Here is a 72,089-nt window from a genome sequence, read left to right as displayed (position 1 = left end):
TGAGGTGCGGTAGTTATCAATATCCAGCACTGCACCTGCCGGTTGATTCTCGATATAGTAACAGGTTCAATGCATATAGTTTGTCCAGTGATATGTGCTGGACCAGCTATATGGATTTCAGGAAGTTAGGATCAACCATGTGCTGAGGAATGGCAACGGCTTGCTTGCAGATTGCGATGGCCGATAAAAGCCCAAAAGGAGCAGACTAATCTACCGAGATGGGGACTTTCCGAGAGAGTTGATTAAAAGTGATGTGCTGATTTTTCTATCTAAGCTTAAATGAACAAGATGTATGACAGAGAAAGACCCTCCTATGTTCGCTTGTTATAAGAAGCTGCAGGCTGATGACGGATGATAATTTTCCATGGCTATGCTGAAAACGACTTCAAGATACCTCATTACTTCTTTAACCTCTAGAGCCCTGTAATGATCGCAGTATTTCTTCTTGCACTTTCCTAGCAAATAGCTCGTAATAATCAATTCATTAATTAGTGACATCTTATGTCGTATGGCCCAAAAATCTATATATCCCTGCATTGCAGCAAAACGTCATAACCAAAAATCGTGATGCAAACGCTCTAGCAAAAAAAAAGAAAAGAAAAAGGAATCGTGATGCAAACGATGCCTGGATCCTTGGAGTATCGTCTCTGTTGTGGTTCAAATTCGGCCGTGACCACGGCGGAGGAGTCAGGAGAGCTACCAGTCAGGATGGAGTGAGGACACCGCTTCTTGCATGCCGGCAGACCTGTATAAAGCTCACCGGTAGAATTTCGGTGAAAGCCCTCCGATGATTAAGTTAGAGTGGATCTTAAGTGGTCCAGCCAAAAGTCCTTAGGTGTTGCCTGATGGGGCTATTTATAGTCTCCGCGGAGGTGCTCAGGTGGCGTGTGGCCACGGCTTGCTTGAGGCACAAGTTTCAAGCTGTTCCTGCGCACGATATGACGTTGCATGCATTAACAGGGTATGGCCCTTGGTCATCATGTCATAGAATGGCCAGCAAGCAAAGCATGGCGCGGTGAGGCTGTAATGTACGGCCATGTATGCGGACGTAGGGGCGCGCATAGGCGTGCACATGTATGCAGCCGTAGGCGAGATTGGGCTCGCTTAGAGGCCGCAGCCTTTACTTGGTCAAGTCAGCTTAATGAGCACTGAAGTCGGGCCGACTTGGGGGGACGCGACATACATTCAGTGAGGTCGGCTCGGCAGATTCTGAGGTCGGCCCAGCCTCCTCGGCTCTGAAGTCAGCTCGGTAGGGGGCTCCGAGCTCGGGCCGGGGCATCATTATGGATACCTGCGGTCGACGGAGCCTCTTCGACTCTTGGTCGATCCTGCAGGGCGCCCCGAGCCCGACTCGAGAGGTGTCATTGTAGATACCTACGGTCGACGGGGTCTCTTCGGCTCTTGGTCGATTCTGCAGGACGCCCGCTCGAGGTCGGCTCGGCCTTTCGTAAGGTCCTGGGTCGGACTGGTACTCAGCGGGACCGAGGTCTGGTCTGCTCGGTGCTCATGTCTATTTGGCTGAAATTGGGTGGTCCCATGTTATGAGCAGAACGATTCATTTTGCCCCCCATCATTTGCCCTCCAACTTTTGAGGTCGAATCGCTCTTCGGCTCGGGTGAAGAAAGTAGCTGGATAGTTGGTCGTCCTGTCATAACCAAGTACTTATAAGAATGTGCGCACTGAGCTATGTATACTTCGCATAATTGAGGAGTTGGTTACTTTAGGCCGAGTTCTTAATGAATAGATAAGATGGCATCACTATCATTGATAAATTCAGCTTTTACAATTCCCCAACAAGCTAGTTCACTTTGAATTTGGAAAATTCAGAACTGTTGTATGCTATCTATATATGTAAGCCTGGAACTTAGTGCAGCATGGAATTTTCTTTATCAATCACTGTATTCTTTTCTTTTTCCCCATAATTATGTCTATGATTTATGTGTGTATATTGGCTTTCAACTTTATCTATTTCTTGAATCAAGGCTTCATTAGATGGTTATTAGAGATGATAATGAGGCAGCTATGGGTCGAGTAGACTATTACCATACCTTCCGTAGTTGGTAATTATATATTCATACCTACTCTATAACTACCTTAGAGTGGAATGTGGTGGGTGAAGTTAGATGATGCAGCTTGGGATAAGTCAGAATGGATAAGCTACAATTTTTTTTCATACAAATTGAATAAATAAAAAAATATAAAAATAAATTTCAGTACCGAAAGAAAATAAGAATCGAAGGTTTATAACATAATAAACTAATTTTTTAACAATAATATCAATCTGTCCTTTAAACTAAGAAAATCAGTCAACTGAAAAAAAAGAAAAGTATGTATCTTGTACCAATAGAATTTCCACTTAACACTGCTTCAGTTGTTGGACGGTGAAGTACTCCACACAAGAAGAAGTGGAGGCGACGACCATCCACGTAGGCCCTCTGGAGTCAATTATTTACAAATAAACAAATAAAGCCGGTTGTAGTGTTGCTACAAATCCGAATACCCTACAATAACTTACTGAAGTTATTGGACCGGTTCTTATGAAACTAGTCAACAAAAATTTATTGTAATACTAGAGTCCTTGGGAGGGTGGGAAATCCTTTTATTAAAACCTTAGGACTTGTTTGGATCACGAGAAGTATTTTTTCTTCTAAAAATATGATTTCTGAAAAGCAAGTTTCTGAAAATAGGATGTCTAGAAAAGTACTTTTGGCATGTTTGGTTGACAATCGAAAAGTGACAGACTTTCAGAGTGCTTATGTTTGGTTGACTATCCACTTTCCTGATAAAGTTATGTGTAATTTCTATTATACCCTGAATAAAAATTAGATTTTTAATGCCTCTTTAAAGCTGAAGGGCTTTTTTGAATAAAAATAAAAATGAAGTGATTTTCAGCTTATGGAAAAATAACTTTTTCATGTTTCTCATGGAAATTTTTTTCCATAAAACGTAAAAATTATATTTTCATAGAAATACAATTTTTCCGTCTCTTTTTTTAAAAACTTCAATTAAATAAGAGCCATCTTATTATTTTTTTGTTGACTATATTTTCTTTCCTTTTTTTTTTTTGCGAACCAAACGAACTCTTAGTTTATCTTGCTTTTACGTAGTCTTACCTAATTTCCACGGAGAGAGACAAATCGACAGCTCCCATGTGGTCTCTACACGTTAGAGCTTTATAAATTATCGTTTTTACCAAAAAAAATAAAAAGTACAGCGCTCTCTCGCGACCTGTGGTGGTCGTCTTGGCTTGAACCTTGAAAGTCAATGACATTTATTAACTTACCCAGTGGCAATTTATTAAGTGCGTCTTTCAACTTGCATGGAAAGGGCCTTTTTATTTTTTGTGTGTGAAGCAAAGGAGTTCTTAGTGAATAGATAAGACGGCATCACTGTCATTGGTAAATTTAGCTTTTGCAATTCGCTCATTTTGAATTTGAAAAATTCAGAATTGTTGTATGCTATCTATATATGTCAGCCTGGAACTTACTACAGTATGAAATTTTCTTTATCAATCACTGTACTCCTTTCTTTTCCCCCATAATTATGTCTATGATTTACGTGTGTAAATTGGCTTTCAACTTTATCTCTTTCTTGAATCAAAGCTTCATCAAATAATTATTAGAGATGACAATGAGGCAGCTATGGGTTGAGTAGGCTATTACTATACCTACTTCGTAGATGGTGATCATATATCCATACCTACTTTATAACGTCTTAGAGCGGAACGTGGTAGACAAAGTTAGACGATACAGGTTGGGATAAGTCAGAACGGATAAGCTACAATTTTTTCTCATACAAATTAAATAAATAAAAAATATAAAAATAAATTTCAGTACTTAAAGAAAATAAAAATTAAAAGTTTATAACATAATAAACTAAATTTTTAACAATAATAGCAATCTGTCCTTTAAACTAAGAAAATCAGTCAGCTGGAAGAAAAAAAAAAAAAGTTTGTATCTTGTACCAATGGAGCTTCCACTTAACAGATGGTGAAGTACTCCACATAACGAGAAGCGGAGGCAACAACCATCCACGTGGGCCCTCTAGAGTGAAAGTCAATTATTTACAAATAAACAAATAAAGCCGGGTGCAGTGTTGCTTCAAATCCAAATAATTTTTTTAATAAAAATGATAATTTATATAGCTCTAGCATATTCCGTCAAATCATAAAAAAAATAAAAAGTACAAAGAAAAAAAATATATTTTGTAGATGTTTTGAGAAAATTTTTGGAATGCCGAGCAGCGAAGGAGCTAGGAAATCCCCTTCAGTGACTTACTGAAGTTATTGGACCGGTTCCTATGAAACTAGCCAACAAGAATTTTTCGTAATAGTAGAATGCTTAGCAGGGTGGGAAATCCCTTTATTAAAACATTAGTTTCTCTTGCCTGACGTAGTCTTACATAATTTCCCCAGAGAGACAAACCGACAGCTCCCATCTAGTCTCTGAACGTTATCATGCTATAAGATTCCAAGGCCCGTGTGATTCCATCTCAAGCTATGCCTTCGTTTCTTTCTTCTCCTAGTCTCTGGTCCTTTAAACCTGCTACAAAGAGGAAGGATTATTCATGAGTTAGATTGGAGAGGCTTCAGGTCTAGATGGAGAGGCCAACCCACCTTCTTCTCGCTGCATCTTCCTTTTTGGTTATCTTCTCCACCTTTGTGAGCGACCGAGCCGGGGTGGTTTTGGCTCAGAATCTGACGATATCGGTTGATGTTGGTGTCATTCTTGATCTTGGGAGTATGGAGGGGAAGAGGTGCCGGACCAGCATCTCCATGGCGATCGATGATTTCTATGCTGCTCATCGTAACTACAGAACCAGGATAATTCTGCACACCAGAGACTCAAACCAAGATGACGTTGGGGCGGCCTCTGCAGGTATCCTCTCTTTATATATTTTGAGAAGATAATTTCTAAATTCTACCGCTACGATTTCTTCCATTGGCTAGGATGTTCCACATTTCTTCCTCACGTTCTTCCCAAAATATTGAGCCTCTAAAATATGACAAAAGAAAGGTTGGCATGGAGCGAAGTCAAAACTTTCAGGCCAGTCCAACTGGTTGGACTTATTTAAATGCCTACTGACATGGGCATGCATCTAGGTTGGATACAAATACTAGTCGAAGCAAGAATTCATATTCATATTTGTTTTAAACAAATATAAATACAAATTGAATTTTAGAAGTATAAATATGAATATAAATATAAGTCGGATGATTAAGTTTATGATCATAAAATCAAAAATATTACTAAGTAGATAATAAATTAAGTTAACAACGTGTTAATGTGGTTATAATTTTTTTTAAAAAAATTATATAAGTGATATATAAAATTAAATAAGATTATAAATAGAATCAAATATTCGGATATAGATCGGAAAGTTATCAATCAATATATCTATTTTTTTTTAACGAATATAGATATAGATACGGATATTAACCGAATGCTTGAATTTCTATCAATATCTTGATGGATTCAATTATGAAAATGGATCTCGATAGGTATTTTGTAGCTTTGACTTGTCAAAGTACTCGTAGGAGAAGCAATTCCTAGGTATGAAGCAATCAACATGAAAAGTCGTCTCCGAATCTAGGGTATTAGAACACAACTCGTGAGACTAATAAGTAGTATTCATGGTCCAGTCTTAGTCTAAGATCAAACCTAGCCCACACGCCACAAACGCTGCAACTTTGTCTAACCCAAGAAAAGAAACGAACACGAAGACAGGAAAACAGAAAATTAACTCATTGTCCTTTTCATCGCTGCAGCAGTGGACCTGCTGAAGAACGTCCAAGTCCAAGCGATCATCGGCCCCCAGACCTCATCGCAGGCAGAATTCGTCGCCGACCTCGGCAACAAGACGCAGATCCCCATCCTCTCCTTCTCCGCCACCAGCCCATCCCTCTCCTCCTACCGGACCCCTTATTTCATGCGCGCCACCTTCAACGACTCCTCCCAGGCGGGCGCCATCGCCGCCATCGTCGAACACTTCGGATGGCGGGAGTTGGTCCCCATCTACAAGGACTCCGACTACGGCGCCGGCATCATCCCCTCCCTCACCGACGCCCTCCAAGACGTCGAGGCCCGCGTCCCCTACCGCAGCGTCATCTCCCCCTCCGCCTCCGACGACCAGCTCGACAAAGAGCTCTACAAGCTCATGACCATGCAGACCCGCGTCTTCGTGGTCCACATGACGCCGGGCCTCGGCTCCCGATTGTTTCAACGGGCCAAGAAACTCGGCATGATGACCGACGACTACGCCTGGATCACCACCGACGGGATCACCAATCTCCTAGATCGGCTCGACCCGACGGTCATCGATTCGATGCAGGGAGTGATCGGGGTGCGGCCGTACGTTCCCAGATCGAAGGATATCATCAATTTGACGGCCATATTTAAGGCGAGATTCCGTCGAGAGAATCCCACCGCCGAACCGACGGACCCAAACGTGTTCCAGTTGTGGGCCTACGACGCCGCTTGGGCGCTGGCGATGGCGGTGGAGAAAGTGGGCGCCCCGAGTCCCGTATTCCAGCAGAGGCCATCGCAAATTGGGAATTATTCCGACCTGGGCAAGCTCGGCGAATCCCACACTGGGCCGAAACTTTTAGAGGCCATCTCCAAGACCCGATTCCACGGCCTAGCCGGCGAATTCCGGCTAAGCAACGGGCAATTGCAGTCGTCCGCGTTCGAAATTGTGAATGTGAACGGGAAAGTGGGGAGGGAGATCGGATTCTGGACTCCGGTGTCCGGGATATCCCGGTCACCGGTAAGTTCGAAGGATCGGACGGGGTTAAAGCCCGTCATCTGGCCGGGGGACTCGACGACGGTGCCCAAAGGGTGGCAGATTCCGACGAATGAAAAGAAGCTCCGAATTGGCGTGCCCGTGAAGCAGGGGTTCAACGAGTTCGTGAACGTGTCTCGGAATCCGTCCACCAACGAAGTGACCGTCACCGGATACTGCATCGACGTCTTCGAGGCCGTCATGCAAGCGCTGCCGTATGCTGTTCCCTACGAGTACGTACCCTACGACGACGACGAGTCTTACGACAATTTCGTGTACCAGGTCTACGATAAGGTCAGCAGAAGAACACTTTAAATCTCAAGTAACACCGTTAATTTGATATTCGGGTTTCTTCATTGATCCTATAAATGGGATGCAGAAATTTGATGCCGTGGTGGGGGACGTGACGATCCGATTCAACCGGTCATTGTACGTGGATTTCACTCTGCCGTACACCGAGTCCGGGGTGTCGATGATCGTGCCGGTGAAGGAGGACAAGAGCAAGAACACTTGGATCTTCTTGAAGCCATTGACCACCGATCTCTGGCTCGGAAGCCTGTCCTTCTTCTTCTTCACCGGGTTTGTTGTGTGGGTGATCGAGCACCGGATCAACAAGCAGTTCCGGGGAACGCCGTCCCAGCAGCTTGGACTCATCTTCTACTTCGCCTTCTCCACCCTCGTCTTCGCCCACAGTTCGGTGATCGATTCTCATGCTTCTATCTATCGTAGGAGATTATTACTAAAACATCGATCTTCGGCTAACTTCCATTGTATTTGGACAAATTTTCCAGAGGAGAAGCTGGAGAGCAATCTATCGAGGTTCGCGGTGATCATTTGGGTGTTTGTGGTGCTCATATTGACATCGAGCTACACGGCGAGCCTGACTTCGATGCTGACCGTGCAACAGCTCCAGCCAACGGTAACTGACGTGAACGAGCTGCTAAAGAATGGAGAATATATTGGGTACCAAGACGGATCGTTCGTGTCGGAGATGCTGAAGGGAATGAACTTCGGCGAGAACAAGCTCAGGAACTACAGTACAGTTGACCAGTATGCTCAGGCTTTGAGAAATGGAAGTGCTCATGGAGGGGTTGCAGCTATCTTTGATGAGATTCCCTGCCTGAAGGTTTTCCTATCAAAACATGGCGCGGACTACACTATGGTTGGACCAACCTACAAGACTGTCGGGTTTGGCTTCGTAAGTTCCATTTCTCCTACCTTTTTCCATGGATTCGCATTGCTATCAGATAATCACATAACCATCACATATCTTCATGATGAGACATGCTCCTCACAGAGCAGGGCTTACCATGCATCGCACCTTCTTGTATCATTTGCCATACTTTCTCCTCTAAAACCGTTCATAATTTCTTGGTCCGCAAAATACTTCACTGAAATGTGAGCAAATGGTCTGATATTAGCTTTAGCTCTCTGAGCTAAAGTATGACAAACATGTTACAACCCTGACAGGAAAAAACATGTTTCATGATTCCAACATTGGAATTTGAGATGAAAAATCTGAATTTTATGTTTCGCAGGTTTTTCCGAGACATTCTCCTCTGGTGCCTGATGTCTCAAGGGCCGTCTTGAGTGTGACGGAAGGGGATATAATGACAGGGATCGAAAAGAAGTGGTTTGGGGATCAGTCAGCTTCCCCAAGCCACAGCGATAGCGTCAGCCCTGCGAGTCTCAACTTCCAGAGCTTTGGAGGCCTGTTTCTCATCACTGGAGCCGTCTCGCTGCTTGCATTGTTGGTCTTCTTTGCCATGTTCCTCTACAAGAACTGGAAAGGAGCCACTACATCTGAGAGTTCCCTCTGGATAAAAATAGTAGCGTTGGCCAAGTGCTACGACAGCAAGGATCTCACTTCCCCTACTTTCAAGAAGAAAGATGAAGTCATTCCAAACAATGGGAAACTCAACCAAAACGGGCATGCTCAGGGCGCTGTAATCTTGCCTTTTTTTGATGGTTCACAGAGTCCCATGAGCATCTCCAACCATTCCGACATAAACTTTGCCTCACCAGATGAAGGAATGTCCTCTATGGAGCCGGGCAGTCCACGGATTAGATCGCCACAGGCCGAGGCATTTGAAGAGCTGTCTGAAATCAGGATAGAGAGAGCTGTCTGAATCTAGATTGGTTGCCTCAATTAATTAGATTGTTCCATGTAGTTCGGTTAGCTAGGTCACATGAAATCAAATGCCACTTAATTGTGAATAGGCTGTCCAACCACCTGCAATGCCACATCCCACATGAAATCATGCAGCCGAAAATCAAATGCCACTTTATTTTACAAATTCATAATACACAAACAACAATCTTAAGTCAGTTTTCTACTTTTAAATTGTATATATTTTGATTTTATGTTTATTTATTTTTTTCCAAATAGTTTTATATATACACTTTATAATTTTGTTTGCAAAATTTGTTCATTATTGGTTTGCATTTACTTGACAAACTAAATTTTGATATTACTCATTCCAATTAGAGATTGTTGATTTATTTAGTAATTTGAGATGGCTTCAAGTTGTAGCAATGTGGTGTCTACCGCCATTCCTATTGCCTCATATATGAGCCATGGAGAGAAGCCCGAAAAGTTCGATGGGAACGATTCAAGAGATGGCAACAAAAAATGTTGTTCTATCTCACTACGTTGAATCTTATGAAGGTTCTTCGTGAAGAGACACCTATTCTTACCGAGGGTGAAGAGAATGCTCAAACTATGACTGCTGTAGAAGCATGGAAGCATTCTGACTTTCTATGTAAGAACTACATTCCCAATAGATTTTACAACACATTATATAATGTGTATAGTCCTCTCAAGTCGGCAAAGGAACTATGGGAATCCTAGGACAAGAAGTACAAAACGGAAGATGCTTGAACAAAAAAGGTCATTGTGGGCAAATTCCTAGACTACAAGATAATCGACTCCAAGGATGTCATAAGCCAAGCTCAAGATCTCCAAGTGATCATCCATGATATTCATACTGAAAGGATGGTACTAAGTGAGTCTTTTCAAGTGACTGCAATTATTGAAAAATTACAAGCACTTTGGAAGGATTTCGAAAATTATCTCAAGCATAAGCGCAAGGAGATGAAACTTGAAGACTTAACTGTTAGATTGAGAATTGAGGAAGACAACCGAAATTCTAAGAAAAAGGATGGAAACCATTCTATGGAGTCCGAGGTTCATGTGGTGGAACAGGAACAAAAGACCAACAAAAAGAAGAGAGAATAATGATCAACAAGACACCAAGAGTGGAATGGAAGAGGTTCTAGGAAAATTGCTATGTGTGCAACAAATCCAGCCATCACTACAGAAAAATTGGGTTTTACCGACCCTTTTTTGCTGATGTTTTCTACAAGCATCGGCAAATATCGGTCTGGCACCAAAAATAGCCGACACTTGTAAAAAGCGTCGGCAAGATACGACACTAATTAGCGTCGTATTCTTGACCTAAGACGACGCTTATTCGCAACGTCAAAAACCCAATTCCTAACAAAATCAGCAGCCGCGCCCCTTCTCCTCCATCCTCGATCAATATCAAGCCCTAATAGCTAGCCGACCCTTATCCCCTCCTCCTCCCTCCTCTTCGGCGCCGAGAGATCTCCTTTCCGGCGCCAAGCAATCTCCTCTCCTCCTCCTCCCTCCTCTCCGGCGCCGAGAGATCTCCTTTCCGGCGCCAAGCAATCTCCTCTCCTCCTCCCTCCTCTGCGGCGCAACCTTGATCCTCTCCTCCTCCCTAGCTCCTCTGCGGCGCCGACCGGCGGACCCCATCCCCTTCTGCCTGATGAAGAGATACCGATCCATTCCACTCCTCTCCTGCGCCGAACGACATCCTCTCCTCCTCCCTCCTCTACTGCGCCGACCGGCCGACCACCTCCGCCTGAGAGGTACTGCCCCATCCCCCTCCTCTCCTCCCTCTCCCTGCTTGATTGCAAGCTCAAAAGTAATCATATTTGAGGATTGTGAAAAGCTACAGTGTGATGCTTGTTCAGGCATTCTTCAATGATTTCTGGATCTAATTCTACACTTTGTGAAGCCAGTGGTATGGTAGCTACTTTAGATTACCTGTTAATAGGTTATTGTTTGGATGAGTGTTACCCTATGACTTACAATTTGGTAGAGTTATTATCAGATACAGGATGGAAATTGGAATTTTAATTGTCTTGTTGCATTGGAAACTCAGGGTGTAGCCCACCTGAGATAATTCCAGGATTGAAGCCTGGGCTTCTACAAAGTAGAAGGGATGGGAAAGCATATCCAGTTCCTTCTCATATAGAAGATGAAGAACAGGTTCTAGGAGCTAGGAACTAGAAAAAGGTCAACCAGCTAGATACCATAAAATCAGCAAAGCAACAACCCTTTCACAAAAGATAGTATCTAACGAAGAAGCCTATGCCCTAGAGTGAAAACCCAAGATGATCTAGCCTGGTTGAAAGGTGGTTATCAAACTAATGCATTATATTAAGCACCAGAACTATGGAAAGCTATCTCACACACACACACACACACACACACACACACGCAGAGAGAGGAGCTCGTGTATAATTTTTTTTAGGTACCAACGATGATGGAGAGAAATTGTTCCAATGAATTAATAGTCCTTGCTCGAGTTTCAAACAATATTGTCAACAGATATGATGGGTTCGTTATAAATGGTTTTAATTTTCATACTAAAAATCGTGAGAAATGTAGAAAAATCCAAAACAGTGGGGTTATGATTGAGGCGGACGGAAAAACTTATTATGTTGCCCTAACAGATGTTTATGAGTTGTATTATTATGGAAACTTTAAGATAGTATTATTTCGATGTGATTGGGTGGATATAAACTCATCTAGAAATTTGACGCAAAATATAAATGGCTTCATACTAGTAAATTTTTTAAGGTTGATACATACTGGTGTGCTATTGAAAAATGATCTATTCATTTTTTCATCTCAAGCTCAACAAGTGTTCTTTGCACAAGACTCGAAAGATAAAAATTGGTCTACTGTTATTAAGACTAAACCTAGAAATTGTATGATATGGAAAAAGGGTTAGAAGAGAAGGATGATGAGACTTATACTCAGTGTATGCCTTTTAATGTTGCACCAATTGATGAATTGAATTCTACTAGTTTGGTTAGGACGGATGTTGAATGAGACAATATAGTTTCTTAATGTAAGAAAAACATTACTTCTATACATTAAATTAATTAGCAATTCTTAAATTATTTCTATACTTTTATTATTAAACTAATATTGATTATTTTTTGTGCATACTAGGTAACAACATGCCGCAAGAAAAATATTTCAGAGATATTGAGTTTCAGCACATATCCGTGGGATCTTCTTCTAATCATTTCCTGCGGTCCCAGCAGCCCGATAAGCCCCAGTAGTACGAGTCCATACTCAGCACGAGTCCTAGTCGAGCACGCACCACCTGCAGATTGTCCAAACACGGATGACGTGGACATCTAGGGTAATTTGATTTACAGTTTATATATTAATTTCTCTTACAATCTAATTATTTTAAATCATTTGCCTTTAATGGACTTATTATTTTATAGATGGACTGGGAAGAGTGAGGAGAACATGAGGCCCACTCAAGCACGGGATGTGCGAACCCTATGTCAGGATGAGAACATCGTCGTCCATTGCAACGAACTGGAAAAACCCATCAAGAAGGCTGCAAGCATTTTATCGACTTTTCTAGGATCGGTTGCGCGGAAGGGTCAGTTGTGTCCGCTCAACTATATGAAATGGAATAAAATGCTTCCTTCGTATAAGGTTGAGCTTCTTAGAGTTATTGAGATAAAGAATTGAATTTGCTTGCTATCACAATTTTATTTTTTGATTTAACATTGTAATAACATTCTTGACTTTGGTGTAGAAAAATTTTGTCCTTCGTGCAAATAGCCTTGATTGGGTGCTGAAGTCCGTCAACCGCAAATGGAAAGAATATAAGGTGAAGCTAAAGGTGGACTGGAAGCACGAGGGCATAACTGAAGAGGAGGTGGCCTGTGTTTGTCCTCCAGATATAATTTCTCATCAGTGGAGGGAGCTTGTCCACTACTAGTTTTCCGAGAAAGCTCAAGTTGTGTATATTTCTTTTTATACCTTACATTGTATTTACTATTATTATAGATTAGAAATTTATACATTGTATATGTTACATTGTTTACTATTTTTTGGGGAAGACATATTCCAACATTGGTAGAGCTGCTCGAGCATCGCAGACTGTTCCTCACACTTCAGGCTCAATGAGTTATGCGAGGCATAGAGCTGAATTCGTAAGTTTTTTTGAAACTCTTTAAATTTATCTTAAATTGTTCTATCATATAGCATGTATACTTTTGAAATATATTTTTTGTTGTAGATGGATGATAATGGAAGGGAGCCTGGTAAGGTGGAGTTTTATAAGATGACTCACACCCACCGAGATGGCAGCTTTGTTCGAAAGGAGTCAAGAGATATAGTTGTATGTATTCATCTTTGACTTGTGCAATGATTTTTTTTTTGTTCTATTATTGGCATACATTAATTTGACTTTGTTTTGAGACATATAGGACAAGGCAACAAATCTTATTTCAGAGCGCATCGGGGAGTCATCATCATCCGACGCGACCAGTCATATCGAAGCTCAAGTGCTCATTGAATTGATGGGCCCAGAGCGTTATGGTCGAGTGAGGAGTTACGGCGTTGGAGTTATCCCCACTCAGTTGTCTGCAGTGGGCATGTATACAAGAAATGCCAGAGAAGGTAGTAACACTGCACAAGTTCGTCATCTTCAAGCAACTATTGAAGAGCTGAAACAGAACCAAGAAAATTTGCAATCTCAGCTTACGGATATTTCATCTTTGTTACAATGATTTCTCCCTTCTCAGGTAAATAACTATATATATTTGAATACTTTACATATTATCAATTATGATGTATGAGTTAATGTATCACATTATTCCTAACTTCTAAGGTTTCTCTTTTTTTTTGGTAGATTCCTGATACTTCAAATACTCGCAGAGATGATGATAGAGTTGAATCTCGTCCTGATACTTTGTAGATTGTTTTTTATGGAGTTTGATATGTATATGTTTTTTACATTTTTCAAAGTACACTGTAATTCTAAACTTTTTATGTAAATTTAATCAGATATGACAATATAACTATTTCAAATGAACTGAATGTTTGTGTCAATGTCAATGTAATATGAATGTTTGGTTCAAATTGTATAATGTGTGTTTTATGATATATGCATTTGTATTTTAAATTTTTTTAAAAAATAATTACAAATTCCGACGCTTTAAAGCATTGGTGAAAGTTAGCTTTTTGCCGACGCAACATAAAAGCGTCGACAAAAATAGGAATTTGCCGACATCTTAAAGCGTCGGTAAATACCGACGCTTTAAAGCATCGGCAAAAAACATTAGGAAAAACGTGAAAATTTATCCGTTTGGTATTCGCCGACGCTTTATAAGCGTCGGCAAATCCCTGTTAAGCGTCGGCAAATCCTTGTTTTTGTCGACGCTTTCATGTAGTGTCGGCAAAAAATTTTGCCACTCCAGTATCGCCGACACTTTGGCGATGCTTTGATTAGCGTCGCCAGAACTTTAACTAACGCTTATAAGCATCGCTAAAGATTGTAATAAGCGCCGGGGAAGGTGAGTTTTCCTATAGTGCATCGTGCTAAGGATTGTTGCCACCGAAAGGTACAAGAGAATTCCAAGAAAATGTCTCTACAAGCTAATATAACCGAGATGGACAAGCTAGCTTCGAGTGTTGCAGAATTGAGTTTTTTTGCTGTCATATCAGAAGCAAATTTGGTTTTCAATAAGACATGGTGGGTGGACGCTGGGGCTACTCGACACATATGTTTCGACAAGAACATATTCACCTCCTATGAAACAGTTAGTGGTAAAAAAACTGTTCATAGGTAATTCTGCTACGTTAAAAGTTGAAGGCAAAGACAAGGTTATATTGAAGATGACTTTAGAAAAAGAACTCACTCTAAATGAAGTATTGCATGCGCCTGATATTAGAAAGAACCTCATGTCTGGGTCATTGTTGAGCAAAAATAGCTTTAAGTTGGTTTAAGTCTCACAAATTTGGACTCACTAAGGGTGGACTTTATTTAGAAAAAGGGTACATGAGCGAAGAGCTCTTTAAGATGAATGTAATGACTATTGTACTATCCATTAATAATAAGAATTTATCTTCTACTTATATTGTTGAGTCTTCCAATGTGTGGCATGATAGATTCGGATATGTTAACCTTGATACTATGCGTAGGTTGGTAAGTTTAGACTTATTGCCTAAATTTGATATTGATACTAGTCATAAATGTGTGACTTATATAGAATCAAAATTAACAAGATCTTTTCTGCATTCAATTGAAACAAGTATTGAACCTCTAGAATTGATACATACTGACATATGTGATTTGAAAAATATTCAAACTAAAGGAGGAAAAAAGTATTTTATTACTTTTATTGATGATTGCACAAGATATTACTATGTGTATTTGTTTAGAAGTAAAGATGAGACATTGGATATGTTTGTCGAATACAAGGATGAAGTTGAAAATCAACTTAGCAAAAGGATTAAGGAAATTAGAAGTGATAGAGGTGGTGAATATAATGCACTGCTTGATAAGTTCTGTCAAAAATATGACATTATTCACCAAACTACTGTGCCTTATTCACCTCAGCAAAATGGTGTTACTGAAAGAAAGAATAAAACTCTAAAAGAGATGATGAATGTTATGTTCAGGATTATCTCAGAACTTATGGAGAGAAGCTTTGCTTTCTGAAAATTACATACTCAACAAGTTACCCCACAAGAAAATAAACAAAACCCCTAATAAAGTATGGAAAGGTAGAAGACCTTCCTACAAATATTTAAAAGTGTGTGGGTGTTTGGTTAAAGTAATGGTTCCTACTCCCCAAAAGAGCAAAATAGGACCTAAAACTGTTGATTGCATATTTATTGAATTTGCAAATAATAGTACTACATATAGATTTTTTGCACATAAATTTGATATTTCTGAAATACATGTCAATATAATTATTGAATCTAGAAATGCATCATTTTTTTAGAATGTTTTTTCATGCAAAAATACAAGTGATACAAGTTCTTATAAAAGAACTTATGATGCTGCGATTAGTGACATGGATCATGAGTCAATAGAGAAAGAAAGAGGCAATAAAATTAGACATAGTAAGAGGGCAAAGACTGCACAGTCATTTGGTCCTGATTTTCTAACGTATTTGTTAGAAAATGAGCCTCAAAGCTTCAAGAAAGCGATGTCCACTCCTGAAGCTCCTTTTTGGAATGAAGTTGTTAATAATGAAATTGAATCCATTATGCAAAATCACACCTGAAAATTGGTAGATCTTCCACCTGAAAGTAAACCATTGGGTTGTAAATGGATTTTCAAGAGAAAAATGAAAGCTGATGGATCAATTGATAAATACAAGACTAGACTTGTAGCAAAGAGTTACAACCAAAAGAAAGCTATTGATTATTTTGATACATACTCGCCTATTACGAGGATAAAATCCATTCGTATGCTAATTGCTATTGCAACATTGTATAACCTTGAAATATATCAAATGGATGTTAAAACAGTTTTTCTAAATGGTGATTTAAATGAGAAGATTTATATGGAACAACCTGAAGGGACCATTGTTCCAGGACAAGAGAAGAAAGTATGCAAACTCATTAAATCCCTGTATAGATTAAAACAAGCACTGAAGTAATGGCATGAAAACTTTGACAAACACATGATCACAAATGAATTTAAAATCAATGAATGTGATAAATATGTTTATGTCAAAAATGACGGCGAAGCCTATATCATTGTTTGCCTCTATGTGGATGATATGATCATTCTGGGTAGTAATAATGCAATCATTAAAACTACTAAGAGAATGCTATCCTATAAGTTTGACATGAAGGATTTAGGTATTGCAGATGTTAATATTAGGAATTAAGATTTCTAAAACATTTGATGGACTTGTATTCTCTCAATCATACTACATTGAGAAAATACTTGAAAAGTTCAACAAAGAAGATAACAATGTAGCTAGAATACCTGTTTACATAAACTTTTATTTAGCCAAAAATATTGGAGAGTGCATTTAAGTGGAATACTCTCATATAATTGGTAGTCTAATATATGTCATGAACTGCACTAGACCCGATATAGTATACTCATTTAGCAAATAAAGTAGATATACGAGTAATCCTAGAGTTGATCATTAGAAGGCAATCATTAGAGTGCTTAGATACTTTGATTTGCACTATACAAGATATCCGGCTGTACTTGAGAGATACAACGATGCAAACTGGATATCTAATACCAAAGATACAAAATCCACAAGTGGTTATGTATTTACACTTAGTGGTGGTGCCGTGTCTTGGAAATCCTCTAAGCAAACTTGTATTTCAAGATCCACAATAGAGTCTAAATTTATTACTTTAGATAAAATAGAAGAAGAAGCAGAGGGCTTCGTCATTTTCTAGAGGATATTCTAATATGGCCAAAACTTGTGCTAGCAATATGTATACATTGCGATAGCCAATCGGCAATAGGAAAGGCACAGAGTAATATGTATAATGGTAAGTCTCGACATATCCATCAAAGACATAATACCATAACGCAACTACTCTCAAATGGAGTTATATCCATAGACTACATAAAGTCTAAAGAGAATCTCGCCAATCTGCTTACTAAAGGTTTAACTAAAGAGCAAGTAAATTGTACAACGAGGAAAATATGATTAAAACCTAAAATTAAAGAGTCATCGTAATGGCAACCCAACCTAGCTGACTGGAGATCCCAAGATCTAAGTTCAAAGGGACAACCAAATTATGTGTGGCTTAACATGAGCACTAGGGAGACAAAATCTCCAACCCATTCCTAAGATTAACTAGTGTTGCCTGCAGCATTTATAAAGGTAAGCTTTGCCTTTAATGAACTATTATATCTTGGAAATCCAAGTGGGATAAAGCAGTATATTTCTAATAAGAGTCACCTATATGAGTGTGAAGGGGCCGCTTCTATAAGAATTTTTATAAGGTTGAATTCTCTAGAGGACTCATGAATACCAAAAGTTGTTCAGGGCCAAAATGAACATAATCATGAAAACCAATTGTGTTAGAAAAGGGACCGTGTGAAGTCTATTCGATCTGATTTACTTAATCAGCTGAATAGTTCAAAACATCATGTTCACTATTTAGCCGGTATATCCGATAGTCTTTCACTAGAGAAGGTTCAAGGCCAAAAGCTACCTATCTCGATGCACAATCTTTTCGCAATGTACTCTCTTAAGTGTCTGCATTGTCATTTACATACATTCAGCTAATTTTCTATTGATGTGGGGGATTGTTAGACAATAAAAGGTGAATGAGAAAATAGTTTCCAAAGTGACCTATTTGAAAGGTTGCTTCTTAGAAGAGGGGTGTCTCTTTAAAAGAGTTGCATCAAAAGAGATGTATCTATTCATTTGTATGGATGCATTTTTCATTGCATCTATTCATTTATATGGATACATCTTTTCATTTAAAAGACATAACTGTTAGCATGAAAGACATGACTATTTGTAGGGATATATCTAGTCATTTGAATAGAAAAGATATGTCACTTCACTTGGTGTCTGTTCTGGAAAGTCACCATGAACTCTATAAATAGAGCCTTCTCCAACCATTTAAAACACTGAATTTTTCAATCCATCTAGTTCTTCCATTCTAGAGTTCTTAGAGAGCATTAGTGAATTCATCCAAAGAGAGTATAAAAATCTAATTTTTGGTTCGCCGTACAAACAAATTGGTGTGCTCCTTTTGTTTGTGAAGATCATTGTATCCTAAGAGGCAGATGCTCAAGAGATCCAAAGCACATGTGTAGAGGGCGAAATCTGTCTTAAGGACATTATGACAAACACTAGCCTTGATCTTATATAGTTGAATCTTCATTTGAGGTCAGATTTATTTATTCATCGATTTATTATTCAATTTATTTTACAAATTCATAATAGACACAAACAACATATTCTTTCATTTAAAAGAAGAATTCTTAGGCTGAAAAGTAAAAATAAAGTATAAAACCCTTTAACCACTAATTCTATACTATGGAAAGCAATAAGAACAAGGAACTTATCTTTTTTAAATGATTGTCCATAGCCAATCTTGCCTTCTGTTGCATACCCTTGCTTCTATTACGGGAGTGGAGTCTCGCATGGTGTTAGGAGAGAGAGAGGGAGGACGAATCGTAGAATGATATTAGCAGGATCTAAAAGTTCCAAAGGCAAACAAAGAAAGAAAGAGCATCAAGGTTTCTTTGAGAATTCTAGATTAGGATTTAAAGGTCTCAACTGGCTTTTATTTTGTTGCTCTCTTTAAAAGTCCCATAATCTTTTTCCTTATGTTAGACCGTAGAACAAGTGATAAGAGATGAGAGAAAAGAGACTCACCGGCACCAGAGGACGACTAAGAGAAAAGTCATTCCAGTGGCTTTCCCAGATACCAAAGAGAAATCAATCTCCAAGCACTTAAGACTAGGGATGGAAGTGGGCTCGGGTCGGGCCACTCGCGGGCCGGGCTATGGGCTAGGCCCAATGCATTTTGGGTCGGGCTCGGGCTGAATAATTAAGCCCATTTCTATTTCGGGCCGGGCTCAGGTATCTCATTGGCCCGGCCCGGGCCCGGCCCAAGCCCGAGCCCACTTCCAGCCCGAGGAGTAGCCTGAACTTGTTGGAAGCTAGAATGAGATCGAAGAGGAGGGGATGAAAGTGTCATTGGCGACGAGGGCGATGTCGATCCAGGAGACATACCGCTTCATGGTGTCGAGGGCGGCAACGGCGAGGTCGAGGTCAGAGGAGCGGTAGAGGGAGACGGCGTTGAACGAGTGGCGGGCGATCTGGGGGACCTTTCGCTGGCTCCGAGCCCAGTCCCACGTACAAGGCACACTGGAGGCACATGGAGTCCTTGACGCGGGAGGCGGCGGCGGCAGCCTCGTCGGGGGAGCGGGGGTAGTCCTGGCTGAGGAGGTCGTCATCGAGGGCCGCGAGGAGGCGGACGAACATGTCGACAGCGAGAGGGTCGGCGGATGGGAGGCAAGGGAGGAGTTGGAGGAAGGGGAAGGGCCAGAGGGTGGGGTACTCGAGGCGGATGAGGGCGGCGATGACCTGAGCGAGCTTGTTGCGGAGGAAGGAAGGGGATGAGGGTGGGAAGGGGTAGTCGGAGGCGAGGGAGAGGAGGGAGGAGCGGAGAAGGAGGAGGTCGGCGGGGGAACATGTCGACAATGAGAGGATCGGCGAATGGGAGGCAGGGGAGGAGTTGGAGGAAGGGGGAGGGCCAGAGGGTGGGGTTCTCGAGGCGGATGAGGGCGGCGATGACCTGAGCGAGCTTGTTGCGAAGGAAGGAAGGGGATGAGGGTGGGAAGGGGCAGTCGGAGCCTCGGAGGCGAGGAAGAGGAGGGAGGAGCGGAGAAGGAGGAGGTCAGCAGGGGAAAGGCAGGAGTACCGGAGGAAGTGGGCTACTCCTCGGGCTCGTGATCGGGCCTGGTGGACTTTAGTCCAATCGGGCTGGCCCAATTGGGCTCGGGCCGAGATTCTGTAAAACTGTTCAGGCCTAGGCCCGGCCCGAAGCCCGAAAAATAATTTCGGGCCGGGCTTGGGTAGGGGTGTGGCCCGGCCCGACCCGGCCCACTTCCAGCCCTACTTAAGACATGTCAAATACCAGCCCCACTTCATGTTATATATACAATGGCTATTGTTGTCGCCGAATCTGGGCTGAGGTCGGAGCGTAGCTCGGATAACCCTGAGGTCGGCTGGAGATGAGCTGAGCAGGCTGGCCGAGATACTGGAGAGTGGATCTCCTTCGGATGTGGCCTGCAAAAAGTCCATTGCCCGAGAGTTTCCAGCCCCTCCTTTTTCTCCCTTGTGTGGCCTGCATGAAGGATGGGACAATCCCATCCTTTCATGCTTAAATTTCTTAATCCAATTAGAAAATATTTGGTCCCTCTTGATCAATTTAATTTCAATCCAATTAGAACCCAATGTGTCCTCCACTTTGATTCATATGAATTCTAATCCAATTATGATCCAACTTGAACTTCATGAAGTCAGTTTTTTATCTAATAAGGGGTTCTAATTAATTAGGACTTCTCATCCTTATCCAATAAGGTTTAAGCCTAATTAATTAAGTCTAATTAAATCAATCAAATTGCAATCTAATTGCAAATTCTTCTTCCTTAACTCACTAACTCTTAGTGGGTTAAACCAATTGTCAATCAAATTGACAATCAAGATCTATTGCGATTCTAAATCGCAATTTAACCGTCGGAACGATCAAAACCTCTAACATGTGTGATCCCATAGGTTCTATTATGTCCGGTAGCAAGATATATTATGATCTCTATTATAATATTATTGAAACTTCTTTCAATGGATTGAAATAATTTCAACTCTACTCGTCAGGGTTTACTGATGATCAAGCGAATGCCTTTGAGTTTCACAATCCACTAGTGACACCTAGCAGCATATAGTGGTAATCCAGCAGAACGGAATGAATGAACCTCTAGGTGCAGTTAGCGTATGATACAGTACCTCTATCGTGGATCCCGCCAAGATGGAGGTTATGGATAAGTCGTCAAACTCTATCATCTGTCATATGTCAAATTTATTTGACTCAGGTTCGAGATTGGAAAACTCTTTTTTCAGAACTGTACTGGCCAAGGTCTTTCGAACTTAGTTTCATAAATCATATAGGATCACTCCTAATCAATCAAGATCGATAGATCTCATCTAGATGCAACCTTAATCCGATAGTGAACCTACTACAGCCAATCTACACCACAAGAACTCTTAGAGCCCATGTTTATGTGCTCGTCAAACTACAGCAACCTCACCGTGATTAGTAAAGACATCGCAGGTTTAAGTACTACTCATACAACTGCAGCTAAGTAAGTTACTGACGAGTAGATAGATATCCAGGTGACTTCTTGCTTTGGTCATGCTCAGTACTCTTGTTCTCTAACAAGCACTTGCACAATCACTCCAGTGACCCCACACTGTAGACTTAAGACTCGTCCATCAAGAAAAGTGATCTGTGTACTAATCTCATCGAATCGATCACCGCCCAATCGTTATGTGGCTGGGTCTATCCACTTCCTCAAAAAGTTGCGCATATCATCATACTGACCAATGCTTAAAGTTCAAAGTATTTTCCTCTGATGAGGTTCAAACTACAATCGGAAGACAAGCCGAGATGCTGCCAACTCAGCAATGAGCTCTTGAAAAAATATTTCTTGAGTTAAATATAGATCGGCTGGGAGTTGAACACATGCCTGCTGATTTGAGCTTAGGTGCTTCGATTTCAGCCATGCCTTCTTCCTATAAATAGGACTAGAACCCATGGTATTTGGCCATCCATTTCCATTGAGCTCTTGAAGTATTGTGGAGCGATTCATGCGAGCTTCCCATTGCTGGATGATCACTAGGAGGAAGATGTGGATCTCAAAATCACCAAATCATTGGTGAAACCACGGGTCACGCCTCTGGGCACCATGGAGAATGGGGACAAAATCATTCTAGTTGCGGGGCATGAACCTTCAGCCATTACTGAACATGAAGAGGCTGAATCCCTGCCAAGGAAGTTTCGTTGAGGACCATTATGTTATCCCCAGGGAGGTCATAGCAAAGATGGCTGCCAGACTCCTTCTGGATGTTGTTGTCAGCGAGGGTTTGAGGGTCGGGGGAGCGGGGGTAGTCCTGGCTGAAGAGGTCGTCATCGAGGGCCGCGAGGAGGCGGACGAACATGTCGACAACGAGAGGGTCGGCGGATGGGAGGCAAGGGAGGAGTTGGAGTAAGGGGAAGGGCCAGAGGGTGGGGTACTCGAGGCGGATGAGGGCGGCGATGACCTGAGCGAGCTTGTTACGGAGGAAGGAAGGGGATGAGGGTGGGAAGGGGTAGTCGGAGGCGAGGGAGAGGAGGGAGGAGCGGAGAAGGAGGAGGTCGGCGGGGGAACATGTCGACAATGAGAGGGTCGGCGAATGGGAGGCAGGGGAGGAGTTGGAGGAAGGGGGAGGGCCAGAGGGTGGGGTTCTCGAGGCGGATGAGGGCGGCGATGACCTGAGCGAGCTTGTTGCGAAGGAAGGAAGGGGATGAGGGTGGGAAGGGGCAGTCGGAGCCTCGGAGGCGAGGAAGAGGAGGGAGGAGCGGAGAAGGAGGAGGTCAGCAGGGGAAAGGCAGGAGTACCGGAGGAAGTGGGCTACTCCTCGGGCTCGTGATCGGGCCTGGTGGACTTTAGTCCAATCAGGCTGGCCCAATTGGGCTCTGGCCGAGATTTTGTAAAACTGTTCAGGCCTAGGCCCGGCCCGAAGCCCGAAAAATAATTTCGGGCCGGGCTTGGGTAGGGGTGTGGCCCGGCCCGACCCGGCCCACTTCCAGCCCTACTTAAGACATGTCAAATACCAGCCCCACTTCATGTTATATATACAATGGCTATTGTTGTCGCCGAATCTGGGCTGAGGTCGGAGCGTAGCTCAGATAACCCTGAGGTCGGCTGGAGATGAGCTGAGCAGGCTGGCCGAGATACTGGAGAGTGGATCTCCTTCGGATGTGGCCTGCAAAAAGTCCATTTCCCGAGAGTTTCCAGCAGAAACTCTCTAATACCTAAGTCAGAATCGTAAGGCAAGAGTATGAAAGGAAGAGAATTTTAGCAGAGTCAAGGGCCTGACACATGCTATCTTCCACATTGTACATATACAATCTGCACCCTTCGCATCCGATGAACTGCATGGTGACCAAAAGAGATCAGAAGAAGTATTGTCGCTTCCATTGATCACTGCAGCCACGACACTGAGGAGTGCGTTCAGTTCAAGGATGAAATCGAAGCACTCATCTGATGCAGGCAGCTAGACCGATACGTGCGCCCTTTGGGGAAATGAGAAGTGCTCGCTTCGGCCTCTAATCCACCTCTTCTAGAATTGATCGACAATCGACAGCAAGCGTCATCAACACCATTGCTGGCGGGCCTGCCAAGTCCCTAAGTGCCTCGAATAGTCGAGCTCCTCAAAAAGACTACAATTGAGCGGTCATAAACTCCGCAAGTGGGTGGGTCGTCGGGCCCTGAGGGCAACAGAGCCGTTTTGATTTAAGCAATAATGTCGAAGGAAGAAAATTTCAGCAAAGTGGAAGCCCTATAAATAATATTGCATGCGTACCTGAGATCCCCCGAACTGCCTCTTTATATAAGGGAGTCCATTTTGTCGTTACCTAGCCTGACGTGGCATGCAATGATGGCCAGGTAACGACCGGTAATACAATTGAGGCATGGATGCCAGTCCGTGTGAACAAAGGTAGCGCCAGTAGGGCACAAACTACGGTGTTGTCACAATTGCAAACTGCCAAGACTGTTAGTTGTTGGGATTGTAAGTCCTTATCAACACGTGTTGATTGCTCTCCTCAGCTGATCGGCTCCTCGGTCGGGGCCGAAGTCGCTCACGTCAGCTGATTGGCTCCTCGGTTAAGGCTGGAGTTGTTAATCTTGGTTTATGTCTAAGATCAAGGAGGAAGATCTGGTCCGAAATCGAGGTATCCAATATTTTTTTCAACAGCTATCATAGCGAGATAATGTACTCATGATCTAGAAGTCTCATAACATATCTACTTTACCGCATATCCATCGCCATCCATGTTAGAATGTTCGACCATTTCATACAGGATTCCGTACACATTATGGAAGCCAGAAACCAGCAAAGAAGAAAGAGGGAAAATTTTTAGGATCAAGAGATTCCTTATGGGACTGGTTCAGCGGCAGACTTGCAAAAGCAACAGGACCAAAATTAGCTGGGGCTGCAGGATCAAAGAAGAAGACGTTGGCTTTCGTAAACTAAAGAATGTTTTCGACAGCACGGAATCAAACGAATATTGCTGCCAAGCTTACTCCAGTTGCTGTCTCGACCGATCGTTGAAAACCATTATAGCCGTTCAAAAATCAGAGCAAAATCTGATGTTGCTGGCGTAAGTTTTCATATGGACCCTTCCCAATAACCAAGTCACTTTGAAGGCACATAGCCGTATCCTCAAAGGTGGGAGCCAGAAAGCCCATGAGACATCGTTCATCCAAAATCTGGACCATGGGAATATGTGATGTTTCAGTGAGTCTTTTTTGACTCATCTAAGGATCAATTTAATAGTCCCAGCTATATGTAAAATCGTACACCTTATTTATAAAATAAAGTCAGAGAGATCTTGTTATTTATTATTTATTTGCTTAACGATAATGCAACCTGAATAGCCGAGCTTCCTCGCAAATAAGAAATTCAGTGTAACAGAAGATGCGTAAAAGTGGAGCTGCAGCCATTGTAGTTGCATGTTGCCTGATATCTCCAAAAACAGAGAGACTGCCTCAAAGGAGAAACGGAATACTGCATACCACGCACGGGCCAGCAGCCGGCCTACGAGAGATATTGGTTCATGTAAAAACTGACCGTTAGCATAGAGGATTATATATTGGTGTTTTTTGAAAAAAACATACAACCAGACATTATATACTCACCTTCAGAGATCCCAGCGATGGATCGATACAACAGAGGAACTTGCCACTATTATTAATTTTCTAAACTTTTTGAAAGCAAAACATAAGGGAAAGGAATGTTGAATCTGTCAAGAGTCGCTGGCCCTAATAAGGTGCACCGTTTGCGTATTTAGACAATGACATAGCCTCACAAACAACTTCTAGGAAACCTAACTTACCAACTGTCAACTCTACATAAGTCAACCAAAACGGCCTTGAGTTCCTCTATCTCAAAACCCTTCCTCTTCCTCTTCTTTTATCCTTTGCAAGGCAGCTTCAGATGGAGAGAGCAACACTTCTCTTCTTTCTCCTTTTGTCTTCAATAGCAAAGGCTCAGAATGGCAATGGAAGCAATATGATAATCTCAGTCCATGTTGGTCTAATCCTTGACACAGGAACACTGGTTGGAAAGATGAGCCAGACCAGCATCTCAATGGCAATCAATGATTTCTATGCTGCAAACAGTAACTACACCACAAGGTTGATTCTCCACACCGAGGATGGCAAGGAGGACGCCATTGGAGCCACCTCTGCAGGTAGGTAGATCGTTTTACTTTTTCCCTGGAGTTATCATTCTGGTAACATCTCTCAAATCTCCTCTCTGAAAACAACCCGTCCATCAAGCTTTGTTTTGGCATACAAAATTGGAAGGGAATATTTATACATATAATTGAAGTCACAAACAACTAATTATCACCCAATAGAGATTACGAGCTCGTGCAAGTTGCGACCTAACCGAGCCTCACCACTTCTAACATGCACTCCAAATCAATAAAAAGAGCTACGTAGATAATGTTTAGCATCACTTTCATTTTTCTCTAAAAAATATAAATTTTACTTTTATTTTTAAATTTGAAAAATATAATGCATTTGGTATAGTCATTTATATTTAAAGCATAACTATGATAATGATGATTGAGATAATAGTCATAGTGATGATGGCAATATAGGCCAAATGGTACTCATGGTGGTTTGGTGGAGGCAGTGGTGGATATGGTAGTGCTAAGGGGTGCCAACTATATAATGGAGGCGACAATAATAATAATTGTGGTATGGCACCAATGGCAATGGTATCTACGATATGAAGACGGCAATCATAATAGCTGTGCAGTAAATATGGTAATGGTGGTAGGAATGGTGGCTACCGCAAAAACAAAGGCAACAATTGCAATGGTGGCCTAGATAACTATAGTGGTCGTGAAAGTGGTGGTACAAATATTAGTTTCTCGTTTTTGAAAATAATTAAAGTAATTTTTTTCTTTCATTATTTTAGAAATAATTTTAAAAAAATTAAAAATTAAAAATTAAAAATAATAGCACCACACAACTTTTTATCTCAATTTTTGCAATTTTACTCTTAGAATAGAAAAAATAAAAAGAAACACCAAGCATGCCCGTGGTCTGACAGAGAGAAGAGAGAGAGATAGAGAGAGAAGACTCTAGGTATCATGGTTAAGAAACATACTTTTTGATTGATTGTTCTTTTGTTACTTGATCAAATGTTGGACGGTTATTCACAATAATTAGTCATTAATATGTTGAGGTAGAACCAAGGACTAGACAACAAATTCATCAGGAATACAAATTACCTAACTGAAATCTGATGAATTACTTTCTCAGAAATCTTTTAATACCCTGCTATATTAGTACGAGTATTGAAAGTTGTATCATCTTTATCATGGACCATAACCATATGATTTCAGGTTAATTAATCCAATAACTTGAGTATAAAATGAAGATGTTCTTTCAACATGGATTCTTATATTTTTTACATCACAAACATCTATTACATCCAATATTATGAATCGCAATACTCATCGACTGTAATCAAATTATCAGAAAATGATTGAGAAAGTGAGAATAAACTTAGGCATGCACAGAGGAAGCCTACCTTAACAGTGGACTAAACCATTGACAGACCTGAATGGCTCAGAGACTAATTACCAAGTAGACGCATCGAGTGCAAACACTCGAGTATCGCTAACAGCATCAGTAACACACAGGAAATAGGAAGCACTATAGCAACAAAAAAAAAAAACTAGAATAAGAAAAATGACAAACCAACAATTCATGAGGAGTTCACCAAGGTATAAGAGCAAGAACAGGCTTAGTACACCGGAAGGAGAACAAACTAAAATTAACAGGAACCAGTCTAGAACTTAATGTAACAGTTCATCTTAACCTCGAAACCATCTCTTGAGAGGAGGAATAAGGAAAAACCATTGTGTTTCTAAGCTTTAATCAAGTCTTAGATATCTACATAGATGTAGCCCATTTCCAATCAACATGAACCCGTAGTCACTCTAAGGATTGACCATACAGTCAACCATGTCGACATCATATACCTAAGCAGAGTAGCAGCCATGCACGTCATAAAAGTATACATGTCCAATCAGCAAATGTTGCCCTCATGGGGTATAATGCATGATCCCTAATCTGGAAAAAATGTGTAGACTGCACACACAACTAATTTATCCCTTACCATCTGATCCGATGACAGCTCTGCTGTCATCACCATTTATTCGGACCATCTATTGACAAAGGATGGTCACCCAATTTTAGAAGCTACCAAAAGACAAAAAAAATAATAAACTTCTTGCTGGTCATGATTTAAAACACCTCAAGAAACAAAAAGTAGGAGAGTTTAAACTTGGCTGATATCATAAATTAGCCATCAGCAATTTTAAGCTTCTGTTGACTTTTAACCAAAATAGCCGGCGGTCAAGTCATGGACCTGCCTTCAAGAACCCAACACTTACCAGGATGACTTCTAAACTTATTTCCTTCATGTGCATGCAGCTTTCAAGTTGTTAATCGATGTAGGAGTGCAGGCAATCATAGGTCCTCAAAAATCTTCTCAAGCTGTGTTCATATCAGATCTTGGAAACAAGACTCGAGTTCCTATTGTTTCTTTTTCAGCAACAAGCCCTTCTATCTCCCCTGCCCGTGCAGCATATTTTGTGCGTACAGCATTTAATGACTCTTCTCAGGTGAATGCTATAGCCGCCATTATTAAGGCCTTTGGATGGAGAAGAGTCACCCTTGTGTATGAAGACACTGATTATGGTACAGGCATCGTGCCGTATCTCATCGACGCCCTACAAGAGATTGATGCTCATGTACACCACCGTAGTGTCATTCCTCTATCAGTAACCGATGACCAGATATTAGGGGAGTTATACAAACTACAAACCATGCAAACAAGGGTCTTCATTGTGCACATGGCACCATTTCTTGGCACCAATTTCTTTCTAAAGGCAAATGAGGCAGGAATGATGACAAAAGGTTATGTGTGGATTATAACAGATGGGTTAACAAATCTATTAAATTCCTTTGACCAATCTATCCTTGACTCGATGCAAGGACTACTAGGTGTGAGGCCTTATGTACCAAAAACAAGAAAGCTGGATGAACTCACCATTCGATGGAAAAGAAAATTCCGGCAGGAGCATCCTGATATTGAGAAGGCAGAGCTTAGCATTTTTGCCCTGTGGGCATATGATACAGTTTGGGCACTAGCAATGGCTGCAGAGAAAGTTGGGATCACAAATTCTACTTTTTTGCAACCCCAAACCACAAACAATTCAGGCATCTTGGATATGTTAGAATTCTCTGAGACAGGTCCAGGTCTTCTCAAGGCAATCCTAGATACCAAATTCGATGGCCTTAGCGGGGAACTCTGTCTCATTGACGGGCAATCACAATCACCCACCTTTCAAATAATTAATGTAATTGGGAAAGGGGAAAGAGTGATTGGTTTCTGGACACCAGCACATGGGATCTCAAGGACACCGAATCCAATTAGCAGAACTTATTCAACTTCCATGATTAATCTTAGCATCATTTTCTGGCCTGGAGAATCAACCATAGTGCCAAAAGGTTGGGAAATCCCAACAAGTGAAAAAAAGTTGAAGATAGGGGTCCCTGTAAAAGATGAGTTTCATGAATTTGTAAAGGTGGAATGGAATCCTCTCACCAATGCAACAACAGTGAGTGGGTACTGCATTGATGTCTTTGATGCTGTGATGCAAGCTTTGCCATATGCAATCCCTTACGAGTATGTTCCTTTTGAAAAAGCCACAGGGGACAGTGCAGGTTCATACAATGAACTTATATACCAGGTCTACATTCAGGTATGTAGGCAAGGAAGTTAAATTGAATAAAGTGTGTGAGTAGTCAAAAACTAACAATAGTGGCAGAAGATCCAACAATTGAAGAGAAATATTATGAATTTAAAAAGCAGAACCAGAAGTTTCTAGTTCCAAATAATTTTTGATGAAACTCAAGAAAAGGTAAAATTCACGTTAACAAGATTCTCCAGTACAACCAGATAAGTTTGTTATTTTGCAGAAGAACTAGCAATCTCTTGCAAATTTTAAAAATCCCTAAGAACATCAAGGTTAACACAATTCCAAACCATTCCACACCTCCCCCCACCCCACCCCCCAACCAAAAAAAAAAGTAACAAAATTAAATCACCTGACTGAATTATTGTTTTCTAACGCTATTGCTACATTGCCTGCATATAAGTTACTAACCACATTTGGGTTCGACAGAATTATGATGCTGTGGCAGGAGATGTCACAATCATAGCCAACCGTTCCTTGTATGTGGATTTTACGTTGCCATACACAGAATCAGGAGTGGTTATGATTGTTCCAGTCAAAGAGGATGCAAGAAAGAATGCATGGATCTTCTTGAAGCCACTCACAGTGGACCTCTGGCTCGGGACCTTGGCCTTCTTTTTCTTTACAGGATTCGTGGTGTGGGTGGTTGAGCATCGAATCAACGAAGAATTTAGGGGCCATACGTCCAAACAACTCGGAACCATCTTCTATTTTGCTTTCTCAACACTTGTCTTTGGTCATAGTTAAGTAATTACCCCCTAGCTATCTAATGACAAGGTCAGGCAATCACAGCCATGATCAAGAAAGAGTAATATTTTTACTATGGTTTCAGGAGAAAAACTGGAGAGCAACTTATCAAAGATCGTACTGATCATATGGGTATTTGTCGTGCTGATCCTCACATCGAGTTACACAGCTAGTTTGACCTCCATGTTGACTGTTGAACAGCTCCAGCCAACTGTTACGGGAATAAAACAGCTTATAAAAAATGGTGACTACGTTGGCTATAAACGGGGTTCCTTTGTAAAAGAGCTACTGATGCAGCTCCACTTTGATGAGTCCAAGCTTAGAGACTTGGGAAGTTCTGATGAATATGCAGAGGCACTCTCTAAGGGCAGCCACAATAATGGTGTATCTGCCATCTTCCATGAGATCCCATATGTCAGGAGCTTCCTTGCAGACCACTGTAGTAGATACACAATGGTTGGACCAGCCTACAAGACTGCTGGGTTTGGATTTGTAAGTTGTCTCTCTTCCCTCTCTCCATAACTCAAAATAGATATTTGAAACCTCAAAATTTAACTTTTTTAGGTTCTTAAAATCCTTGTTTATACATGCAAATTATACATTGTTTATGCTCTGTAGGAAGCTTGAATCTTTTATCACAGATGAACATATTATGGAGATATTCTTACTTTTATCTGTCTCACAGGTCTTTCCCAAAGGTTCCCCATTAGTCCCTGATGTATCAAGGGCAGTCTTAAATGTAACACAGGGAGATAAAATGGTGGAAATAGAGAGGAAATGGATTGGTTACGAAAATACTTGTCAAAATCAAGACATGACCCTAGGCTCACACAGGCTAAACTTCAACAACTTTGGAGGACTATTCCTCACCACGGGAATTACTTCAACTTCAGCTCTCTTGATATTCCTAGCTATCTTTATCTATAAGAACCAGGATGAGTTGAAAATCATGGGCTCCGGATATTCCATTTGGACAAGAGTTGTAGTGTGGAGCAAATACTGGGACAAGAAAGATTTAACCTCCTCTACATTCAAAAGGGACGTGCCAATTGGTGGATCCTCATATGTTGGTGATAGCCTTGTACACAGAGCAAATATGAGGGCTTCAATTAATGCTGATGGATCGCAGAGTCCCATTAGCATTTCTGAACATTCTGATCTGAGCATCTTCCCGCCATACGAAGGAATGACTTCTCAAGAACTAGGTAGTCCAAGCATAGAAACTCAAGATACACAAGCCTCTACAGAGATATACTAAGGCATTGAGCAGGGGTTGGTACAATTCTTAACACAAAAGATGGAAAAGAATTATATATACCATGTTCCATTGTTTTTCCCAAATTTTTACCTTCACTAGAATCTGATTTCAAAGCCCATTCATCCATATGCTACTCTCTTTTATGACCTAACTGCATTATACTAATATAGTATCACTACCTATTTTACATTCACTAGAATTTGACCTCAATGCCTGTTCATGTATATGCTACTCTCTTATGACCGAATTAAAGAGGATCACCAAACTCCATTTGGACCATTTTGGCTATTACGGGCAGGTCTGCATAAAGTTTCGGAGCAAGATAGCCACATCAGGAAGCCAAAACACACACCAGCTCCTACAAATCCTGACTTGCATGTACGATGTTCGATTAATGTGTTTTTTCTAAAATCGGAAACTTCTCGAGATCTGCAACATGACACCAACTCCTAAAGGGTGTAACACACCTAACGATCAAGGGCAAATTCCAATCTTTAGATCTAAAAATAGACTGATCAATATGAAAATTTTCTTTTTGATGAAGACTTTGACCAGACATATTTCTCAATACGGAAAGAATAAAGCAACGCAATTGAAAACAAAGTAGATATAAAAATTGAAATCCACCTCTTGCAAGGTTTTAACTTTTTCATGATTATTTTCACTAGACATGTCTAATTTGGAAAAGTTGTGCCATTTTTTAATAGAAAATAAATTCAACTTGGGTTGTGTAAGGGAGGATCTAATTAGTTTAAATAAAGATATTGCAACTCAGTTTTATCATCATTAATGGAAAAAAGGAGACCTATACCCTACTTTTACCAGTTTTTCTATGTTTGAAGAGATTCAAGAGAAGCATGTTGAAAAAAAATTTCCCTTCTTCCCGATTAGATCATGACCTGGTTGCACTGTATTACTATAATATTATTCCTACGGCACATTACCAAGTCATAATTCTCAATCTTCAATCATAAACTCCATCAACAAATAAAAACATTGTTTTAAAACACTACTGTCTTCACTCCACAGACAACCCACCTTAACGACTTTGCAACACATTCATTCCATATTACTATTGGACAAAGCTGAGTGATATTTACCATCGGCATACTAAATATTACTTGACATTCATGCATTATTCATTGGGGGGTCTATTGATTGATGCAATGGTAAAGGCATGGTTTCACAAGTGCAGCAGTACAGTTTCAAGTTCTAGAAAAGCCATTTTTGGCAAAAAAAAAAAAAAAAAAGGCCAAAGATTAGGTTTATCCCCAGTCTACCCTTCCCAGGACCCCTATTGCCAGGACCATAACTGGGTAATGGCCTTCTTTATGCATTATTTATTGGAAAATAACTTCTTAGATTTCCCTTTAAATTTATTATTATTGCGCAATTTGACCCCTGGTACACACCTAGTGTCCCCTACTACCTATTAATCCATACAATCTTATAATACAATACATATAAGGAGATTTATTACCTTTTGACCCTTCACAACAACATCAATATCCCTTATCCCTAAGTATTTATAGCTACCTAAACAAAAGCACCTACTTACTAAACTCAAAAGCTGCTTCAAACTAAAGGAAGTAAGAAGGTCAGTATAACTATATGAAAAGGCCACATTGAGAGATCTACAATTTAAAGATACCACATTCTATATCTAAGATGCCACACAATGCAATGCATGCATTTACTAGTAAGTGTAATCATCAAGCTTGTCCCAGCAATTTAATGTTTGCTTCATAAATTCTTATTAGTTAGTCATTCCTATTTAGGACTACCTCCATGATGGTAGCCAGCCCTTTCATTTTCTTCCTAACGACTTCCATCCACATCAGCTTAGGCCTTTTCCTCTTTTCAAAAATCTTAAACAGATTCAGGAGCCTCTTCTAAACAAGGCCTCCTCAAATTCCCATCAAACATGCTCACACCATCCCAAATGTTTCTTGATTACTTTCTTCTGGATTGGTTTGTCTGCTATGCTCTCTCCAATAAATTAGTTTGTCACTCTATTTCTACTTTTACAACACATTCATGTTAATATTTCTAGTTCTATCATAGTCATCTTCTTTCGATGGAGATTCTTTCATTACCAACACTTTGAAGTATACACTATTGGTGCATTATTCAAAATCATGTGACGCCTTAGAGGCACCTCGCCACTTCATCCGCCAAAATTATCTTCATCCATCTTCCCATTCCTTTTAAAAATTTAGTAAGCTTAGCAAGAGGTGTCATAAACTATGATTTATCTAAAGATTAGTAAAGACATTAGAAACCTACATGCAAGCATATTATGCAATAACAAGTTTTGCTCTTGATGCATGAGCTTAAACCATGTAGGCATAAAGATAGTTTAGAATTTGATCCTATGAGAACTTTTTTACTGAAGAATCGTAGTTCATGGGATTGAACTATTAAGTTCAACCAAAAAAAGAAAAAAAAGTTGTCAACTAATCCAATAACTAAAAGGAAGAGATTTTTCATTGATCAAGTATAGGGAATTCGTGATTCATTGAATGAAGTATTAGACCCCCTCCTCCAAGAGGATGATAAACAATTAAAAAAATAATAATAGAATGCAATCCTAGAGTACCATAGAAATTAAATGATTATCACTTGGTGAATTTTAGATTAACAAAAGAGGCTACTGTAAAATTTCTAGATGCCAGCTCTAAACAAAAAGCATGGGACATTGTACATTAGGTGTTCTTAGTTCAATAATTTATTACCTGTAGGAATCATGCTAAGCCCAAGAGAGCTTATCATGGCCCTGCGATAATATACTAAGAGTAAGAAAACCAGCAAATTATATGCAACATAAGCAAGAAATAGCCCTGTAAATACAAGAACCCATAAGTCAACGTCAAAAAGTTCCAAAAGGGGGACGATGATTGAGTAGCGATAAGGCAGTCAAAGACAGCTACCCTTTATCTGGAGGCTTTGACCTCGGAACTGAACCAGGTGAAGCAGAACAAATCTTTTTGGTTGTTTATTAAACTGTAACAGAACATTGATATAACACGAGACGTCAGGAAAAAGAAAAGAAAAACCAAGAGTAATTGAGATTGTAATGCATACAGATTCATTGTCCCAGTCAAGCTTGAAAAATCAGCAGCAACAACAGAGATTCCTTCTTGGCTCCTCACCTTCAGCACAGCTTTCTCACCAAACCTGTCAAGTGACGACGGGGGGAAAAACAAAAATGTCAGCACCAATAGGTCCTCCTCGCATAAAACTCATTAAAAAATCATAAAAAAGCAGTCCTTATTAGGGAAACAATCTCGCTGGACCCCCAAATAATTTATGGAAATCTCTGAAATTTTGCGCACACGAAAAGCAGGGAAAAGCAACTCAAGAATTCATAATATCCGACGGTATTTACACAAAATAAAATAATAAATGTACATAAACCAATGAAATTATGGTAACGAGTCGACTACCGAGAGAGGAGGATTAAGAAGGAAAGACCTGATAATTTGGCCACTGAAACGGCTCCCCCGCCTTAACTTCTCCTGCCCGTGCTTTGACCGCGGGATCTACAAAAGGATCTGAAATTTAGATTTAAACCAAAGAACAAGAAAAAAAAAACACAAAGAACTAAAATTTCTCCGATAACATATATTATCCTCCTCCTCACTTAAAAGGCAATTTCAACTTTTTACATGAGAAAAATTGTTCTACTAATCTCGTTAATTTAATTGAATGTAAGTGTAGATTTTACAAACAATTGGATTTAAGCGTAATAAACGAAAATCTAATGAAGGTTTTTCTAAGTTACTCTTAAACAAAACAGTGGGATCCACCAGGCCGCCTAGCCAATGGATGTACGTTACCGATTCTAATATATAAGTAGAGATAAGTAGCTTTTGAGCTGTAACTTGCAAGATACATTTGTCTACAACCAAAAGGAGGATTATAAGTATTCTATTGACTATTATTGAACCCAGACACATGAGCGTCGACGTGTGCGTGAGGCTTTAGGGCATATATGCGTCCATCTCCACGCCATTTCTTCTCCTTGCCTTGATCTATTATTCTACTCTAATCGGACTCCCATTATAACTCCACATAAATCATTAACTGAAAAAATTTGTCATGGGATCCAGTTTTCGGTTCCAAGGCATATATATACGATGGTTCTTCCGTATTAGACACGAGCTCCCAAGCCTCCAGCTTTATACCAAGAACCTACTCCAATGTTTAAGCACAAAAATATTTCAATTGTTCCATTCTCAAAACAAAAAGCATGTATATCAAATGATTTGATAAGTTTGAAAGATCAGAGCAATCTAGACTATCTCTTATGCAAGTTGATGCCCAAAAAAAAAATAATCGCATGCAACGAATGTACCAAGATCTAGTTAAATTAATATCAGCGGCAGCCACAACACTCTAATCTGATTCTTTTTTATGGATTTTATATTCAAGCATCTGCACAAAAACGAAGAGCCCAGGCCAACGATAACACGTGCGGATCTTCCCGAGCCTGTCCTCGTAAGCAGAGCTGGACTTTGCCTGAGCGTGTCACTTTTTTTCTGGACTTCTGACCTTTTGTGCTTGAATCTGAGAACAGTGAACTTGTCGATCGACCTGGACCACCTACACCTTGTTTCTATCTCTTCGCATCAGACGAAGGGGACAAAACTCGAATGTGAGATGAAACAACCTTAACATCATAGGACTCCAAACTGGTTTCATTTCTTTATCCAAACGCACATCAGGATGCTTTTAAACAAAGAAGGGGTGATATCATAATTATTGTCAGGGCCCGGTCCTTTAGCCAGCCCATGGCCCAGCACCATTAAAGCGGGATGAGATCCACAAAAAAAAACAAAAAAAAATAAAAAAAATTATATGAATACCCTCCTAGATATTGAATTTTGCATTAATATCTTTCAAAAAAAATGATATTTGCATGTATACCCTCGTAAAATACTTATTTTGTTATTCTACCCTTTTTATCCTTATTTTTGTATATGTATCCACGTCAATGCCATTAAAAAATTAACGGTTTCAAATTAAAATGACTAAAATATCCTTAATGGGAAGATGTGCAAAAAAAAAATATTTATAAGGCAATCGCGATGGAGGACAAAAAAGTAATTTCAAAATTATATTTTATTTTTAATTAAAATAAATATGGTTTTTTATTAATGGTGTTATAAGAACCGTTATATTAGGAGGATTTGTGCAAAAATAGTATTTTATGAAGGTACAGAAATAAATATCAATTTTAAGAGGGTATTCACACAAATTTACATTTTTAGAAGGGTATTCATGCAGAAAACTCAAAAAAAAAAAAAAACAAAGTTTCCCTATTTGAGTTGGAAGAGGAGACCAACTCCGGCTCCTCTTCGACTCCATCGGAGGCTAGGAAACCCCAGCCTCCATGTCTATTTAAGTAAACCTCACCCCTCATTCGAGCCTCACTATTAATCATGCTAGTTCGCCGCCAATTTGAGCCTATTTTCATTGAGATTTCGCTTGATTTTCCGTGAAGATTTTCATCAAGCTATCATCAATACCACACCGAAGTTGAGGTAACGAACTCTAGACCTTCTTCTCCTCCCTCTTCAAGTCCCTAGACTACCGTAGTTGGCTGATTGAAGCCGGCTAATCACTGAATTTCAAGAAGGGGCTCTCCCCTATTTTTCTTCTTTTTTTCTTTCCATTCGGTCGGCCACCACCGTCGAGGGCCGTGGCCGTTGCTGTCGTCGGGGTCATCACTGCCACTGTTGCCGAAAGTCGCCACCATGGGGGGTGGATGGGCCTAGAGCCTTGTTTCCTTCTTCTCATTTGAGAAGAGAACCATAGGTTCTCTCTATCTCTCTCTTACTCTCTCTCTATTTCTCTCTCTTTATCACTCTTTCTCACTCTACTCATTCTCTCACTACATAGTTTAGTGGACCAGTGGTGGGTCTAGAATTGTCTAGTAGATTCGGGCTGACCCTTGAAGGGGTCCCAGGCTAGCATTGCGGGACCAGGGACCCCCAGTGGGTATTGCAAACCTTAGGTCTCAAAACCAACATGATTTGATCATCTATTGGTAATACTTCAATATTAACCATAGTTAATGCAATTAAGCTGAGGATGAGACTTGACCATGTAGGGGGGACGAATGCTTGGGTACGAAGGTGTTGAACAGACCACTTTGCCCCCGAGTCGTAGATCGAAGAGTAGTTCAGTATGCATTGTACTTGAGTCTGAGATCAATGGAGATAAGAAGTCCTGTACACAATCACCTATATAGATAATATATGTATTTTGTAACATGAGCCGATGATTTGAGATTTGCACAGTTTACCATATAATTGTTGATTTATTTCTGACATAGTTATATAAATATATATTGCTTTACTATATAGATATATCAACTATCGATGATTATGTTTGCTTGGATTATGGTTTTGGTTGTTGGGATATGATGCTGATTATTTCAAAATTTGGACATGAAATATAATGTAACATTATATTTTTCTAGCATAGATGAAATTGATGATTTGATTGATGAACAAAAAGATTTAGACTAGACATGTTATGGATTGCCAGTCATGGGCCGAATCGTGACACATTGTTTTGCTACTACGGGCCGAAGCACGAATATTATGGTTTGCCACTACGGGCACGGTGGTCGAAGCGCGGATATTCTAGTTTTCCACCACGGGTCGAAGTGCAAATATTCTGATTTGCTATTGCGCGTCAAAACACAGTTATCTTGGTTTGCCACCGCAGACCGAGGCGTGGATATTTTGGCTTGCCACAATGGGCTGAAACGTGATCATAAATAGTCCAAATCTGAAAAATAATGGTTGATCAAAAATCTAAATAAAAATGGAGGATTAAAACTATAAAACCTATCTTATATATTTTCTGAAATGGATTATATGTTTGATGGCATACATTTATGGATGCATATTTACATGAATTTTATCGATCTATGTTAGAATATCGGTATAAGATTTTATGATTTTTGCCTCTATTTTGATGTGGTTTATAGTTAATCTTTATTTTAAATTTATTATATTTATATTAGTGTGAGTGGGTGGGATTATTATTAGACTATAAAGCTTACACCATCTCTTTTCTCCTTCTTTTAGAGTCCCAGAATGTATAGTTTCAGATGGGTTAGGCGTAGAGTTCGAGTATCGGATTTATGAGTTAGTTTATTTTTCTAATACCAATGTACATTTGAAGATTCTATAATTGAACTAGTTTGATTATGATAGATTTATCTAGTTGGATTATTTGGCTATTAACTATTAAGTTATTGGATATTTGTTCATCCTAGACTTTGCATGATCTCTAAAGCATTGCTCTAGAGTTCATGCGGCCGTGTGGCCGACCCAGGATGGGTTTGAGGTGCGGCAGTTATCAATATCCAGCACTGCACCTGCCGGTTGATTCCCGATATAGTAACAGGTTCAATGCATATAGTTTGTCCAGTGATATGTCCTGGACCAGCTATATGGATTTCAGGAAGTTAGGATCAACCATGTGCTGAGGAATGGCAACGGCTTGCTTGCAGATTGCGATGGCCGATAAAAGCCCAAAAGGAGCAGACTAATCTACCGAGATGGGGACTTTCCGAGAGAGTTGATTAAAAGTGATGTGCTGATTTTTCTAAGCCTAAATGAACAAGATGTACGATAGAGAACGACCCTCTTACGTTTGCTTGTTACAAGAAGCTGCAGGCTGATGACAGATGATAATTTTCCATGACGCTCTGCTGAAAACGACTTCAAGATACTTCATTCCTTCTTTATAACCTCTAGAGCCCTGTAATGATCGCAGTATTTCTCCTTGCACTTTCCTAGCAAATAGCTCGTAATAATCAATTCATTAATTAGTGACATCTTATGTCGTATTGCCCAAAAACCTATACATCCCTGCATTGCAACAAAATGTCATAACCAAAGAATCGTGATGCAAACGATGCCTGGATTCTTGGAGTATCGTCTCTATGGGCAATCTCAGCAGAACCTTTAGAAACGATTCCTCTAGTTATTCCAATTTTTATTTGCTTGGTCGAACTGACCCACCTTCGGGGAAACTTGCTCCTGCGATTTCCTATAAGACGGATCCTTGGGAACTGACATTGCAGCAAATACCCATACAGCTCCAGATGGAGAAACCAACTAAGTTCATTCTCTTCCTTTGCTTGCGCTTTTTCCTTGCATCGGCAGAAAATATCAGCACAAGAGCAACGAATGCTTTCCATGTTGGGGTGGTTCTCGACTTGGGCACATCGGTCGGGAAGACTGGCTGGACAAGCATTTCCATGGCAATCGAGGATTTCTATTCCAAGCACAGCAACTCCACCACAAGGCTGGTTGTTCACGCTGTGGATTCCGACAACGATGTTGTGCGAGCTGCATCAGCAGGTAGTAATTAGCTGTTATTAACAGTATATCGCGCGCTAATAATCTGCTGCTCTCTGCCTTCCTTTCAAATAGGAAAAATAAATTTAAAGTGAAACAAATTATCTGGTCATATATCACTCTTAGCTTCTTGTATCCAAGTATAGCAGGGAAAACGAGTTTAATGTGGAAAGATATAAATTCCTTTCTCTACAGGCTAGGATGACACTCGTGATAGATACAAAACTGCATGAGAAGTGCCGCATATGATTATCTAACAATTAAAACATATAAGGAAAGGAGATTAGGAAACCACCATATTGTGTTCTTCTAATTGTGACTGTTGGTCGGATGGGATAAAATTGATACCAAGCCAACAGGATTTGGTTCCTCCGGTCATCACCTTCTTCTCAGTGCATGCACCGGCGAGAGGTTCTGGGTTGTTATAATACACAAAAAAAGAAATTTCCGACTCTTATTTGCCGACGCTTATTCCAAGCGTCGGCAAAAAAATTTTTCCCGTCAACATTTGCCGATGCTTTTTAAAAGTGTCGGCTAATGACGACGCTTAAAAGCGTCGTCGAAGTTAGTATGTAATTGACGACACTTTCAACGACACTTTGGAAGCCAAAAAACCACTTCATTTTAGTCCCACATCGGCGGATCTGAAAACGAAAGAACTGTTTATATAGCCAAACCCAACAACCCTGCACGCATGGAATGAAGGTACCGATCGGAAAGGTTGTTTGTATTTCTCTTTGTGCTCCATCAGCACCATGGAATGGAGGAGAAGATGCAAACCGCCAATGGTAATTTTATTGGCTAATGGTAATTAGCGACGCTTTAAAGCGTCGGTAAAGAGCGACGCTTTAAAGCGTCGGAAAAAAACGACGCTTAAAAGCGTCGCTAAAATTGAATTAGCGACGCTTTTGAAAGCGTCGAAAAATATTTTTTCCACTGTAGCATAGGCGACGTTTTACCGACGCTTTGTAAAGCATCGGGATGGTTTCTACCGACGCTTAAAAGCGTCGCTAATAGCCAAAAAAAGCGTCACTAATGTCCAAGTTTCTTGTAGTGTTACCTTATTTTTCAACTAAGGAAGAAAAGAAAAAGAAAAGAAGATCGAAGAATGCAACAACTAGCTAGGTTCGCATCCAAAAAAACTAGCTTGAAGATATTATTTAGATTTATTGTTTTTAAATATATATCCAAAATTTACCGATGCAATCGATGTGGGACAATATATATGCTTGCACGGTTCTCACATATTCTCTCTATTTAAATCGAAATACTCTCGCTAGCAGACTAAAGGTATAAATCTAGTCAAATCTAATCATAAACATCATGGTCAATCCATGGTCGGTCTTAAAAGGGTCAATGTTGCAGTATTCCTTAGGCACACATAGGTCATATACCAAGTCCGCTTTAAAACTATTTGTAACAATGCAAGACGTTATCCAAAAGAGTTGTTAAGTATCCAAGATCTCCCTAGCATACAATAATATAAGACTAGATGCATACCCACATGGATCATCATAAAGAAGATCATGACTGGGTGAAATGATGTAGAGCTATAGATCTCGTATGAAGGAAAACACCTTTAAAACTACTTTGATGTTCACACATCTGCGAAATCTTTCTATTATTATATGGTTCATAACAATCTTAGGAAAATAAAGGAAGGTGTTACTATATGCAAGCACATTTTTTTGCCGTGTTATCTATTTATTTTTGGATAAAATTATCTTTTGGCGTTGATTGATGCCTTCATTACAACACATCATGCAAAACAAAATTTAAGAACTATCAATAGGGCAATTTACAAGTTTAAATAATATATATATATATATATATATATATATATATATACAAATATTTCAGAAAAAAAGTAGTCAAGAAATTTACCTGTAACGAGAAAGGCGTCATGTTTTGATGTGATTGGTTTCCTGTCGATGAATCGGCAATTTGTTGTCAGTCATTTCCACCATCCACCTCAATCCACCATTCATTTTTCAAATAAAATCTGCCACTTCGCTGCATGAACACAGCCCTGGAGCTGCTTAAAAACAGAGAGGTGCAAGCCATCATAGGTCCCCAAAAATCATCACAGGCCGCTTTCGTCTCTGATCTCGGCAACAAGAGTCATGTCCCTATCGTCTCCTTCTCAGCAACAAGCCCTTCCCTCTCCTCCACTCGCACACCATACCTTGTAAGGACAACAGTAAACGATTCTTGTCAGGTAAATAGCATCGCCTCCCTCATCAAGGCCTATGGATGGAAGGAGGTGGTACCCATCTACGAGGACACCGACTACGGCAGGGGCATCATACCGTACCTCATCGATGCTCTCCAAGGGATGGACATCCGCATCTCCTACCAAAGCTTGATCCCCCTATCAGCAACAAATGATGAAATCATGGAAGAGCTCCACAAGTTAACGACCATGCAAACCAGAGTATTCGTCGTGCACATGACATCCCCTATGGGCTCTCGCCTATTTCCAGAGGCCAAGGTGGCAGGAATGATGAGCGAAGGGTACGTGTGGATCATGACGGATGGGCTAGCCAACGTCGTGGATTCCCTCGATCCTTCCATCGTTGATTCGATGCAGGGAGCCCTGGGTGTGAAGTCATACGTGCCCAAATCGAGGGAGCTCGATGACTTCACGCGAAGATGGAAGAGGAGATTCCAGAAAGACAACCCCAGTGATCAGCTAACCGAGCCCAGCATCTTCGGACTGCGGGCTTACGATACAGTTTGGGCGGTGGCCATGGCGGCGGAGAAGGTCGGGGTGGCGAATGCTAGATTTCAGAAGCCACAGGCTGCTGCCAAGTTGACAGCTTTGGAAACAGTGGGAATTTCCATGAATGGTCCAGAACTTCTGGAGGCAATTCTGGAGAGCAGATTCAGAGGTATCAGTGGCGATTTCCATCTCGTAGATGGGCAGCTCCGGTCCTCCGTATTCCAAATAATCAATGTGGTTGGAAGAGGAGGGAGAAGGGTGGGGTTTTGGACGCCACGATATGGATTCTCGAAAGAATTAAATCAGAGGAAAACTAAATCGTATTCCACCTTGACGACTGATTTGCATCATGCGATCTGGCCGGGGGAATCGACTGCAGTACCAAAGGTTGGGAAATGCCAGAAAGTGGGAAGAAACTGAGGATTGGTGTTCCCGTACGCGACGAAAATCTTGTAAATGTGGAAAGGAATCCTTCCACGAATGTAACGACAGTAAGCGGGTATTGCATCGATGTCTTCGAGGCTGCAATACAGAGACTATCTCACGCACTACCTCATGAGTACATCCCTCTCCCTCTCAATGCACAAGGACAAGGTTCCAAGACTTACGATGATTTCGTCGACCAGGTCTATCTTCAGGTATCCCTCCTCCTCCTCCCACTCCTCTCCATCGCCATTTTACTCTAATAGCTCAGCAAACATGACAACTATTTGATTTCATCATCGATAAAATATTGTAGTCCTTTTTAACCGTTTTTCTTAGAAAAGAAGGAAACATGGCAACTAGGTTACAAATAGAATTTGACCGTTTCTTTTTAAAAAATGAATATTATGGCATTTTTTGGTATTATTTGCTTAATTATCTACTGATATTTCGAAATTGTTTCCGATGTTTCATTCCAAAGTTGACATTGATTAAAAGATATATATAGTCTTCTACTATTCAAACAAGATGTTTTCTGATACACAGAGATTGTTTCTTTAACAGGAGGAACAAGAGTGGATTCACACACCTTTCTTACTATTAATTCTCAAAAACATATATTTCTTTCTTCTCTGTGTATTGATAAGCCACAGAATACAACTCTTCTTATAGACCAAAGCAAACTCTTACGTTTCGTACAAGAATAAAAGCAAAATAGAATTCTAAACGTCAGCATTAAAGTCTGACCCTTGGTTACATAAATAGTCATAACCTTTACGTCTGGGAAACTCTAAACGTCTGAATTTAAACACCTCGTGATCTGTGCTTGCCCCTTCAACTTCTCATTTAAGGCTGCCTTAAAATATGTGACTATGCTTGAGTTTATCCTTTAACAAATTCCTCCCTTAAACTCAAATATTTTCCATCCTTCATTCCAATCATCATCTTATATTTTTCGAATAGCTCTTTTGGTAGCGGCTTTGTAAAGATATCCGCCACTTGGTCACGACTCGCAACGTGACTCAATCGCACAATGCCTTCCTTCACATGCTCCCGGATGGAATGAAAGCGAACATCTATATGTTTGCTCCTTTCATGGTGCACCGAATTTTTTGCCAACTCAATTGCCGACTTATTGTCGACACGGATTTCGGTTGCCTCATGTTGCTGGAGCTTTAGCTCGCGAAGAAGATTTCTTAGCCATATTGAGTGGCGCACACACCAAGATGCTGCCACATACTCCAACTCACATGTTGATAATGTCACTATTGGTTGCTTCTTTGAGAGCCATGTGAAAGCCATGTCTCCCATATAGAACACATATCCTGATGTGCTTTTTCGATCATCTACATCTCCGCACCAATCACTGTCGGAGTAACCCACCAGTTTGCATTCATTTGTCTTTGAGTAGAATAACCCGAGTGACTCCGTTCCTCGGATATATCGAAGAATCCTTTTGATAGCCTTCAGATGCGAGTATTTCGGCTCCTCCATGAATCGGCTCACCATGCCGATGCTATATGCGATGTCCGGCCTTGTGCATGTGAGATACTGTAGGCTTCCAACTAAACTCCGGTATTGGTTTGCATCCACTGGATCTCCTCCCTCAAACTTAGAGAGTTTCAAACCAAGTTCCATCGGGGTTGCTACCGGGTTGCATTCTTCCATCTTGTATTTCTTCAAAATGTCTTTTACATACGCCTCTTGTGACACAAATATTTCCGATTTTCCTTGTCTAATCTCAAGACCAAGGAAGTACTTCATCAACCCCAGATCTATCATCTCGAACTCCCGAGTCATGGCTTCTTTAAAATCTTTTATTATCTCCTCATTATTCCCCATGAATATAAGATCATCAACGTAAAGGGCAACAAACAACAAGTTATCTTTTTCTTTCTTTACGTATAATGCATGCTCGTAGGGAAACAGCATGAACCCGTTCTCCTTGAAGTAGGTGTCGATTCGGGTGTTCCATGCTCGAGGCGCTTGCTTCAGCCCATATAGTGCCTTCCTTAACTTCAGCACTTTTTTTCCTTCCCCAGCTTTCATGTATTCGAGTGGCTGTTCTACATATACTTCCTCTTCAAGTACACCATTTAAGAATGCTGATTTTACGTCCATTTGATAGATTGGCCATTTGAATTGAGCCGCTTGGGATATAAGAAGTCGGATTGTTTCCATCCTTGCAACTGGAGCAAAAACTTCGTCATAGTCAATCCTCGCTTTTTGCCTATAGCCCTTTGCAACTAGCCGGGCCTTGTACCTTTCTATCTCACCTTGGGCGTTCATTTTTTTCTTTATACCCATTTTACTCCTATGGGCTGATATCCTTTTGGTAGCTTCACCAAGTCCCAAAGTTTCATTTCTTTTGATAGCCCTTATTTCTTCATCCATCGCGTCTTGCCATTTCTTATCTCTTGTTGCTTCTTCAAAAGTAATATCCTCGGTATTGACTAGAAGACATACCAAGTGAACTTCGCTTGTTGACTCATACAGGTCTTGCAGGCTTCGCATCTTTGATTGTCTTGGTTCTTCTTCATCATCAGATATTGGAGGTCTTGACGGTGTGATTGTTGGTGCAACAGTTGAGAATCCTCCTTTTTCTTCCTCTTGTGTCACTTTCTTTAGGTTGTTCCAATCTCATGCTTTTGTTTCATTTATTTGCACATCTCGGCTCACCACCACCTTCCTTACAATGGGGTCGAACAATTTAAAAGCTTTTGTCTTCTCGTCATACCCGATGAACACGTACTTCTTGCTCTTATCATCTAGTTTGGTTCTTCTTTGATCCGGTACGTGCGCATAGGCTACACTACCGAATACTTTTAGGTGTGATACAGTGGGCTTCTATCCACTCCAGGCTTCCTGCGGTGTTTGATCCGCCAATTTTGCATGTGGGCCCCGGTTTTGTACATACACAGCACATTGTACCGCTTCTGCCCAAAATTCTTTTGGCCTGTCTTTGCTCTTCAACATTGACCGGACCATGTTGAGAATAGTCCGATTTTTTCTCTCAGCTACACCATTTTACTGAGGTGAGTAGGGTGCGGTCAAGAATCTCCTGATCCCTTGTTCCTCGCAATAGCTTGTGAAGGAAGTTGACATATACTCTCCGCCTCTATCTGACCGTAAGGCCTTGATATAACGACCGATCATCTTCTCCACTAACACCTTGAATTTCTTGAATACCTCAAGTGCCTCAGACTTTTCTTTTAGAAAATAAACCCATGTCTTCCTTGTAAAGTCGTCAATGAAAGTGAGAAAATACTTCTCACTGAATGACTTTGGTGTGATCAGGCCACATATGTCGGTGTGTACTAACTCGAGAGGACGTCCTGCATGATATTCCGCACCTTTTGAAAAAGTGTTCCTTGCTTGCTTGCCGAGTACACATCCCTCGTAGAATTTCCTGGTATAGTCCATGTCTGGTAGCCCGTGGACTATATTCTTCTTTGCTAACTTTCTTAGGCCATCGTAATGCAAGTGTCCGAGCCGTACGTGCCACAGTAAAGCTTTATCTTCTATGTCAACTCGCAAACACTTCCATCATGTTATCAATAGCTTCTGGCTCTGTGTAGCCATTCTCAACTACTTCCCACGCATCTTGTGCACCAAGTAATGCACGCATCTAAATACTCCAATTGTCGTAGTTTGACTTTGTGAGTCGTGACAGCTGCATCTGCCCCAATGATGTACTCCCGGGATTCACCATGGCTCTGATACCAATTTGATGCATAGAGATTATTTCTTTAAGAGGAGGAACAAGAGTGGATTCACACACCTTTCTTACTATTAATTCTCAAAAACTTATATTTCTTTCTTCTCTATGTATTGATAAGCCACAGAATACAACTCTTCTTATAGACCAAAGCAAACTCTTACGTTTCGTACAAGAATAAAAGCAAAACAGAATTCTAAACGTCAGCATTAAAGTCTGACCCTTGGTTACATAAACAGTCATAACCTTTTATGGGAAACTCGAAACGTCTGGGAACTCTAAACGTCTGAATTTTAAAACACTTCGTGACCTGTGCTTGCCCCTTCAACTTCTCATTTAAGGCGGCCTTAAAATATGTGACTATGCTTGAGTTTATCCTTTAACATTTTCTTAGCTCCTGGAGTGATCGAGTGGTAGTGGGTTGAAAATTACTGTTTGAATTAATGCTTGGTTCTGATAGTCTTCAGTTTTCCGTTTTCGATCTAATAATTGCCTCCTTAGATAACTGAAGCAGAATATTTCATCATGTGACACCTACCGCATCGTTGAATGCCATGCAACCTGTTCTTTCTTGAATTTAAACTTGGAGTTCCAAGAATTTGGTAAGTAAAAAATTCAAATCTGAACTACCTTTTCTCCTCTTAACTAATGAAGTATTTTTTTATTATCTTTTCTCCTCTTGAGGTAACAGAAGTACGATGCTTTGGTGGGGGATGTAACAATCAGATTCAACAGATCTTTGTATGCGGATTTCACATTGCCGTACACTGCATCAGGGGTGTCAATGATCGTGCCAGTCAAAGACAACACAAACAAGAACGCATGGATTTTCTTAAGGCCACTGAGTATGAGTCTCTGGCTGGGGAGCTTTGCCTTCTTTGTCTTCACAGGCTTTGTTATTTGGGTGATGGAGCATAGGATCAACACGGAGTTCAGGGATCCAGTTTCCCATCAGCTTGGAACTGTCTTCTACTTCTCCTTCTCTACACTGGTCTTTGCTCACAGTTGCGTAAATATTGTCTTCAACCCCAAAATCTCCCATTAATGCTTAAGTATCATGATTGGATGTGCCAAGCAACATGAATATAAGCAATTTGCACTTACGATGGGAAAATGATTTGTGTATCCATCTAATAAGCTGATCTGCACAATACCTCTTAAAGATTATACTAACAAAATTGAGATGCTGAAACAGACCTTTACCAATGTTTAACCCCGCTAAAACATATTGTAGGCGACAGCAGTTTGTTTTATAAACAATACAAAAAGAAAGAATAAAATGAACAATATATAAATTATACATAAGTAAGTATTCTTTTAAAACTGAAAAAACGTATTGAAACTACTCGAGGATATGCTTTTTCCGGGAAAAAGAAATCTAGTAGCATTTAGTGTAACTATTTCATATTATGGTTTGTATTTCAAGTACTTCATAATGTATAGTTGATATATCGTTTGTTTTCTTCCTGCTTTATTGGAAATACTTCAATTTTTTTCTCAAAAACAAATCAGAACTATTCTGTAAAAGATTGATATCACTTACCAGACTTCGTAAACTAAAAATATCATTAGTTTTGTATGTTGTTGTTCTATCTCTTCCATAATCACTGTACTCTTAATGTTTCGTGATAATTGTTTTCATAATTTTCAATCTTTTAAATATCATTTATAACTTAGCCTGTTTCAATCCAGTACTGTTATAAGCAAAATGCAACAATGAAAAGATTCAAAAGTAGCATACTTAATTTGAAACCTAAATTTTGTTCAAGAAGGCTAAGATAACTTAGATGGTAATTGCCGGAGATGATTTTAAAATTCGTAGAGTTCACAAAAGACACTGCATATGGTGGGAGGAAAAAAGGCCAAACAGTGATTCATGATCCCTTAATGGATGTTGCAAGCTTATAACTTTCACAGAGACTAAACACTCAAGTATGCTATTGGATAATTAAATATACACAACTTCTGAACTTTCCATTAGAAAGCTTATAATTAATTTATATATTGCAGGAGAGAGGGTGGAGAACATCTTATCTAAGCTTGTGGTAATCATATGGGTGTTTGTTGTGCTGGTGCTTACATCAAGTTACACTGCTAGCTTAGCATCAATGCTTACTGTACAACAGCTTAAACCAACTGTAACTGATGTACGAGATCTCCTCAGGAATGGAGACTATATCGGCTATAGCAGGGGTTCCTTTGTTGAGGATCTCTTGAAGGAACTCCACTTTGATGAATCGAGGATCAGGGCCTATGACACTCCTGAAGAATATGTTGAGGCCCTCTCAAAAGGAAGCAAGAATGGTGGTGTCGCTGCAATTGTCCATGAAGTCCCTTATATCAAGCAATTTCTTGCACAACATTGCACTGCTTACGCCATGGTTGGACCAATTTATAAAACTGCAGGGTTTGGATTTGTGAGTTTTACTATCCTAATCTTCATTATCGGTGCAACGTCTCTATATATAGAGATCAAATACTTAATATCAGCAATTTCGGCAAAACAAACTCTTGCAATGCACCTATATAGTTCTCATACCGTAGATCCAGCATTTTTATACATACATACATGCATACACACGCGCGCATGCATATATGTGCGTATGGAAACTAGCATGTTCCATGAGGGGAAAATTATGTTTTCATTTTGTTTAGAGAAAAGGACGGTATTTGGATGCACTTTGAAAACCCAAAAAATTCTAGACAGGGAATTGAAACTTTCTAATAAGAGTAATTATTATAAAGTTCCCACCCTCTCATCCAAAGGTAAACATGTTAAATCTTTATTGGAAACTAGATATTTGATCCATAAAATCTCAATTTTGAAATTCGAAAGCTTTATGAATTCAAGAAAAGAAATATAAGAAATATAACATAGTTAATTTGATAGTATAAACTTCTAACAATAAAGATTCCATTGTTTTCAGAAGTCAATAAGTGATAGAGTATGCAACGGTGGTGGAAACACAAAAATATGGAAGAGAAAATACTTTATATAAGATAATGGAGTAGTACAACTTTTCTTCAAAGAGGAATCCAACTTTACTTACAAGCCCTCTCTATCTATCACTCCTTTCTTTTTTTTTCCTTCTATACATTCTTCTTCACAATAGCCACATATTTATAGGCACTAGAAGTGATCTTTTAACCTTCCCTAATAAATACATCATTATGTAACCTTTTAGATTTTTCATATGACCCTTTAGATTCTTCATATGACCCTTTGGATTCTGAATATGATCCTTTGGATTCTGAATATGATCCTTTGAATTCTTCAGCATAATTAAGTTTATCAACTTCCAACACCCCCCCTTAAACTTAATTGTTCTTTCTTTATCATACCAAGAGAATTTTTAAACTTGATGAAGAGGTCTACTTTCAAAGGTTTAGTGAATATATCAGCCACATGATCTTGTGTCTTCACATATAGTAGCTCTACCTCTTTATTCTTCATATGCTCCCGGATTGAATGAAAATGAATATCAATATGTTTGCTTCTTTGATAATACATTGGATTCTTTCCTAGTGCAATGGCTGATTTGCTATCATTGTTTATCTTAGTAGGCTTCTTTTGCTCAGAACCAACTTCCTTTAGCAAGTTTCTTAGCCATATTGCATATGATACACATGCAGATGCAGCAACATATTCAGCTTCACATGTAGAAAGAGTAACAATAGGTTGCTTCTTTGACATCCATGAAAATACTGCATTTTCCATAAAAAATGCGAATCCAGAAGCACTCTTACGGTCATCCATGTCTCCAGCCTAATCACTAGCTGAGTAGCCAACAAGTTCAAAGTTATTAAGATGAGAATAAAATAGTCCATCAGTAATAGTACCTCGGATGTACCGAAGAATCCTCTTTGCTGCCTTCCAATGCATTGATTTGGGCTCTTCCATAAATCTGCTGACTAAGCCGACTGCATATAATATGTCCGGCCTTGTACAGATCATATACCTCAAACTTCCCACTAAGCTTCTGTAGAGAGTAGGGTCCACAACCTTTCCTTCATCTTCTTTTGATATTTTTGCTCCACAATCAACGGGGGTGCTTATAGGATTACAATCTTCCATTTTGAATCTCTTCAAGATTTCTTTAGCATAACCTTCTTGGGATATGAAAATTCCTTCTTCATGTTGTTTGACTTCCAAACCAAGAAAGTATGTCATGAGTCCCATGTCTGTCATCTCAAATTCCTTCATCATAGCATGCTTGAACACTTCAATCATTTGTGGATCGTTACCTGTAAAGATGAGATCATCCACATACAAACAAATAAGTAATATGTTAGAATTTTTTTCTTTTTCATACACAGCATACTCAGAGGGACATTGCTTGAAGCCGTTTGCTTTGAAGTAGCTATCAATCCTTGAGTTCCAAGCTCTTGGAGCTTGTTTTAAGCCATAAAGTGCCTTCTTTAGCCTTTAAAACCTTCTCTTTGCATTCCTTCTTCACATACCCTTTAGGTTGCTCAACATATACTTCTACTTCTAATAAGCCATTCAAAAAGGCCAACTTCACATCTAGTTGGTAGATTCTCCAATTATTTTGTGCTGCCAAGAAAATTACCAGGCGAATTGTCTCCATACGAGCTACGGGAGCAAATACCTCCTCGTAGTCAATCTCGGCTTGTTGTTTGTAGCCTTTAGCTACTAAGCGAGCCTTGTATTTTTCTATCTTTTCCTTCTACGTTCTTCTTTACCTTGTAAACCCATTTCACTCCGATGGGCTCATGGCCTTCTGGAAGAGTGGTAAGCTCCCATGTGTCATTCTTTTGGATTGCTTTCATTTCTTCATCCATGGCCGTCTTCCAGTTTTCATTCTTCACTGCTTCTTCAAAAGAGATTACATCCTCATCAGCATATAAACAAATGAGATTAAGAGGTCTTGTTACCTCATAGAGATCTTGAATGCTTCTTGTCTTTCTGGAATCCTCACTTAAAGATGGAGATCTTGTGCTAGGTGAAGAGAGAGGTGAGGAATCTTCAGCTTGAGCCTTTTCATCTTCTTCTTCTTGTACTTCCACCAAGTTGGTGCTCCAATTCCAACTTCCTTCTTCATTGAACTTCACATCTCGGCTTACACTTCTTTGTCTTTGGATCATAGAGTCTATATGCCTTGGACCTCTGGTCATATCCTATAAAGATGCAAGGATAACTCTTATCATCAAGCTTGCTTCTTCTTTGATCTGGGATGTGTGCATAGGCAATACAACCAAATACTCTTAGATGAGATACATTTGGCTTATAGCCATTCCATACTTCTTGAGGGGTTCTTCCATCAAGATTCTTTGTTGGGCAGCGGTTGAGGATGTACACCGCACAATTCATGGCTTCTGTCTAAAACTCTTTTGGCATTTTCTTTGTGTTCAGCATGCTTCTCACCATGTCAAGAATGGTTTGATTCTTCCTTTCTGCTACACCGTTCTGCTGGGGTGAGTATGCGGCAGTTAAAGTCCTCCAAATGCCTTAAGATTTGCAGAATTCTTCGAACTCTTTCGAGGTATACTCTCCTCCTCGATCTGATCTCAAAGCTTTGATTTTGCACCCAGTTTGGTTCTCCACAAGAGCTTTGAATTTTTTGAATATCTCCAGGGCCTCCCGTTTCTTCTTCAAGAGATACACCCAAATTTTCCTGCTAAAGTCATCAATAAATGTTAGAAAATAACGACGACCTCCAAATGAGGCCGGTGTGATGGGACCACAAATATCCGTATGGATGAGTTGCAAAGATTTTTTGGTTCGATGAAATGACTCCTTTGGAAAACTTGTTCTTGACTGTTTTCCAATAATACATGCTTCACATATTTCTTCACAAGTGTTCTCCATGAGAGGTAACCCCTTCACCATCGCCTTTGAGGAGAGGAGCTTCAAAGAGCTAAAGTTCAAATGCCCGAACCTCAAGAGCCATAGCCACATGTTATTCTTCATGCATGCACTTAAGCACTTTGTATTGATATACTTAATGTTCAACACGAACATTCGGTTCTTGGTCATAGGTACTTTGCAATCAACTGATCATGTTTATTCAAGTACAGGCATCCTCCTTTCATGCAAACATTAAAGCCTTTTTCTAATAATTGACCAAGACTTAAGATATTTGTTTTCATATTAGGCACTTAGTAAACATTAGAAATGAACTGTTGAGAACCATCCTTGAGTTGGATTAGGATCTTACCTATCCCCTTCACTTGAATTTTTGAGGCATCTCCAAAAGAAACGTTGCCTTCCACTGTCTCATCTAACTCTTTAAAGACATGTTTGTGCCCACACATATGATTGCTTGCACCGGTATCCAAGTACCATTTATTCTCATTGGAGGCTTCTTCTCCCTTCTCTGCTAGTAGTAACACACCATTTTCTCCTTCCTCCTTCCTTGCATAGTTGGCCTTCTCATGCACTTGGTTATTCTTATTATGGTAACATTCTGAGGTAAAATGACCATATTTGCCACAAATAAAGCATTTAACATTTCTTTTATCATACCTTTGTCCTCCTCTTGAGAAACCTCCTTGCCTTTTTCCGTCTTGAGTGCTTTCTTCATTTAATGGAAATCCTGGGCCTCCTCTTCCTCTGCCACGTCCAAAGGAACCTCGTCCTTGTCCACGGCCTCGTCCATGATGATATCCACGGCTGTAACCATGACCATGGTTTTTATGTTTGTCCTCGTCAGTTGGGCCTTCCTTCTTCTCACTGATGGTGAGCTTGCTTTTCAGGGCTTGCTCCAAAGGTTCTTTTTTTCGCAACAAGATCCTCTGCTCATGGACTTGTAGAGAACCCATGAGTTCATCAACTGTCATAGTATCCACATCTTTGGACTCTTCAATTGCTGTCACAACATAGTCAAACTTTTGATCCAAGGATCTTAGGATCTTCTCCACCACACGCTTGTCCTCTATATTCTCACCATTTCTCCTCATTTGGTTTACAATAGATAGAGCCTTTGTGAAGTAATCCGAGATGGATTCTCCTTCCTTCATCTTCAAAGTCTCGAACTCGCCTCTCAATATTTGGAGGCGCACCTTCTTCACTTTCTCAACACCCTTATGGGCTTTCTCGAGGATCTCCCATGCTTGCTTTGAGTTGGTAGCACCAGCAATCTTCTCAAAAGTGGCTTCATCTAAGCCTTGATAAATGAAGTAGAGAGCCTTCTTATCTTTCTTCAAAGTCTCTCGTTGTTGCGCTCTATCTCCATCTTCTTCATAGCCTTTTTCGACTATATCCCAAATATCTTGAGATCCAAGTAACGCCTTCATTTGGATACTCCAATTCTCATAGTTGGTATTGGTGAGACGAGGAATAGGAAGCATCCCGGTAGCCATGACCAAGCTCTGATACCACTTTGATAGAGTATGCAACGGTGGTGGAAACACAAAAATATGGAAGAGAAAATACTTTATATAAGATAATAGAGTAGTACAACTTTTCTTCAAGGAGGAATACAACTTTTCTTCAAGGAGGAATACAACTTTACTTACAAGTCCTCTCTATCTATCGCTCCTTTCTTTTTTTTCCCTCTATACATTCTTCTTCACAATAGCCACATATTTATAGGCACTAGAAGTGATCTTTTAACTTCCCTAATAAATACATCATTATGTAACCTTTTAGATTTTTCATATGATCCCTTTGGATTCTTCATATGACCCTTTGGATTTTGAATATGATCCTTTGGATTCTGAATATGATCCTTTGAATTCTTCAGCATAATTAAGTTTATCAACTTCCAACAATAAGCATATTCGCATGCAGTTTTTGAGTGCTCAAGCTCAATTTCATCAATAAGCATGCTAATATCTCTAGCATTCGTATCATTATGCCGCCCTTGAGTCATAAGAATTCCTCATTAGTTGGTATGCCTAACTCTTCTCACTTCTCTCACTTCCACAGGTTTTCCCTAAAGGCTCCCCTCTGGTCCCTAATATCTCAAGGGCAATACTAAATGTAACCGATGGAGATGACATACTAGAGATTGAGAGGAAGTGGTTTGGGGATCAAAATGCTTGTCAAAATCAAGGTAGTATTGTCAGCTCTAACGGCCTCACCTTTCTGAGCTTTTGGGGACTATTTCTCATCACCGGAGTTGCTTCAACTTGCGCCGTTTTAATATTTTTAGCTACGTTCTTCTACGAAAATTGGCATGAGATGAGAAATATCGATCGTGACAGGCCCATTTCGCAGAGGCTCATTTCCTGGTTAAAATATTACGACAGGAAAGATGAAAATTCTTATACTTTCAGAAGGGACCAAACTAATGACATGAACATTGATGCCAGTATATACCGCCGAGATGAAGCCAATGCTGAGGCCTCACACAATCAAATAAGTAATTCGAGCTATTCAGATGCTGTCTCCGACTCACATGAAGAAGAGAGCTCCTCTGCAGGGCTTGCAAATCCTAGCGCAGAAGCTGAGCAGATCTCTACTGTTACCAAACTGAAATAAGGACTGGAGAGCTATAAAACGGGGACAGGAAACTTGTGTTATTATATTTTTATCTCAAAAACCTGATCAACTAATCTCAGCTCCTTCTAGTGGATTACATTTTCAGCTTATTGCGGGGACGGCATTCTGCCGGAGCCTCACACAACAGCCTAGCCCACATTAAGCTAGCAGAGAAAGAGGACCGCGTTCCTCCCGAGGTATAGTCCACTTTGGGGGTCGAGCGTACCCGGAGCCCTCCTCACGATTTTGTCCCACAAAAGGGCCCTCGAGAGGAAAGGATTTCTACCCCCCATTTAAGGCACAGAACCTTTCCGCTACTAGCCGATGTGGGACTAAATTCAAGGCCCCCTCCCCCCCCCACAACATAGCCCCCCAGCGGGAAGGTTCCGGCCAGGTTTTACCCCAACGGGCCCCCACAGTCCTGGAGGGTAGTCAATGGAGAGAGGAGGCGCCCCTACCTGACGCGCCATCTGTTGCGGGGACGGCATTCTGCCGGAGCCTCACACAACAGCCTAGCCCACATTAAGCTAGCAGAGAAAGAGGACCGCGTTCCTCTCGAGGTATTGTCCGCTTTGGGGGTCGAGCGTACCCGGAGCCCTCCTCACGGTTTTGTCCCACAAAAGGGCCCTCGAGAGGAAAGGATTTCCACCCCCCATTTAAGGCATGGAACCTTTCCGCTACTAGCCGACGTGGGACTAAATTCAGGCCCCCCCCCCCCCCCCCCCACACACACACACACACACACACACACACACACACACACACACAGCTCTTTCCACATTGTAGTGAGTTTATACTAATCCAAAATGTTCAGTTTAATCTAACACCTATAAATGGTATCTTGCTGATTCCTATTAACCCCAAAGACGAACGCACGCAGGAATAAAAAACAAGCTAAAAACAAAGATTAGCTTTACCATGGTTGAACTTCCAGTGGGTCACATGCACGGTGACACCATGTAATTCAAATTTTTACGAAGAGAACTATTTATGGGCCATAAGCTTTCCAATGGTTAAAATAAGGGAGTTTACGATCTCTCACTTTCATCAGAGATGCATCCCTTCGTCTTGTAGAAATTATGAAGAACAATCGCCACAAAAAGGGGAAGTCCTCTGGCTTTAGCAACAGAATGGCTTCCTCTAAATGCATAAAATCACTCCCATTAGGTTTTGGCTTCGATATGGTAGGTGTTGAAAGTTAAGTGGAAGTCCTGAAGAGAGGTCTTTTAAAGGTATAAATGCATCCATTGCACTAGATTGGGTCTGGACTTGGTCGAGGCCATTCTATTTTGTAAATTATTTGAAGTTGGAATCTTTAATTAGCTTATTTGTATTTATTAAAGGCTTAACAACATTTTGTAAATGAGGGCTGAAGCAATGTAACCCACTTTCCCGGCCTCTATTGTTCATCATGGTTGCTGACATGTTATGCCGGACCATGAAAGTGGCTCCAGTAGTTCCCTGACAACACATTGACATATATCTTCTGCAGTGCCTCCAAAAACCATGTCAGCATGTTAAAATGTATCCTATACTCGTATGAGCTGCTAACGAGCTTGAAGATTAACTTCAGCAAAACCCAACTCGTTGGGATGGGCATGAAGGAAAATGAGACCACCCCCCCTCCGACCCCTCTCAAAATATCTATTGAAAATTGCCTCACCATTTCGGAAGCAAGTACACAAGGTTTACAAGCTTTCTACCAGTGGCCGCATTAGTAGGAGATGGCAAGCAAGCGTCGTTCTGGCACGAAGTTTGGAAAAATTGTGAGACTTTTAACGAAACGTCCCCAGTCCTCCTTTCTCTTGCTGAAGACCGAGGTTCAAGTATTGGAGATTTCATGAAAGTAGATAACTGGATGACAAACTTCAGAAATCCGATGAGTGATGGGGCCCGCTTGGAGTTTCCGACTCTAAAAACACTCCTGACCACTGCCAATATCTCAAAGGAGAATGATGGGAGGTTATGGAAATGGTCTTCATCCAGGACTTTCAGTACTGTTCGACGGTGCTGTCTTTTCTTAATGCATGGAGGCATAACACCTCAGCTTTGTTGCATTATTTGGAAACTGCCCTCACCCAAGAAGGTGAAGACCTTCATCTGGTTGTGCTATCGCAATAAAATTCTTAAAACTTCCAAGAACCTGGAGAGAGAGGGTGTGAAGGGACCCGAATCATGCCCGCTTTACAGCAACCAAAAGGAGACCACCGATCGTTTGTTTCTTGTAGGCGATTACTGGAAACAACTACGGCGCCTACTTCTAAGAAGTAGTAGGAAGCCACAGGCCCCGCCTCATTACCAAGACCTTTGGAGAGACCGGCGAGCATATCTACCCCAAACAAGGAAGAAGTATAGTAGCGATGGATTGCTCTACTGCTACTTGCTGTTGGAGTATATGGACGCGGCGAAGGCCTTCTACGAAGTGGGAAAGATGGTGGCCTTTCTGTTTAGGGATTGGACGTCGATGGGCAAAAACATCGAATGTGAAAGGCTTGCTCTGAAGCTGGATCTGTTGGAAATAAATAAACTTAATTATGCATTAAATCAAGAGATGCTATTTGAGACGTTTGTGTTTCCAAAAGACCTTTTGTCTTATCTATGAAAGTTACTTAGAATTCCTCTTCATAAGTAAAACCGTAGTGTCATTCATAAATATGACTCTTAGTATTTTGTATAGAAGTTACTTAAAGGGTTGTAAAATCCTCTTTATAAAGGGTTGTTATTTGAGTCATTTTGTAATGAAAAGAATTAAAGAAATTTAATATAGAGAAAAGTCCTCTTCATTCCTTAGTGAGAAAAATACTACGTATTCTTCTTCTTCTCTATCCACCTCTTCAAAGTGGTATCAGAGCTATATCATGGCTACCGGAGTGCTTCCCATTCCTCGTCATACCAATACCAACTATGAGAATTGGAGTATCCAAATGAAGGCGTTGCTTGGATCTCAAGATATTTGGGACATAGTCGAAAGAGGCTATGTAGAAGCCGAAGATAAAGATATTCTTATGGCGCAACAACGAGAGACTTTGAAGAAAGACAAGAAGGCTCTCTACTTCATCTACCAAGGCCTAGATCATGCCGCTTTTGAGAAGGTTGCTAGTGCTACCAATTCCAAGCAAGTATGGAAGATCTTACAAAATGCTTACAAAGGTGTAGAAAAAGTAAAGAAGATTCGTCTCCAAAGTTTGAGAGGCGAGTTTGAAACTTTGCAAATGAAGGAGTCCGAAGTTGTGTCGGACTATTTCATAAGGATGTTGACCGTTGGGAACCAATTGAGGAGGAACGGCGAGATACTTGATGATAATCGGGTCTTGGAAAAAATCCTACGATCCTTGGACCACAAATTTGATTATGTTGTGGCGGCCATTGAAGAGTCCAAAGACTTGGACACTATGACGGTGGATGAGCTTATGGGTTTACTTCAAGCCCATGAGCAAAGAATACTAAAGAGAAGACAAGAGCTATTGGAGCAAGTCCTACAAAGCAAGCTCTCCATCAATAACAAAAATGAGGAGTCAAGAGGCGAAAGTAGCCAAAGAGGCCGTGGTCGTGGCCGAGGACGTGGTCATGGTAGAGGTCGAGGTGGATCTTATAGTCGTGGTAGAGGCCGTGGTGACCACAACAATGTTGGAGAAGGCAACCAGAATCGTGGAGGAAGAGGACAAAGAGGTAGAGGCCGAAGGTATGACAAGGGTTAAGTTCAATGTTACAATTGCAACAAGTTTGGGCATTATCATTTTGAGTGCTACTCTAATCAATCTAGTCAAGTTCATGAGAAAGCCAATTATGCCAAAAAGGAAGATGATGGAGATGATGTGCTTCTACTAGCACGAAAAGGAGGAGATGCTATCAATCAAAATATGTGGTACTTGGACTCCGGTGCAAGTAACCATATGTTGGGGCACAAAGAAATTTTCATGGAGCTTGATGAATCGGTGAATGGCCATGTCTCATTTGGAGATGCTTCCAAGGTAAAGGTGAAGGGCATTGGTAAGATACTTATTCAACTCAAAGATGGAAGCCAACAGTTTATTTCCAATATTCTATTATGTGCCTGATATAAAAAACCAACATTCTTAGTATTGGGTAACCCTTAGAGAGAGGAATTGATATGCAACTAAAGGAAGGAAGCTTCTATCTAAGGAAACAAAATAAATTGATTGCTCATGTTCCTATGTCAATTAACCGCATGTTTGTATTAAACATAAATCATATTGTTGCTAAATGTCTAAGTGCATGTATGAATGATGTATCTTGGCTTTGGCATTTGCGGTTCGGACATGTAAACTTCGGTGCTCTGAAGTGTCTTTCAAGTAAAAGAATGGTGAAGGGGTTGCCTTATATTGATGTCCCTAATAATATATGTGAGGAGTGTGTTCTTGGCAAACACTCAAGGAGGAGCTTTCCAAAGAAGTCTTACAACAAAGCAAAAACACCACTTCAACTTATCCACACCGACATTTGCGGACCACACTCCAAGCTCAATTGGAGGTCGACGTTATTTTCTAACTTTTATTGATGATTTTAGCAGGAAACTGTTGGGAACCCGCCTATGCCGCTGATATTTCAAAACAAAAATCAGATTGCAGCGGAATCGGCATAAGCGGGATCGCCGTTCATCGCATGAACGCTGTTTCTAGACCGTTCGTAGTTAGATAAGAATTAATACTTTTAAAACCTTTAGGGAGATCAAATCTTCACCTTGTGCGGGTAGATGATCACCGCAAACTGAAGCTCGTGGTTTTAGGTTGAGGGTTCGTTTGAAGCCGTTCAAACGTCCGGCCTCTACGGGTATCCACACGAAGCAGAGGACCTGATCAAAGATCTCTTGTCTTCCCGGGGTGCTAGCTCCCTTGCAAAGACTTCTTTTGATGGCTGATCTCCTCTCTTTCTTTCAACTCTTGAATATGCTTGAGAGGAGGAAGAAGAAGGATGAAGAAGAGGATGAAGAAGAATCCCCATGCAGCCTTCTTTTCTTCCTTGCGTTGGATGAAGGAAGGGAAGGGGAGGAGGCCGCCAACACTTGGATCTTCTTCTTCCCTTGCTTGCGGCTGAAACAAGGAGAGGGAGAGGGTGGCCACGGCACAAGAGGGAGAGGCTTCAATGCATCTAGGGCGCCGGCCTCATAAGCCCTTTTATAGCCATCAAGGGCTCCTCCAAAGTAGGAGCCCTAGATGACTTTCCAAAGAGGGGGCGCCGGCCCCCTCTCTTGTGCCGCACCAAGTGATCAAGGGGAGGGGCTTGCACCCCTCCCTCTTGGTAAACCCTAGTCCACATTAGGGTTTGCATTGCCCTAATGTGGTCAAGCCCTAATCCTATTAGGGCTTAGCCCAAGGGTGAACCAATGGATCCAATCTAGGTAAGTCCTAATCCAATTAGTACTTGAATCAATTTTGACTCAATTGAACTCTTCAATCCTAATCCAATTAGGAGTCTTATTGATTCATTAGATTAATAATTAATTGTGACTTAAGAAACCCTAATCCATATTAGGATGTATTTAATTTTAGTCCTAATCCAATTAGGACTCAATTTGAATCCGAAGTCCTAATCCAATTGGGACTTCTAGGAATCCTATTCTAAGTAGGAATTCATATTGAATTCAAAATCCTATTCTAAGTAGGATTGTGGAAATCCTAATCCAAGTAGGAATCCCAGTCCTACTCCAACTAGGATTCTCAGTCCTAATCCAATTAGGACTCTAGGAATCCTACTCGAAGTAGGACTCTTGTTTCAAGTCCAATTAATTAATTCCCTTTGTTCCTTCTTCAACTGAATATCAATCGAATTGATTATTTGTGATTCCTAATCACTATTCAACCATCAGATCGGTCAATACTTCTAGTGTGTGTGACCCCATAGGTTCTACTCTGACTGGTAGTGAGATATATTGTGATCTCTATCACAATATCATTGAAGACTCCTTTCAATGGGTTGGAACGATTCCAACTCAACTCATTAGGATTTATCGATCATCAAGATAATCTCTATGAGTCCCACCATCCACCAGTGACACCTAGCAGCATGTAGTGGCTACCCAGCAGAATAGAATGGTGAACCTCTAGGTGCAGTTAATATGTGATACAGTCCTACTATCGTGGATCCCTACAGGACGGAGGTCATGGACAACTCGTCAAACCCCATCGTCCGTCATATGTGAAGATTTATTCGACTTAAGTTCGAGAGTGGAAAACTCTTTCTCCACTGTGCATACTGCCCCGGCCGAGGTCTTACGAACTCAGTCTTATAAATCACATAGGATCTCTCCTTATCTATCAAGGTCGATAGATTCCTTATAGGTGCATACCCTACTCCTACAGTGAACTTACTGCAGCCAATCTACACTGCATGGACCCATATGACTAGAGACCATGTATGTGTGCAGTCAAACTACAATAACCTCACTGTGAGTAGCCGAAGCACCGCAGGTCAAAGGACCAGTCACACTACTGCAACATCAAGCAAGTCACTGACGAGTCGATAGACATCCAAGTGACTTCTTGTATTGGTCACGCTCAGTACCCTTGTTCTTAACAAGCACCTGCACTATTACTTCAGTGTCGCCACACTGTGGACTCGAGTCTCGTCCATCCTTAAGGAAAATAATCTATGCACTGATCTCATCGGATTGATCACCGTCCTCGTGATGATCCATCGATCAGGAGCATTTAGAAATTAATCACCAATGATGCATGGCTCAAATTCTTAACTCTTAAGAATATGCATCATCATCTTATTAATTCTTGGACGATTCATAGACACATAAACAATATGAATGAAAAAGATGCCTTTTATTTATTCAATAATAATAAAGTCAAATACAAATTATGTCCCAGAATTAATAATGTGTCAGCCAAAAATTGGCTTCTAGGGCATACATCTAACAATCTTCCACTTGCACTAAAGCCAATCAGTCATATATCTTAGTCCCATCTTCTCAAGGTGGGCTTCAGTCTTTTGCTGACTTAGCTGTTTAGTGAATGGGTCTGCCACGTTGTCCGCGGAGTCTACTCTCTGCACCTCGACATATTTCTTCTCAACATAGTCGCGTATGAGGTGGAAGCGCCGCTCTATATGCTTGGACTTCTGATGAGACCTTGGCTCCTTAGCAAGGGCTATGGCGCCATTATTATCGCAGTAGAGTGTTATGGCATCTGATGACATTACATCCAATTCCGCAATGAATTTCTTGAACCAGAAGCCTTCCTTAGCAGCTTCGGAGGCGGCGATGTATTCAGCTTCCATAGTAGAATCAGCAATGATCGGTTGTTTGGAACTCTTCCAATTTACCGTACCACCATTGCACAAGAACACATATCCAGATGTTGACTTTCTATCATCGACATCAGTCATGAAGTCTGAATCTGTGTATCCTTCTACCTTCAACTCTGATGATCCTCCAAAAACCAAGAATAAATCTTTAGTTCTTCTCAAGTACTTAAGAATATTCTTCACAGCTGTCCAGTGTTCTTCACCTGGATTTGACTGATATCTGCTTGTGACACTCACAGCAAGAGCTATATCAGGTCGTGTACATAGCATGGCATACATGAGGCTCCCTATTGCCGATGCATAGGGAATCTTGCTCATGCGTTGAATCTCTTCAGATGTGTTGGGGCACATCTTCTTGGAGAGATGAATTCCATGCCTAAGGGGTAAAAGACCCCTTTTGGAGTTTTCCATGCTGAACCTTTTCAGCACTTCCTCTATATACATTTTCTGTGATAGGCCAAGCATCCTTTTAGATCTATCTCTATAGACCTTTATTCCCAAAATATAGGATGCTTCCCCAAGGTCTTTCATGGAGAACTCTTTTGACAACCAGACCTTGATCGAGGTTAGCATGGAAATATCATTTCCTATCAGGAGGATGTCGTCCACGTACAGTACGAGAAATACGACAGCGCTCCCACTAACCTTTTTGTAAACACACGGTTCCTCTTCGTTTTTGATGAAATCAAACGTTTTGATTGCGTCATCAAAACGAGTGTTCCAACTCCGAGATGCTTGCTTTAGTCCATAGATGGACCTTTGCAGCTTGCAGACCTTGTGATCTCCATCACTGGAAGTGAAACCCAGAGGCTGTTCCATATAGATATCTTCATCAAGATATCCATTCAGGAAAGCAGTTTTCACATCCATCTGCCAGATTTCATAATCATGAAATGCTGCAATGGCAAGCAGTGTTCGGATGGATTTCAGCATGGCTACAGGTGAAAAGGTCTCCTGATAGTCAATGCCTTCGCGTTGACTATACCCTTTCGCCACCAGCCTTGCCTTAAAGGTCTCTACCTTTCCATCCGGACCTATTTTCCTTTTGTAGATCCATTTACATCCAATAGGTACAATACCTTCTGGTGGATCTACTAAGGTCCAGACTTGGTTGGAATGCATGAAGTCTAACTCTGACTTCATGGCTTCCAGCCATTTCTCGGAATCGATATCAGATATCGCCTCGTTGTAGGTTTTGGGATCTTGTGTATGATCCCTATCTCCCACTAGAAATATTTTCTCGGTATCCTCTTCTAGTATACCTAAGTATCTATCGGGAGGATGGGAGACCCTACTAGATCTACGAGGTGGTCGAGGGACATCGTGTACTGGCTCTATATGAATGGGTTCGATAGGATCCATGACTCGTTGCTTTTCAGAGACTTTCTCTTCAAGTTCAATTTTCCTCCCACTGCCTCTATCAAGGATAAACTGATTTTCCAAGAAGATGGCATGACGGCTCACAAACACATTGTGATCCTCTGAGATGTAAAAATTGTATCCTACTGACTCTTTAGGATATCCTATAAAACGAGCACTTATGGTCCTAGCCTCTAACTTGTCTGCCTGTAGTCTCTTGACGTGGGCAGGACATCCCCAAATCTTGAGATGACCAAGACTTGGTTTCTTACCATGCCATATCTCATACGGTGTGGTAGGAACTGATTTAGAGGGAACTCTATTCAATAAATAAATCGCTGTGAGTAAGGCATCTCCCCAAAGGAACATAGGTAAATCAGTGAAGCTCATCATGGACCTGACCATATCCAATAGGGTCCGATTCCTCCTCTCTGACACCCCGTTGAGTTGAGGCATACCCGGAGGAGTCCATTGTGAGACTATGCCATTGTCCTTGAGATAGTTCTGAAATTCTCCACTAAGGTATTCTCCTCCTCGATCTGATCGAAGAGCCTTAAGGAGTTTTCCAGTTTGTTTTTCTACTTCATTTTTGAACTCTTTGAACTTTTCAAAAGATTCAGATTTGTGTCTCATCAGATACACATACCCATACCGTGAATAATCATCGGTAAAGGTAATGAAGTACGAATAACATCCCCTGGCTAGCACATCGAATGGGCCACATATATCTGTATGTACTAGGGTAAGTATTTCAGTGGTCCTCTTCCCATGTCCTACAAAGGGTAATCTGGTTATTTTTTCTTGAAGACAGGATTCGCAAACTGGATATGACTCGGAAGTCAATGAGCCGAGAAGCCCATCTTTATCCATTTTGTTCATTCTGTCCTCTCCAATATGGCCAAGCCTGAGGTGCCACAAATATTTTTGGTTTATCTCATCCCTGGATCTTTTGGATCCTTTAGCATTCACTACTTGCTCAGACACATTTATAGATACATCCATATGCAAATGATAGAGACTGTCAATCATAAAACCACGTGCGACTATTTTATTTCTTAAATAAATAGAACAGCAGTCTTTGTCAAATGTAAAAACATGACCTTTCTGTGCTAGACATGAAACAGAAATCAAATTTCTGCTAGCAGCATGTACATAATAGCAGTCTCTAAGTAATAAACTAAAACCAGACAGTAGTCGCAGATGGTAGGTGCCGACAGCCACAGCAGCAACTTTTGCCCCGTTGCCAACCCGAAGGGTTACCGCACCTTCCGCCAGCCTTCTACTTTTCTTTAGACCCTGCATGGTAGTGCACAGATGAGCACTAGAACCAGAATCTATAACCCAACTAGAAGTAGAAGAAACTGTTAGATTAGTTTCAATTATGAGCAAATCTATACCTTCTGAAGGTTTGTCACCTTTCATGTTCTTCAGGCTCTCGAGGTATGAAGGACAGTTCCTCTTCCAGTGGCCGTCGACATTGCAGTGGAAACATTTTTCTTTGTCATTAGCCTTTTTCTTTTGAACTTCCTTCTTTGGCTTCTTGTCTTTCTTCTACTTCTTTGCAGGCTTCTTTTTCTTCCAAGTAGATTTTCTCTTGGAACCAGAAGTCAACTCAGCAGCAAGGACATTGCCCCTTGAACCTTTCAAGGCTCCCTCAGCAGTTACCAACATGTTGATCAGTTCAGTCTTAGTGCATTCAATCTTATTCATGTGGTAGTTTACTATAAACTAACCAAATGAATCAGGAAGTGACTGTAGGATCAAATCCACTTGCAATTCCTTGTGCATGTTCATTCCGAGCTTCTCAAGCTCCTCTAGGTCCTTGATCATAGTCAGACCATGATCATGGACAGACTGCCCTTCGCGCATCTTTGTCTTGAAGAGCCTCTTGGACACTTCAAAACGAGCTGTGCGACTCTGCTCACCATACAACTCTTGCAGGTGTGCTAGTATGTCCCTAGCAGTCTTGAGATTCTCATGCTGGCATTGGAGTTCATTTGACATGGATGCCATCATATAGCATTTAACTCTAATGTCATCATTCAGCCATTTTTGTTGCATCTGTCGCTGAACATCAGAAGGACGTGCTGGTAGTGTGGGGATATCTGAATCGAGTATGTAGCCTATTTTCTCATAGCTCAAAACAATTTTGAGATTTCTAAGCCAGTCCTTGTAATTGGTTCCGGTCAATCGGTTGGTCTCAAGAATACGGGTCAAAGGGTTTGAGGCTGACATTATGATCTGTAGAGAGTAAAGATTCTAGTTAGACTTTTGTACTTGATCCTAATCTGTTCTAAGGTCTTTTAGAACAAATATAACTCCCACTATTTTCTCGAATTCCTCACACTCCCCTGGTAGGAAAACGGAAATCCTACACGACTAGGGTTTCTAGTGGGTACTGCGGTTCCACCGATTTACATGCCACCTCACCTAACAGTTATTGATGACACATAGATTGATGAATGTACAACTCTTGTACAATGCTTCTCAAGCATGTTGCAGTGCTTCTTGGTTTCTAAGCCATGAAGACCTCACCTAACAGTTATTGGTCCCATTTCTTAGTTAAGTCAGACCCACCGTATAACCGTAGGAATAAAGTCGTCATTGGGTCCTCACCTAACAGTTATTGGTGCCCAACCCCACCTTTACCCTACAACATCTCATGTCTATAGAGAGGTCCAGCCCCCCGATGCAACTTGCCCACTGTGTCCAGCCGAGACAAATCAACATCAGAAAGACCTTAGCAGCTCTACTACAGTGGAAGACCTATTGACTTAATATTGGTTAATCAGGTCTTAGTGTTTGCAACTTGAGCTCTTCATAAGAGGTAATCGAACAATTGGCCAGGTAAGCAGGTGGGAGGCTCCCCTTACTCAGAGAGTAAGGTCCTAATTAAGTAACCACCTTTCATGCTTTCCTAGACACCAATTAGATCAATTAATCTAATATGACTTGCTCATGTCGGTTCACTCTCGACTTGATTGAGGAGGTTTTAATTTAGGTCTCAATTGGGTTTGCTACATCACATGTAAACCTATCTACCCGACTCACATTCACATCACATGCAAACGGCACATTGCAGGCAGTTATAATCACAGCAATAATTAAAGCTAAACTTTAAATAGGTGATGATCATGGATTCTAATTAGGTCGTATTACAAGCACATGCACGTCAATCGATCAACTGATCTTCAACTCTTGAATTGGTTCCAAGCCTCCTTGACTCGATCCTTGACCAACTCTTGATCCAATCGCCATCAACCGCTTAGAGCCCTGTTCATCTCATGCATCATCTTCGACTTGATCGTTGACGTACATCACATCACAGAAAATACAACCAGATATAAAATAAAAATAAAAATAAATTACATCCCCTTTTAGGAGGCACGCAGGCCTCTCAAAACATCAAATAAGATGCATGCAAGCATCTGTAAAATTACATGACATTGCAGATCACATCGCAGGTCTTTACATTTAATACCAAAAGGGTTTGAATCCTATAATCATCACCATATGCAACAATTATAATTTTCAGATCTGATAATTAATTGATTATCTCATGACATAGGTTGCTGATCATGCTAATCATGATTCTATACTTTGTAATCACATTAACAATGCTATTAGAATCATCCTTTTATCATATAAAAATCAGCATGTAAAAATCAGCACCCTAGAAAAATTCTGCATGCAGAAAATTTTCAGCATGCATGATCATTCAATTTTCAGATCTAATAAGCCTACTTATAATTAATTCTTACCTTAAACTACGAAATCTGGCTCTGATACCACTGTTGGGAACCCGCCTATGCCGCTGATATTTCAAAACAAAAATCAGATTGCAGCGGAATCGGCATAAGCGGGATCGCCGTTCATCGCATGAACGCTGTTTCTAGACCGTTCGTAGTTAGATAACAATTAATACTTTTAAAACCTTTAGGGAGATCAAATCTTCACCTTGTGCGGGTAGATGATCACCGCAAACTGAAGCTCGTGATTTTAGGTTGAGGGTTCGTTTAAAGCCGTTCAAACGTCCGGCCTCTACGGGTATCCACATGAAGCAGAGGACCTGATCAAAGATCTCTTGTCTTCCCGGGGTGCTAGCTCCCTTGCAAAGACTTCTTTTGATGGCTGATCTCCTCTCTTTCTTTCAACTCTTGAATATGCTTGAGAGGAGGAAGAAGAAGGATGAAGAAGAGGATGAAGAAGAATCCCCACGCAGCCTTCTTTTCTTCCTTGCGTTGGATGAAGAAAGGGAAGGGGAGGAGGCCGCCAACACTTGGATCTTCTTCTTCCCTTGCTTGCGGCTGAAACAAGGAGAGGGAGAGGGTGGCCATGGCACAAGAGGGAGAGGCTTCAATGCATCTAGGGCGCCAGCCTCATAAGCCCTTTTATAGCCATCAAGGGCTCCTCCAAAGTAGGAGCCCTAGATGACTTTCCAAAGAGGGGGTGCCGGCCCCCTCTCTTGTGCCGCACCAAGTGATCAAGGGGAGGGGCTTGCGCCCCTCCCTCTTGGTAAACCCTAGTCCACATTAGGGTTTGCATTGCCCTAATGTGGTCAAGCCCTAATCCTATTAGGGCTTAGCCCAAGGGTGAACCAATGGATCCAATCTAGGTAAGTCCTAATCCAATTAGTACTTGAATCAATTTTGACTCAATTGAACTCTTCAATCCTAATCCAATTAGGAGTCTTATTGATTCATTAGATTAATAATTAATTGTGACTTAAGAAACCCTAATCCATATTAGGATGTATTTAATTTTAGTCCTAATCTAATTAGGACTCAATTTGAATCCGAAGTCCTAATCCAATTGGGACTTCTAGGAATCCTATTCTAAGTAGGAATTCATATTGAATTCAAAATCCTATTCTAAGTAGGATTGTGGGAATCCTAATCCAAGTAGGAATCCCAGTCCTACTCCAACTAGGATTCTCAGTCCTAATCCAATTAGGACTCTAGGAATCCTACTCGAAGTAGGACTCTTGTTTCAAGTCCAATTAATTAATTCCCTTTGTTCCTTCTTTAACTGAATATCAATCAAATTGATTATTTGTGATTCCTAATCACTATTCAACCATCAGATCGGTCAATACTTCTAGTGTGTGTGACCCCATAGGTTCTACTCTGACTGGTAGTGAGATATATTGTGATCTCTATCACAATATCATTGAAGACTCCTTTCAATGGGTTGGAACGATTCCAACTCAACTCATTAGGGTTTATCGATCATCAAGATAATCCCTATGAGTCCCACCATCCACCAGTGACACCTAGCAGCATGTAGTGGCTACCTAGCAGAATAGAATGGTGAACCTCTAGGTGCAGTTAATATGTGATACAGTCTTACTATCATGGATCCCTACAGGATGGAGGTCATGGATAACTCATCAAATCCCATCGTCTGTCATATGTAAAGATTTATTCGACTTAAGTTCGAGAGTGGAAAACTCTTTCTCCACTGTGCATACTGCCCCGGCCGAGGTCTTACGAACTCAGTCTTATAAATCACATAGGATCTCTCCTTATCTATCAAGGTCGATAGATTCCTTATAGGTGCATACCCTACTCCTACAGTGAACTTACTGCAGCCAATCTACACTGCATGGACCCATATGACTAGAGACCATGTATGTGTGCAGTCAAACTACAATAACCTCACTGTGAGTAGCCGAAGCACCGCAGGTCAAAGGACCAGTCACACTACTGCAACATCAAGCAAGTCACTGACGAGTGGATAGACATCCAAGTGACTTCTTGTATTGGTCACGCTCAGTACCCTTGTTCTTAACAAGCACCTGCACTATTACTTCAGTGTCGCCACACTGTGGACTCGAGTCTCGTCCATCCTTAAGGAAAGTAATCTATGCACTGATCTCATCGGATTGATCACCGTCCTCGTGATGATCCATCGATCAGGAGCATTTAGAAATTAATCACCAATGATGCATGGCTCAAATTCTTAACTCTTAAGAATATGCATCATCATCTTATTAATTCTTGGACAATTCATAGACACATAAACAATATGAATGAAAAAGATGCCTTTTATTTATTCAATAATAATAAAGTCAAATACAAATTATGTCCCAGAATTAATAATGTGTTAGCCAAAAATTGGCTTCTAGGGCATACATCTAACAAAACATGGGTGCATCTCTTGAAGGAGAAGTCAGAAGCATTCAAGCTTTCAAGGAGTTTAAAACTTTGGTGGAGAATCAAAGTGGCTATACCATCAAGGCATTGCGGTCAGATCATGGAGGAGAATTCACATCCAAGGAGTCTGAAGCTTTTTGTAAAACTTATGGTATTTGGAGACCCTTGACCGCTCCATACTCACCTCAACAAAATGGCGTCGCGGAAAGAAAAAAACGAACTATACTTGACATGATCCGAAGCATGCTTAAAACAAAGAAGATGTCGAAGGAGTTTTAGGGCGAGGCCGTCAATTGTGCGGTCTACTTGCTTAATAGATGCCCCACAAAGAACTTGAAAGAAGTAACGCCACAAGAAGGATGGAGTGGTTACAAGCCTGATATCTCTCATTTGAAGGTGTTTGGGTGCATAGCTTATGCACATATTTCCGATCAAAGAAGAAGCAAGTTAGATGATAAAAGCTTACCATGCATCTTCATCGGGTACAATGCAAGATCCAAAGTCTATAAACTCTATGAACCAAAGAAGAAGAAAGTCATTGTAAGCCGAGATGTGGAGCTTATTTATGTAAAGACTCATGATCAAGTTGCAGACATTTTTTACTAAACTACTTGGAGTTGATCTCTTCAACAAATTCAAAGGTTTGCTTGGTATGAAGGATGAAAGACAATTAAGTTTAAAGGAGGGTGTTGGAAATAAATAAACTTAATCATGCATTAAATCAAGAGATGCTATTTGAGACGTTTGTGTTTCCAAGAGACTTTTTGTCTTACCTATGAAAGTTACTTAGGATTTCTCTTCATGAGCAAAACTGTAGTGTCATTCATAAATATGACTTTTAGTATTTTGTATAGAGGTTACTTAAAGGGTTGTAAAATCCTCTTTATAAAGGGTTATTATTTGAGTCATTTTGTAATGAAGAGAATTGAAGAAATTTAATATAAAGAAAAGTCATCTTCATTCCTCAGTGAGAAAAATACTATGTATCCTTCTTCTCCTCCATCCACCTCTTCAGGATCGTCTCAGGAAAAACATCTTATTAAGGGTATCAACTTTGACAGCCATTCCTACTTGATGGGATGGATTCATGCAATACCTTGCTTAGAATGAGGAGGTTAAGGTGCCTCCGACCTCGCTTCTCTTGATTCCCACTTCCATGACGTCGTCCAGTGATGACCTGCAGATGCGAAAGTGAACAAACTCACTGTCTTCTCTATCCCTGTAAATTCCTTTCTGCTGCTCGCTATATACATATAACCTAATATTAAAATCTTAATTTAACATGGGGGAAGCATCTTGCTTCCCTAATTCTACCTCAAAAAATTATTTCTTAAATGAGGGAATATTATTGTGATAAGATGACAGTATTGTTTATGCTAATTTTATATGTAATTTAAATTTGCTGGTCATATAAGCTTTTTAGATTTGTTCTATTACTCATGAATATTTTTATACAACATCAAGCAATTTTGTACTTGATTTTTTTTCGAATATTTTTGGATTTATTGAGCAATGCTCGGACTTCGAATCCTGGATTGCATCACTAAAGGAGCCATGTAATCCATAATCGCAGCCATGACTCCATGTCTTTTATATATTAAGTACAAAAGCTTACATTCTTTGACTCTGATAGTATCGGGTCTTGGTTCAAATTGGAATCGCCTTAGTTTGCAGTTTGTTTCTATTTCAGTTTTCCATCTATTTATATTTTTATTTTATATGTATTTAATTTTATATTTTTATTATTTATTTTATGTGTTTTTAATTCTTTTTTAAAATAATAATTATTTTTATTTTATTATGTCTTTAAACATGCATTGCAAGTGCTATTTTTCTAGAGTATGTACTTGTATATTTTAGATGGAATTTTCTTCTCTCAAGAGGAGGCACATTTTTCTTCTCTTGAGAGGAGGCACCTACTCCTCCCGACTCCAAATCAATAACGAGACATTCAAGTTCAAGATCGACACTATTGATACTGATCTATATTACTAAAATACTTAGGCACCAAAAATCACATGTTTTCATAATCTTTAAACTTATACATCGATTGGCTACGAAAACGAGCAATAAATATGATATAAGACTATACTATGTGTAAGCATTAAAATATATTGATTTTTAATATATATATTTTA

The 72,089-nt window shown here is 40.5% G+C and overlaps 3 protein-coding genes, 1 long non-coding RNA gene and 1 pseudogene across 4 annotated transcripts; 4 read left to right on the top strand and 1 right to left on the bottom strand.

Annotated features, from left to right (window-relative positions):
* Window positions 1-4,597: 4,597 nt before the first annotated feature.
* LOC120107019 (glutamate receptor 2.7-like) lies at window positions 4,598-9,108 on the top strand. The gene is made up of 5 exons (XM_039120169.1): window positions 4,598-4,877; window positions 5,768-7,074; window positions 7,160-7,472; window positions 7,572-7,978; window positions 8,319-9,108. Exons 1-5 carry the CDS (start codon window positions 4,598-4,600, stop codon window positions 8,907-8,909), a joined length of 2,898 nt encoding a protein of 965 aa, XP_038976097.1. The 3' UTR covers window positions 8,910-9,108.
* A 16,512-nt stretch (window positions 9,109-25,620) lies between these two features.
* LOC103698939 (glutamate receptor 2.8-like) lies at window positions 25,621-31,472 on the top strand. Its single transcript, XM_039120168.1, has 6 exons — window positions 25,621-25,876; window positions 28,140-29,473; window positions 29,897-30,109; window positions 30,211-30,214; window positions 30,300-30,706; window positions 30,900-31,472. Exons 1-6 carry the CDS (start codon window positions 25,621-25,623, stop codon window positions 31,470-31,472), a joined length of 2,787 nt encoding a protein of 928 aa, XP_038976096.1.
* Window positions 31,473-34,369: 2,897 nt separating this feature from the next.
* Window positions 34,370-35,051, bottom strand: LOC120107018. The gene is made up of 3 exons (XR_005508995.1): window positions 34,947-35,051; window positions 34,557-34,649; window positions 34,370-34,475 (listed from the first exon to the last, which is right to left on the bottom strand). It is a non-coding gene; the product is annotated as an uncharacterized LOC120107018 (long non-coding RNA).
* Window positions 35,052-39,438: 4,387 nt separating this feature from the next.
* LOC103696042 lies at window positions 39,439-55,165 on the top strand (annotated as a pseudogene).
* A 2,858-nt stretch (window positions 55,166-58,023) lies between these two features.
* On the top strand, window positions 58,024-59,155 carry LOC103696044 (the record flags this gene model as incomplete). Its single annotated transcript, XM_039120174.1, has 2 exons — window positions 58,024-58,847; window positions 58,929-59,155. Coding segments are annotated over exons 1-2 (1,051 nt in total), but the record flags the coding sequence as incomplete, so codon positions are not given.
* Between the last annotated feature and the right edge of the window lie 12,934 nt (window positions 59,156-72,089).

Source organism: Phoenix dactylifera, unplaced genomic scaffold (assembly GCF_009389715.1).
Source record: "Phoenix dactylifera cultivar Barhee BC4 unplaced genomic scaffold, palm_55x_up_171113_PBpolish2nd_filt_p 000728F, whole genome shotgun sequence".
Lineage (NCBI taxonomy): Eukaryota > Viridiplantae > Streptophyta > Magnoliopsida > Arecales > Arecaceae > Phoenix > Phoenix dactylifera.
This window is presented reverse-complemented; position numbering and strand designations above follow the sequence as displayed.

Bases quoted from the DNA above. Each gene is read 5' to 3' on its own strand.
- LOC120107019 (XM_039120169.1), top strand. From the start codon at position 4,598: ATGGAGAGGCCAACCCACCTTCTTCTCGCTGCATCTTCCTTTTTGGTT. The intron at 7,075-7,159 runs GTCAGCAGAAGA...AATGGGATGCAG, and splicing joins TGTACCAGGTCTACGATAAG to AAATTTGATGCCGTGGTGGG. The intron at 7,473-7,571 runs GTTCGGTGATCG...CAAATTTTCCAG, and splicing joins CACCCTCGTCTTCGCCCACA to AGGAGAAGCTGGAGAGCAAT.
- LOC103698939 (XM_039120168.1), top strand. From the start codon at position 25,621: ATGGAGAGAGCAACACTTCTCTTCTTTCTCCTTTTGTCTTCAATAGCA. The intron at 25,877-28,139 runs GTAGGTAGATCG...ATGTGCATGCAG, and splicing joins CATTGGAGCCACCTCTGCAG to CTTTCAAGTTGTTAATCGAT. The intron at 30,707-30,899 runs GTAAGTTGTCTC...TCTGTCTCACAG, and splicing joins AGACTGCTGGGTTTGGATTT to GTCTTTCCCAAAGGTTCCCC.